Source organism: Cupressus sempervirens, chromosome 11 (genome assembly GCF_028749045.1).
Source record: "Cupressus sempervirens isolate cs-2001-9-10 chromosome 11, ASM2874904v1, whole genome shotgun sequence".
In the NCBI taxonomy this organism is placed as follows: domain Eukaryota; kingdom Viridiplantae; phylum Streptophyta; class Pinopsida; order Cupressales; family Cupressaceae; genus Cupressus; species Cupressus sempervirens.
Window position 1 is genome coordinate 506,589,254 of NC_143128.1, and position 72,089 is coordinate 506,661,342.

Here is a 72,089-nt window from a genome sequence, read left to right on the forward strand (position 1 = left end):
CTTCTTCTCCTCTTTCTTCTTCTTCTCCTTCTTCATCTTCACCTTTTCCCTCGGTGAGCATAAGAGAACTGGTAGAACTTTTCAATTTTTCAATTTTCCTCTTGCCCTTGCTTATGGCCTATGGTAGCTTGATTTCAAGCTCAATTTTGGCCTTAGCATCTTCATAGGTTCCAAAAATTGGTTTCCTTGGGTCTACTAGCTCATTTACCAGTGCCTCGATGATGTCTTTGGTTTCATCAATATTTACCTCATAAGGAAGAGGTTTTACCCATGCAACTCGAGGTCTGACTGCCTGAATGTATACCTTGTCACAGTCAACCATGAAGCACACATCATCTTTGTAGTCCTCAACAAGTTTAGGAGGGATTTTGAATTTGTTATTCATTCTTTCCTTGAAGTCTTCAAAATAATTATCCATTATACTATCAAAATTTTCACCGATCTCTGCTACAAACTCATTTATTTGATACAAAACTGGAATATCTTTCCTCCATGCAACTGTACCTTTTGAAGGGAAAAAATTTTGTACATAGAAAAATAAACAAACTAACAAAGAACCAAATTTACAAGAATTGGTTTTTGAGGTTCTTATACTATCCATATTTTTATTAAGTTGTTTTAGCAGCACATCTGCTAGGTCAAACTCCATGTTTTTCTTCACAACCTTATAGGCTAAATCTACAGCCTCACAGGGCACGTTGTTCAATTTTCTGGAACTATACATCTTATATGAAATTAAATAGAGTCTGAATCTTAACTCTGCATTAGATACATTGTTAAGTTTTAATCCTCTGCCATCCCATTCAGCTAAGGTTAACTTTTGAAGTTCATCCCAACTTAGGGTTTTGGTGGTTTTTGATTTGCTTAACATTGGCAAACCCGTGATCCTATGAATCATTTTCTTTGTTATCAAGATGGGTTGCTCTAACCATAACTAACCATTATGCGCTCAGCTTAAAATGTATCATATCCATTTCATTTGAAATTTCCTTGGCTGATGCAAGATATGGGTCAAACCTTTGGTTTCCAGATGTTTGAATTCGGGTTTGAGGGTTCCATCCACACACAACTCGGCTAGGGAATTATCCATATCTAGTGTCCCTATTTCTTGAACAGTGCATTTGAAATGAGTATGAATTTCATTTATAAGAAGTACCTTTGGTGGAATTTTTGATTGAGCTCCATGAGGGTCGAGTGATTCAGCTATGGCGGGAATGGGCTTGAAACTAGGTGCTTTCCATTCTACTCCTTTCACAAGTATTTCAGAGCCTCTTTTTGCCTTGCTGCTACTGGTGCTTGCAGATGCCATTACTACTTGGTAAGTGAATGATTTTGTTAAACAAATTCTTCACTGGAAAATCACTTCAAATCACTTGAACTCACTTTTGCACTCTTGGAAACTATTCGCTCTGTATATTCTGAATTCGTGGTGAAAAAATGAGATCAATTTTTGCCTTTTTGATGAAAATTTTGCCATTAATGCTCAGGTACAAAGGTAGCTAAGATGACCTAGGGTTTTTCAGAGAGTCACCAACTTACTTGGTAAACCTTCCAACTTGGTATACAGACAAAATATTTCATATTACCGACCTGGCTTGGTTAAGTCTAAAACCAGCCTTGCTCGGTAAAATGCATCACAGTAAATAATACTGATTTGTCATTTGCACTTCTACATTTTGGAACTTCTTAGGATATTGCTTGAAGATACAGTCCCTGGTCCTTCTTGATGAGTCTTAATTGGAGATGGTGGAGTCACCCACTTCTTGAGTGACATAGCCATTATTTGAATTTTCTGGCTCGATAGATTTTGGAATCCACTGTTGTCTCATCTGCTTTCGAATGTTGTCAGTTTTGGCTTTCTTTTCATCTTCAATTCTTCTTGTATTCATGCAATTCTTGGATATATGACCAAGTTCAATACATGTATAACATCGTATAGTAGTATCTTTCTTCCTTAGGTGATGCCTTACACAGTTTATTCCAATGTGTCCATATTCTCCACAATAGTGACATCTGCACCAAGTATTGTAGTCCCAACCAAATAATGCTTTGATAACCTGTTCTACTGGAATGAATGATTTTGATCTACATTCAGATGCCTTGTGACCTTGTTTCTTGCATTTGTGACAATTTCCCTCAAACTTTGGTTTTTCCTTGCATTCATTTGCTTTGTGACCATGTTGATTGCAATTGTAGCATTTACCATTGAATTTTCTTTTACCATTGTTCCAACATCTGTTAGATGTATGACCTAACTTTCCACAGTGATTGCAAGTAGATTTTTGATTCTTTTGGGTACCCTGTTTGGAAGATTCACCTTCTTCATTGTATCCAAGGCCTACTTTACCTTTTTGTCTATGAAGATTCTGCTCATTTTGCAAATTCAATTGATCCATATCTACTTGAGATTTTATCATCCTTTCATTGACTTGTTTTTCAACATTTAAGTCATTTATTAAACTTTCATTGTTTTGTCTTTCAGATCTCAGATCACTTTGCAAACTTACATTGATTTGTCTTTCAGTGATTAAATTATTTCTTAAACTTTCATTCTCAGATCTTAGAATCATAATTTCTTCATTTGCATTAGATAGTTGTCCTATAAGATCTTCATGCTGAAGGGATAGATTATTTCTTACTTATAAGTCTTCATTTGCCTTGTTTCTCTGTTCCAAAACTTCACATAACCTGATGGATTGGACTTCTTGTTCTCTTTTGAGCTTTCTTACTTCTTCCTGTAGAGAATCATTCTTTGCTAGGAGTTCCTTGATTGCTTCATTAGCTTCATTTGAACTGCATGATGGTAAAAGGTCTTCAATCCTTTCTTCAATATACTGATAATCATTCATTTGTCTTGCAAGTTCCTTCCTTCTTTTCAGGGATTGGGAAAGATGCTCCTTTGCTTCATTGAATTGAGTCATGGCCATTTCGAGATCTAGTTTTTCATTCTCAATAGATTTGTCAAGTCTGAATATCTCCATTGTCCTTGATCTTTGCTCAAGCTGTCAAACTTTTGTCCTGAGAACCACAAAGCTCTGATACCAATTGTTGGAAATAATCAAGACTAACAAGGTTACTGAGAGGGGAGGGGTGAATTAGTAACTCTAAAATTTTAACTCAATTCTGCATAATAATGTTTTTTACCATTTATCCATCTAAACTACTATATGCATGAAAAGATAAACATTTGTAACACATGAACACACAGATTTGGTGACCCAGAAACCTTCCAATTAGAAAGTAAAACTGGGGTGGGGATGATACCCACAAAACTTCAATACTGCAGTATAAAGTTGGCCAGTTAAGGCTTACAATGATCACTTCTGATGATCTACCCTATTAGGAGCAAGTAGGATTGCTAGATCCACCTTGTTAAAGGATTTACAAACATACAATGAAGTATGCACTCTATTAGGAGATTAACAAAAGACTGTTAAGTCTACCTTGTTAAAGGATTTAGAAAACTGATTCACCTGTTAGGATGAAGTAGTGGATCTGATTGCAACTGATTTGTGATAAGATCTTTATGCTTTGATCACCTAATGTGACAAATATATCCTTTCTGCATCAATGTTGACCTTGATGTATTCCTCTGTTCTGCTGGTGATTCACTTTCCTTCTTCTCAAATTATTGCTACACATCATAATCAACTTCTCTTAACATCTCATCATTTCACATGATATATACCAATCTAATATTTACACTGGCAAGGTCAGCCAAATACAAGTGAACAAGTATTACTGAGTCAGCCAGGGGGTAGAAAACTTGGGTTCCACAAACTGACTCAGTGACCTTCTGATACTCATCATCCAGTACAATACACTGCATCATCATGCACTCAATAAGAGTAGAGGCATGGTCCATACTAATCATTCTAAGTAGCTTGGAACTCGGTAACCATTGGTGACTCGGTGAATATTGTGTCACTCGGTAAAAATTGAATCCATTGATAACCTTCTTCACTTGGTAAATACGGATTCCTTCATTTACCTTAATTATTTGGTAGTCACTGATTCCTTCATTTACCTTGGTCACTCTATAAACACTAAGTTCTTTTGATGACTCGGTGAGCACTGTCTGCTTGGGGAACACTATTCTGCTCGGTAACCACTAACTGCTTGGAGAACATTGTTCTGCTCGATAACCACTGTGAACTTGGTAAATACTGTTGAACTGCCCATATGCTCGGTATCAACTATTTACCTATGGAGTTTATAAGGTAACCACTGAATTCTTGGTGTGAATTGTAGATTAGGTGATGAGCTCGATAAGCATTCAGAATCAAATAAGTGTTGTCACTGATGAAAAATATATCATAATTCTAAGACATTCCCCTATCTGAAGCTCACTAAATGTAGTTTAGTGATGCATCAACCAGAGCATGTTGAAGATCAATCAATTGATGTAGTAGTGACAAAGGCACATTTCAAATGAATTAGTACATAAGGTACATTGTGCTGGAAATAATAAAGACTAGCTAGGTTACTAAGAGTGGAGGGGTGAATTAGTAACCTCAAAAACTTTAAACTAATTCAGCACTTAATTAGCATAATCCATTCACCATTTAATTCATCTAATCTAATGCATGCATAAAAAACTAAAATATAAACATTCATGACACATGAACACAGAATTTGGTTACCCAAAAACCTTTCAAATAAAAAGTAAAACTGGGGTAGGGATGATACCCACAAAGTTGGCCTGTTAAGGCTTACATTGACCACTTCTAATGATCTGCCTTGTTAAGAGCAATTTGGACTACTAGATCCACCTTGTTAGAGGTTTTACAAACATACAATGAATTATGCACTCTATTAAGAGATTTGAAGAAAGATTGTTAAGTCTAACCTATTAAAGGATTTAGTAAATTGATTCACCTATTAGGATGAAATCGTAGATCTAACTTACAACTTGATTGTTGATTAGATCCTTGAAGTATAGATCACCTCTTGTGATAGCTATAACTTTACTACTCCTTGTAGACCTTGTTGAATACTCTACTCTATTGTTGATTCAAATTCACTCTTCTCAAAATATTACATCTTCATTCATCCATATATTGCAAATGATACAATACATTACATATATACCATTCCAATATTTACAATTACAAGGTTAGCTAAAACACAAACAAGCAAAATATTACTGAGTCGGCCAAATAGTAGAAACTCGAGTTTTGTAAGCTGACTTGGTGAACTTCTAATACTCGATGTCTACTGCATTACTTGACATTGTCATGCATTTAGTAGAAGTAGAAGCTCAATCCATACTAATCACACAACATAGCTTTGAACTTGGTAACCATTAGAGACTCGGTAGATATAGTGTCACTTAGTGGAAACCGATATCTATGTTTACTTTGTTGAACTCAGTAAACACTACTCATCCCATAACTTGGTAGACATTGGCTTCACATCATAGTGACTCATGATTCAATAGACACTATGAAGCTCAGTGACCACTATCTTCTCGGTGATAACTGCTGGACTACACACTGTTTGTTTTCACTTGGTAGCTTCTAGAATGCTCAATATGAATTGTGACCTACTGAACTTACTTGGCAACCATTGAATGCTCGATATGAACTATAGACTGAGTGATGAGCTCGATAACCATACAAAATTGAATAAGTGTTGTCACTAATGAGAAACATAACATAATGCCAACAATCTCCCCCTTTGGCATTAGAGACAAAAACACTTATAAGCCAAGACTTATGTACACTGACATATTGATTTTTTATTTTTCAAAATTTATCTTTGTAAAGATATTGTGTGTGTGTGTGTGTGTATATATATTTTGAAAAATAAAAAATCAATATGTCAGTGTACATATCTCCCCCATACATAAGACATAATATATACATAGTCTCTCTCCCTTTTACTCTATAGATATGTCAATCTATTCTTTCCACAAAATGTCCCCTACTCCCCCTTTTTCACAATAATGCCAAAGAATTATACAATATATTCATAAAGAGGCACTAAAATGTGACAGAAACTTGGAATGTACCTTGAGAATAAGAGCTAATGTCTTATCCCAGTTCTCTTGCAAAATTTTTCTAGTGCAGAGTGTATGTGTGAATATGTGGCCTCTGCTAACACACACACTTCAACATGGTCATTGTATGCGGATTCATCCCAGAATGAACATTGGATTGTTCATCCAAAAATCAGCCAGCAAAGCGACCTGTTGCCTTCTATCTAAAGGGAATTGCTTGTCAGATATCCTCAGATTCGAGGTGTTTAAGCAACCAGACCTTGTAAGAACGAAGGATTTGAATGCAATTTAAGCTATATGAATGTGCAAGTAATCTAGATGAAGTGCACGCAATTAATCTAAGAAATAAAAGACATTAAACTAAAAATGTATGCATTATTAAGCTAGATGTTTTTAAACTAAGAATGCAAGATGTATGTAAAAATATGAGCAAATGTGAGTATGAATTCCAGCAGCAATTCAATGCAAATTCTCCAAATTCATCCTCTCAAAATGAAGAGATGAGGGTCTCTTAAATAGACTTTCCTAGAATCCATCAATGGTTGAGATCGATTTCAATCAATGGTCAGGATTAAAGGTGAAGTTCAGTCATAAAGGGAGATTCCCAAATTAAAGGGAGTTAACATATTTAATTTGAGTAAAATAAGGAGTTAACTGATTCAATTTGAGTAGAAAAAGGAGTTAACTGATTTAACTCATTTTTTATCAATAGTGAATTGGAAATTTCCTTTTTTGAACTGAAGAGAGATTTTGGTGAAATATTTAATTTAATAAAATGAGATATGCTCTCATAATTACCTTTTCTATTTAATTAAATAATCTTTTAATTAATTTAGAGGCACTTTTCTTTTTTAATTAAATAACTTCATTTAATTAATTAGGAATGGCTTCCCATTTAATTAAATAATTTTGTTTAATTAATTAGAAGTAAGTTCTCCATTTAATTAAATAATTTTGTTTAATTAATTAGAAATGCCTTTCCCATTTAATTAAATAATTACATTTAATTAATCAAGATAGGCATATTTATTAAATTAAATAAATTTAATTCCATAGTACATTAGCCTTAGGAGATAATTTAATTTAATAAAGTATAAATACTTTAAATTAAATTATAATTAAATCAAGTAGGTTTAATGTGACTAATATGAGTACGTACTATAGGAATTAAATAATAAGCATGATGAATGCAGATTAGAGTTTTCTGCATCTGACAATTAAGTCAAGTAGCGAATAGCAGAATAAGAATTGCCTATTAGAATAGGACTTTAGGATTGATCAGAAATAGACCAGAATTGGTTGAGATGGCAATGAGCCAATTTTGGGGTATTACAAAGAGTGCCACTTGAACTTCTGTTGAAAGTTCAATCATATGGTCTACAATAAAAAAATTGTTATCCTAGACCAATGTCTTTGAATATACAATATGTTTCTACATTTTTTCCATGATTGGAAGGATCATGTTTTGGATATCTATCAATATGGACCTAATCCTTGCTTCTTCTCTTAGCAATTCTACCTACATATCTAACAAAAATCTCACCTTAATGTGATGTGTTGAGCTTGAGCTAGGGCCAAGTTGCAACCATTGAGCACTAGCCTTCATATCTACATCAATCTTATTCAATTTCTCTTTTATCTCCTTAGTGTATTTGGTAACATCACATAGTTTTCCAAAAAGAGATGTTACATTGGTAAAAGAATGTTCAAGATTACTCAAAATTGAGGATAGCTCTGCCTGGTTAATGGCAATGTGCTGAACAATATGCTCAAGCACCTTATTATCAAACTTTTTCTCTACCTTTTCAATTAATTTCTCTTGACCAAATTTGTCCTCATTAAACTTATTGACTACTTCCTCCAATTGTAGAAAAATGTGTTGAGATGAGTCTACATCAACACCTATAGCCTCTGTTAGTATATTCTATGCATTTTCAATTATTCGATATTCTCTGTCTCTTTCCTCTCTAAGTTGTTTTTCTTATGCCTTCTATTCCAAAAGCTAGCTAACCAATGTCATGTCCCCTTTTCAAATAATTAAAAAAATAATAAACTTTGCTAAGACGGGCAGGCTCCAAAAAGGTGAAGTTTCAGAAAAAGGGGCTAATCTTTGGAAACCAATGGACTAATAAATAAAAATTATTATTAAATTATATTTTATTAACCCCTCTTGGACGTGAGTTAGGGTTATTCCCTCTTTTAAAGGGGTTTGGAGGCATTTTGGGCTCATCCCAGAACTTGATTTTTGCTAATTTTCTTGTTGTTCTTCAGAGGCTGCCAAACCTGTGGAGAAGGAGACCCAAGAACGGGAGTTTTCAGGTTTCTAGGAAGGCTAAGGATGGGAGTTTGAAGCCATTCCATGTGCATGCTCATACAGAGTTTGCCTTTGTGCTGAATAGTGTCGATTTGTGGGTTTTCAGGGTTGTTTTTGGTTTGAGTTTGGTGTTTTCAGTTGAGTGTATCATATCAGTTTGGGTTGCTTCTCTATTTCAGAATTTAAGATATTAAAATAGAGCTGAATATATGTATTGGGTCGTGATTAAACTTCTAAGATAGTTTATGAGTGTTTTTGTGGTGTTTCCGGGCATTGTGTGTTAATTTCGGGAGCCCGATTGAGCATAGTTTTGTCATACATTTGTGAGCTGTTGTGTAAAGGCTATACAAATCTTGAAATGTCATTTTGTGGGCTGTTATGCTGCTGAAATTTGTGTAAAAATGTCCATTCTCAGATTTATTAATAATTTGTGAAGTTGTGAAGTTTTTTGGCACTAATTTGGACATACCCGATTTGGGTTTTATTGGGAAATTGGAAGATCTTTGTAATATTGGTTGTTTGATTTTAAAGATCAGATTTGAGGCTGGATATACCATACAAAATTAGTAAAGAAACATTTCAGTGGTATCAGAGCCATGATCTTGCCAACCTGAGGGTTTGTAGAAGTTGCATGTCAGTTTTAATAACTACCTAGATCTTGCATGTCAGTTTTGACAACTACCCAGATCTTGCATGTCATATTTTATGGTTGCATATTTCTTCTAATTAGTTGCATGTCAAAATTTATGATCGCATGCAACTAAGTGAAAGAGAAAAAAGATATTTGCAGCGAGAAAAGAATAAAGAAATTTTGATCAAACCCCCAGTTCAAAGCAAACGTACAAAATCCAAGGAAGAAAAAAGTATGGCTGATCCAGATGAGATGGCAAAGAAATTCTTCCAAGACATCCAAAATACTCAGAAGTAAACAGTGGATGGTTTGGCGGAAACTAGAGAGGCTTTGCGAATATTGACAGAAAAATTACAAGGAGTTGCATCTATTAATGAGAAAGGGAGCACTTCAGAGGAGCCAAGAAATGGGAGATCCACACCATCTAAATCAACCAAAACTATTTTCTTGCCTGCAGATGAGCCACCAGTACCAAATCCAACCATTAATCCAGTGGAAGAGGTTACAGGTAACTTGATTACATTAAGAGCTACTTACAATGGCTTAGATGATGACTTTCGTAGTTCAGTTCCTTTTAGAGAATATGTGGATATGATGAACACTTTGATGCCCAAGAAAGAGAATAGGAGGGAGCATGACACAAGTGGAAGAGAGCTCAAAAATAAAATAAGCAAGTTTATAGCACCTACTTTTGATGGAACAAATAAAATTTCAGCTAGAGCATGGCTACAAAAATTACAAACTTTCTTCACACTTAACTCCATGAAAGAGAGTGATGCTATTCAATTTGCAAGTCTACACTTGGAAGATGCAGCCTATGATTGGTGGTATCATGGAATGACTACTCAAGGTCATAATCAGGTAACTACATTTGAAGATTTCAGTCAAAGAGTGATAGATAGATTTGACCTCAAGGATGATGAAGAGTACTTTAAAGAATTGTCAAAGTTGAAGCAAACCAAATCAGTTAATGAGTATATAGAAGAATTTCAAAAAGTGGTTGTTATGGTACCTGATATGAGTGAAAAGAGGATTGTTTATCTTTTTCTTGATGGTTTAGAAGATTCTATTAAGGGTTTGGTTAAGGCTTTCTCACCCTCAACCTTACAGAAAGCTATCAAAAGAAGCTTGCAACTTGAAACTTGCGTGCCTATGAAATCAATCACTAATCAAAAACCCCCAAATCTTTGGCAACATAAGGGAAATTTTTAGAAAAAGAATTTCCCAACACTACCACCAAAAGATGTGAAAAATGTGGCAAAAAAGAAGGTAGATGAAGAGACTAGGAGTGAATTACAAAGGAAAAATCTTTGTTTTACATGTAGAGAACCAGGGGTTCCAGGACACAGATGTTTGGGGAAAGGTCAAGTACACTATATTGAAGTTGCTTCAGAATCTGATTCAGATGAGCATGAGGAATTTCATGATACTAAGGAGGAGGTAGAAGAAGAGAAAGTAAAAGAAATCAGCAAGGATGGCACTTTAGCAGCATTATCAGGAGTCCCAAGATACCATCCCTTCCGAATTTGAGGGGTACTAGTAGGGCAAAGGTTGACCATTCTTCTTGATAGTGGGGCAACTCACAATTTTATTGATGAGGGATTTGTCATGAAAAGAGGGCTTAAAGCAGAAGATTTTGAGGGATTCAATGTTACTATAGCTGATGGATTCACTATGCCTTGCACACGGGTGGTGAAACAACTCAAGATGACCTTAGGATATTATGAGTTATGTGATGACTTCTATGTGGTTGGTATTGGGGAGACAGATCTTGTATTGGGTGTTCAATGGTTGCACTCTATTGGAGGCTATTACATTAACCATCAAACTATGGAGTTTAAATTTCATTCCAATGGGAAAGAAGTCATATTGAGAGGGTTATCAAATGGATCACCTAAGGCAGTCTCTGCAAAGAGGATGGAGAGGGCTTTTCGAAGAGGACAAGTAACACGGGCAGCAGGAGTCATAATCCAACCAACAAGCTCTCCAAAGAATCAAGGTAATTTCCATTTTGAAATTCAAAATATTCTTGATAAGCATAGTATAGTTTTCAATGATTTGCCTCCAGGATTACCACCAGATAGAGGTTTTGAGCATGTTATAGAGTTAGAACAGGGTGCCAAACCAGTTATAACAACCCCATACCGCCATCCAAGAGGTTATAAGGAAGAAATTGAAAAAATTATTAAAGAACTCCTGGACATGGGATTCATAAGGCCTAGCTCTAGTCCATTTGCATCATCTATGGTACTTGTCAAGAAAAAGGATGGTACAATGAGAATGTGTATAGACTACAGGGCTCTAAACAAGAAGACCATAAAAAATAGGTATCCCATACCACGCATAGATGAACTCATTGATGAGTTATATGGTGTTGTATACTTCTCAAAAATTGACTTAAGATCAAGCTACCATCAAATCCGAATGAGGAGTGAAGATGTGGAAAAGACTACTTTCAGATGTCACTATGGGCACTTTGAATTTCTTGTTATGCCATTCGGACTCACTAATGCACCTGCAACATTCCAATCTTGTATGAATAAGGTATTCAGTCAGCATCTTAGAAAATTTGTTTTGGTATTTTTCAATGATATCTTGACATACAGTAAAATATGGGAAGAGCATCTAAAGCACATAGACACTGTTTTGGGAATCTTGGAGCAGAAATCCTTCTATGCTAAGCTATCTAAAGTGAGTTTGGTTTGATAGAGATCCTGTATTTGGGACATATTATAAGTTCTAAAGGAGTACAGGTTGATCAACAAAAAATCCAGGCAATTTTGGATTGGCCTCCACCCACTAATCTTACACAGTTGAGAGGTTTCTTCGGGTTGTGTAGCTACTATAGGAGATTTTCCAAGGGATTTTCTTAGCTTGCTTCCCCCTTGACTGATTTGACAAAGAAAGGAGCTTTTTTTTGGATAGAAGAGGTACAAAAAACATTTGATAAGCTTAAGGAGGTAATGAGTTCATGCCCTGTGCTTGCAATTCCAGATTTCTCTTTACCTTTTTTTGTTGAATGTGATGCTTCTGGAGAAGGTATAGGGGCTGTCCTAACTCAAAGGGGACATCCAATAGCATTTGAGAGTAGAAAATTAAATCAATCAGAGAAAGGTTACTCCATCTATGATAAGGAAATGTTGGCAATCATGCATGCACTTCATAAGTTTAGACAATATTTGGTATGTGGGAGATTCATTGTAAAGACAGACCATAATAGCCTCAGGTTCTTCTTGAACCAAAGGGATTTGAATGATTGTCAACAAAAATGGGTAAGCAAATTGCAAGCTTATGATTTTGATATTGAATACATGAAAGGAAAGAATAATGTGGTTGTTGATGCTCTCTCAAGAAAGCCCACTTTGTGTTCCTTATCATCTATCTCTACTGATTGGAAAGTCTCCATAATTTTAGAGTATGCTAAAGATTCATTTGCCACCAATATTTTGGATAAGTTAGTGGATGATAACAGGTACAAGGTTGTTGATGAATTGATTTATTACAAGAACAGGCTCTTCTTAGTGCCAAGGTCAAAAACTAAGGAGAGGATATTGAGGGCCTTTCATGACACACCTTTGGCTGGTCATCAGGGATACTTCAAGACATACAAGAAAATTCAAGAGTGGTTTTCATGGAAGGGTATGAAGGAGGATGTCCTTAAACACATTAAGGAATGTATGGTATGCCAACAAAGCAAGAGTGAGCAAAATTTTCCTGCAGGGTTGTTGCAGCCACTTCCTATTCCCGAACAAAAATGGGAAAGTATTTCCATGGATTTCATCACTGGGTTGGCCAAGGTTCAAGGTAAGGATTGCATATATGTGGTGGTAGATAGACTAACTAAGATGCACATTTCTTTCCTATCACATTTGATTTCAAGGCATCACAAGTGGCCGAATTGTTCTTCAAGGAAATTTTTAGATTACATGGTTTGCCTAGAAACATTGTTAGTGACCAGGACAATAGATTCCTCAACTCTTTTTGGAAGGAGCTCTTTCATTTGGCAGGAACTGAACTCACTCCCAGTACTAGCTATCACCCTCAAACAGATGGACAAACAGAGATAGTTAATAAATGGATAGAGGGATATTTGAGGAACTATGTTTCAAATCAACAACATGCTTGGGTGAAATGGTTACACCTAGGGGAGTATTGTTACAATACATCTCATCACATGTCTATTGGTATGCCTCCTTTTCGTGCTCTTTATGGTTATGATGCCCTTTCCTTTGTTGATCTAATACTTTCCGATAGCAGAGTACCCGCAACAAGTGATTTCATCAAGCAAAGCCAAGACATAATAAGGTCCCTCAAGGATAATCTACAACATGCACAGAACCAACAAAAGATATATGCTGACAGGAAAAGGATTGAAAGATCTTTTGAGGTGGGAGATTTGGTATTTGTTAGGTTGCAGCCATATAAGCAAAGCACCTTGAAGAGGAGTGGGGCAGAGAAACTCAAGCCAAGGTTCTATGGGCCTTATAAAATCATCAAGAAGGTAGGAGAGGTAGCTTATGAATTGGAGCTCCCACCAAACAGCAAAATACATAATATTTTTCATGTATCTTGCTTAAAGAAGGTTCTAGGCCAGAAAACCATAGTATCTATAGAATTACCACCTCTTGATGATGAAGGGAAATTAGTTTTGATACCCGAAGAGATTTTGGATACAAGAGAGAAAAGGTTGAGAAATAGGAGCGTCATAGAGCATTTGGTCAAATGGAAAGGATTACCACTAGAGGATGCAACTTGGAAAGGAGCACATATTCTTGAGAATTCCAACCTTCATTGTTTGAGGACAAGCAATATTTGGGAGGGGAGGACTTGTCATGTCCCCTTTTCAAATAATTAAAAAAATAATAAACTTTACTAAGGCAGGCAGGCTCCAAAAAGGTGAAGTTTCGGAAAAAGGGGCTAATATTTGGAAACCAATGGAATAATAAATAAAAATTATTATTAAATTATATTTTATTAACCCCTCTTGGACGTGAGTTAGGGTTATGCCCTCTTTTAAAGGGGTTTGGAGGCATTTTGGGCTCATCCCAGAACTTGATTTTTGCTAATTTTCTTGTTGTTCTTCAGAGGCTGCCAAACCTATGGAGAATGAGACCCAATAACAGGAAGATGTAGGTTTCTAGGAAGGCTAGGGATGGGAGTTTGAAGCCATTCCATGTACATGCTCATACAGAGTTTGCCTTTGTGCTGAATAGTGTCGATTTGTGGGTTTTCGGGGTTGTTTTTGGTTTGAGTTTGGTGTTTTCAGTTGAGTGTTTCATATCAGTTTGGGTTGCTGCTGTATTTCAGAATTTAATATGTTAAAATAGAGCTGAATATATGTATTGGGTCATGATTAAACTTCTGAAATATTTTATGAGTGTTTTTGTGGTGTTTCCGGGCATTGTGTGTTAATTTCGGGAGCCCGATTGAGCATAGTTTTGTCCTACATTTGTGAGCTGTTGTGTAAAGGCTATAAAAATTTGGAAATTTTATTTTGTGGTATTTTATGCTGCTGAAATTTTTGTAAAAATTTCCATTCTCAGATTTATTAATAATTTGTGAAGTTGTGAAATTTTTTGGCACTAATTTGGACATACCCGATTTGGGTTTTATTGGGAAATTGGCAGATCTTTGTAATATTGGTTGTTTGATTTTAAAGATCAGATTTGAGGCTGAAAATACCATACAAAATCAGTAAAGGAACATTTCAACCAATCTCATTTCATCAACTATTTCAATATCTAGATCTAACTTAGGAATTACAATTTCTTTTTCTAGATCTATGCCTTCATCAATTTCCTTCCCCATAAGTAGAAGTTTTATGGGTGTCCTTGGTTCTACTTATGACGTTACTACCTTGGACTTAGAAATAGAAACAATTGTAGAGATAGTTGGACTAGCTGAAAAATCTTAAATATGTAGGGAAACTTAGGTGTGGAAACAACTTCCTACACTAATCTCTTAAGAGAAGTATGGTGCAAATCCTATTAAAATCTTTTACACTTACAGATTCAATATCATGTAAACAACAATATTTCAATCAACCAAGCATAAATAAAATAGATAGAGAAAGAAACACATAAACAAAAATTTTCCAATGGGGAAAAACCTTTCAATAAAACAACCCCACCCCTCCAAAACCTGCACAATGTATTATCTTCAACACAAGGTTACAATACACTTGCAATGCAAGTTCAACAGCGACAACAGAAGACTCCAGTAGCAACTCATAGTACCAAAAATACACTTTCTCACATCCCACCTCTTTGAAACTCTAAAAACACTTATAACATGTTCTTCACTTTAGGGCCACTCCCAAAGGTAATCGTATTAGGGTTTTACCATTCTCTGAAAAAATAGGAACCCCAAAAAAAAATTTAGAGTGATGCCCCGAACCCCACTATTGGGGTAGAGTGTATAGTAGTCAAATTTATCAGTTGCCACATGTCTTCACCTATCATTGAATCTTCCTAACATAGCTCTTATGTGTTATAGGAATCTGTTATAATCATTTTAGCGATGATCTCCTTATACACAATTCAAGATGCTGACACATCAACATTATTTGCAAGAAATATATTTTACAAATCAAATAATAAGAATAAGAATTATCCAAGGTTGAGACACCATATTCCTAACAAAATAGAACCAACTGAAGGAAAACTAAGAGGAGTGCTAACTGAATCCAAAAATTTTGTCCTATTCAAAATTGAAGTGATAACAAGTGGAACACTGACTGGAGCACATACAATAGGAGCACTAGTAGAAATATTTACAACTAATGTAGTTACAGGCACATGCAAAATTGAAGTTGACAAAATTGTAGAACTAGATGCTATTGATGTTGACTCAAGAGCTGATGAAGAGGAGGGTTGTAGCTCAGTAGATGAAGTGGTAGACACTTCCATTATTGATACCTAGAGCTGAGACGAAGCATATAGTGACTAAACAAATTATGTGTCTGTTTTAGTTGTGGTCACATTTGCTGAAATTGTCTCCAACCCAAATGATGTAGCATTCTTTGGTGGAGAATGAGGAAGGGAGGCTATGACTTATGTAGCTATTCTCATTGGGTCATTCTCTTCATCTCCTCCTTCCTTATCTTCCTCATCAGCTTCTTCCTCTTTCTCTTCTTCATCATCCTTCATCAACTCTTGACATTCCTTAGCATCAATGATGACACATTATGTGTTATCTTCTTCATCATTGTCACTATCATCATCATCATCCTTGATCTCCACTAGATCTTCACTTGGTTTTCGCAAATGATAATTTTTTTCCACATGTTTGTAGCATCCCTAACTACATTCTCAATATCTTTGATCAAAATCAAACATGTATGAAATTTGATCATCATTTTACCTTCCTTTTATTTCATTGCTACTTTAACTTCTGCATTTGTAAGATTAGGAAGTAACTTTTTCAACGATTTCTCATATATATCTTTTTTTATCTGTATAGTTGATTCCCACCTTGGCTTCAATCTTGCCAATAATTCATTTGAAATATGAGGGGTAATTTGATCAGGGGAATATTTCCATTTTCCCATCTTTGATAGCACTAGCTCCTCAATCTGCATTTTCTCAACATCTGTCCTAGTTTCAAACTTCAATTCCTTGAAGTTTTTGATGCTTCCACCTTCTTCGATTTATTTTAATATTTCTTGGAAGGTGAGTGGGGGCTTATTCAATATAACTTCATTACCACCTTTCTTCTTGGATCTTCTTGTGAATACAGATATGGAGGCTTTGGGTGGCTTGGTAATAATTACCCTGCCCTTCTTTTTCATAGGCTCTGCCTCCTTTTTAGATTCCTGCTCTTCTTCTTATGATTCTTCAATGTCTTCTCCTTTACCCTTGGTAAGAATAAGAGGAGCACTTGCAGTTTTCAACTCAGCTACCTTCCTCTTAACTTTTTTTATCATATGTTCCAAAGATAGGTAGCTTTAGATCTACTGGCTCATTGACTAGGGCTTCAATAATGTCTTCTGTTTCATCAATGCTAACCTCATATGGAAGAGGTTTCACCCATGCAACTCTAGGCCTGACTGCTTGGCTATAAACTTTATCACAATCAACCATAAAGCATACATCATTTTTATAATCTTCAACTAGTTTGGGTGGAATCTGGAACCTATTGTTCATCTTCTCCTTGAAAGCTTCAAAATAATTGTCCATAATAATTTCAAAATTTTCACCCATTTCTACAATGAATTCATTAATCTAATACAAAATGGCAGTATCTTTCCTCCATACAACTAAACCTTTTGATGGAAAAAACTTTTGAACATAAAAGAAAAGGCAAGTTAGCAAAGAACCAAATTTACAGGGGTTGTTCTTTGATGTCTTGATGTTGTCCATGTTTTTGTTTAGTTGTTTCAACAATAAATCTGACAGATCAAATTCCAGATTCTTTTTCACAACCTTGTATGCTAAATCAATGGCCTCACACGACACACTATTGAATTGACTAGAGCTATATATCTTGTGTGTAATGATGGGAATACCAAACCTTAGTTCCACGTCTGATACATTTCTAATCTTTAGACCTCTATGGTACCACTCAGCTAGGGTTTCCTTCTAAAATTTATTCCAACCTAGGGTTTTGGTAGTTTTGGCCTTGTTCAACATAGGGAGACCTGTGATCTTATGAATCATTTTCTTCATGATCAGCATAGGCTTCTCTAACCATAACTAACAATTATACATATAGCTCAGAATATACCTAATCCACTTAATTTGGAAATTCCTTGGCATATGCGGGAAATGGGTTAATCCTTTAACCTCTAAATTCTTAGTCTCAGGTTTAAATGATCCATCAACACACATTTCTCCTAGGGCATTTTCCATCTCTAGGGTTCCAATTTCTTGAATAGAACACTTAAAATTAGTGCAAATATCATTAATGAGGAGTACCTTTGGAGGAATTGGTGATTAAGCTCCATTCGGGTTGAGTGACTTCGCAACTATTGGTACCAACTTGAAATTTGGTGCATTCCACTCCACGCCTTTTACCAACATCTTAGAACCTCTTTTTCCTTTCTACTACTGCTACTTTTGGATTCCATGGTTGCTCAATAAATGAGAAAAAAAAATTGAAAAAATCTTTGCTACAAATTCGCTCAAGATTGCTTGGATGCACTAGAAATCACTCTACTCTAGGTATACTGAAGTTGCAGTGCAAAATGAAGTCAAATTCTACCATTTTTTATGAAAATTTTCCATTAATGCTTGGTTCCATAATGACATAGTGCATGATAGATTGTCATCCACTGACTATGCTCATAGGATCTTGTGACTTGTCAATTGAACAGAGCTTTATTACTCTCGACCTAGCTTGGTAGAGTCTATGACCAAACTTGCTTGGTGCAACCTAATTTCTTGTGATCCCTCTATATCTAAAATACTAATTTGGATCTTCTACTTTCTTTCATTGGAACTACTTGAGATATGACTTAAAGATACAGTTTCAGTTCTTCCATTAAGAATCTAACTGGAAATGGTGGAGTCACCCACTTCTTGAGTGACATGACCATCATTTGAACTATCTTGCTCGATAGATTTGGGAATCCACTGATGTCTCATATGTTTTTTGATATTATCATCTTTAGCTTTCTTTTCATCTTCAACCTTTCCTATATTCATGCAATTCTTAGCTATATGACCAAGTTTAGTTAATGTATAACATCTTATTGTTGTATCCTTCTTTCTTAGGTGATGCCTTGCACAATTTATGCCAATGTGTCCATATTCTCCACAATAATGACATCTACACCAAGTATTGTAGTCCCAACCAAACATTTCCTTTACAAGTTGTTTAGATGGATTAAATGGTTTAGGTCTGCATTCAGATGCCTTGTGACCTTGTTTCTTGCATTTGTGACATTTACCTTCAAACTTTGATTTTTCCTTGCATTCATTGACTTTATAAAATGCTAACTGCAATTGTAACATTTTCCATTGAATTGTTCCTTTCCATTGCTCTAACATTTGTTTGATGTATGACCTAACTTACCATGGTGATTGCAAGTAGGTCTTTGATTCCTTTGAGCACCTTCTTTGGAAGATTCACCTTCTTCTTTGTATCGAAGTCCTGCTTTACCTTTTTGTCCATACAGATTTTGCTCACTTTGCTGATTCAATTGATCCATGTTTGCTTGGGATTTCATTATTCCTTCATTGAGTTTCTTTTCAGATTTCAAATCAGCCTTCAATCTTTCATTGATTTTTCTTTTAGTGATTAAATCATTCCTTAAACTTTCATTTTTAGATCTCAGACTCATGATTTCCTAATTTTCATTGGAGAGCTGATTGATAAGACTTTCTTGCTAAAGGGATTGATTTTGATTTGCATTGGTCCTCGCCTCCAAGTCTTCACTTGCCTTATTGCTTTCTTCCAAGATTTCACACATTCTTATTGACTAAATTTCTTGTTCTCTTTTCAATTTTCTTACCTCTTCTTGCAGAGAGCCATTCTTTTCTAGGAGCTCTTTGATTGCCTCATTTTCTTCATCTCAACTGCTTGAAGGGAAGAAGTTTTCAATCTTTTCTTCAACATACTAGTTGTCATTCATCTATTTTAAAAGTTCCTTCCTTCTTTTTAGGGATTTGGAAATATGCACTTTTGCTTCTTTGAGTTAAGCTATGGCCATCTCTAGATCTAGCTTCTCATTGTCAATAACTTTGTCAAGTTTGAATATCTCCATTGTCCTTGATCTTTGCTCAAGTTGGCAAGCTTTTATTCTAAGAACCACAATTCTTTAATACCAATTTTTGGAAATAATCAAGACTAGCTAGGTTACTGAGAGGGGAGGAGTGAATCAGTAACCTCAAAAACTTTAAACTAATATAGTTCTTAATCAGCATAATCCATTCACCATTTAATTCATCTAATTAACTACATGCATGAAAAATTGAAAGATAAACATTCATGACACATGAACACAGAATTTGGTGACCCAGATACCTTCCAAATAGAAATTAAAACTAGGGTGGGGATGATACACACAAAACTTCATTACTACAGTATAAAGTTGGCCTATTAAGGCTTACATGACCACTCCTGATGATCTACCCTGTCAAGAGAAATTTGGACTACTAGATCCACCTTGTTAGAGGTTTTACAAACATACAATGAAGTATGCACTTTGTTAAGAGATTTGAAGAAAGACTATTAAGTCTACCCTATTAAAGGATTTAGAAAATTGATTCACCTATTAGGATGAAACAATAGATCTAACTTACAACTTGATTTCTAATTAGATCCTTGAAGTATAGATTACCTCTTGTGATAGATATAACTTTACTACTCCTTGTAGACCTTGTTGTATACTCTACTCTTCAACTGATTTGCATTTACTCTTCTCAAAACATTACATCTCCATACATCCATATATTGAAAATGATACAATAAATTACATATATACCATTCCAATATTTACAATTACAAGGTCAACTAAAATACAAGCAAACAAAATATTACTAAGTTAGCAAAATAGTAGAAACTTAGGTTTTGTAAGCTAACTTGGTGAACTTATGATACTCGACATCTACTGCATTACTCAACATTGTCATGCATTTGGTAGAAGTAGAAACTCGATCCATACTAATCACAAAACATAGCTTTGAACTTGATAACCATTGGAGACTCGGTAGATATAGTGTCACTCGGTGGAAATTGATTTCTATGTTTACCTTTATGAACTCAATAAACACTGCTCATCCCATCACTCAGTAGACATTGGCTTCACATCACAGTAACTAATGACTTGGTAGAAACTATGAAGCTTGGTGACCACTATCTACTTGGCGATAACTATTGGACTACACGTTGTCTATTTTAACTCGGTAGCTTCTAGAATGCTCGGTATGAACTGTGAACTATTGAACTTACTTGGCAACCGCTGAATGCTTGGTATGAACTATAGACTAAGTGATGAGCTTGATAACCATACAAAATTGAATAATTTTTTTCATTAATGACAAACATAACATAATGCCAACACATTGATATTCACTAAATATTGTCTTTGGCATGAGATGTCAAAGAGGGAGAATTTTTCTATCATATCTCACAAAAAAATTATCACTTCAAGAGTTGACAAAAAGGGAGATGTCAAAGAAGAAGAACTTGCTCTAATATCAAAGGAGGAAAGTTTTCTATTAGAAGAAGATGTTGAAGATAGAGTTTAGCTAATAGAGGGAGAAACTAAAGGTAGAGGTAGTTCACACTGATAGAGGGAGTTATCAAGGATAAGGAATAGAATGAAACTTAGGATATGTTCCTTATTTTATTCTTGCTCTAAAATTTCATTTTATTATGACAAGTTGTGTTACCATCAATGCCAAAGAGGGAGATTGTTGAAAATAATGGATTAAAAGTATATTGTCTTTGATGTTACACAAAATGTCATATCATTGCTAGTTAGTGTATGTCAAGCTCACTTAGGTGATGAAGATAGTTTCTTGTGTCTACCAAGAATTCTAGAGTTTTTCAACTTCAGAATACTATGTCTATTGAGTTCATTTAGTTGTCAAAGCAGTTGAGCGTTAACCAATCTCACTTAGTTAATGAAGGTAATGTTGGATGGAACCAGTGTTAACTGAGCTCACTTGGTTACCAAAGGAACTTTGTGAATATGTTTTGTTAACCAAGTTCACCTAGTTAAGATAGGAAAATCATTTCTAAGTTAGTACCTACTCACTAGGTTTAGCTAATGAAGGATTTTCTTGTTTTGGCATATTGAGTTCAATATTTTTGTTTGTTGGTTGTAGCCAATTGAGGAGATGAATATTAATTATTCTAAGTTGTATTCAAGTTGACTTGATAATGTGAAAGATATAAATATAAGGACAAGTTAAGGATTGAATGTGTAGAACATAATAGAAGATTTAATGATGCTTAGAGGAAGAAAATTGGAAGGATAAGAAAAATATCCTTGTTGAGCTACAAAGATACATTTTATCAGGAAGGATTAAGTATACAAGCCAAAATTGATATTTGTAATCAGCAATTCAGTTGCATTAGAAATCAAGTCATCTCATTGTTACTTTCCAACCATTGTAGCAGTGATCTAAAACTCTTAACTAAGATGGCTTAAAATTTATTTGTAAATCCTCTAACAAGGTGGCTTTTCTATTTAAAGTTTCTCAAGACCTCTAACAAGGCCACTCCTAATAGGGTGATTAAATCCTCTAATAGGGTCACACCTAATAGTGTGTCTTGTAACCTTTAACAAGGTTGGCTCCTAACAAGGCTCACTTTAGAAGAGTTAAAATCAATAACTAATTACAATTGGTGATTTTTCCTAAATTGGATTTTCACGTTAAATCTTGGTGTCAATTTTGTTCATGCTATTTCATTTATGTGAATGCAACTAAGTTTTTTATAAGAAAAATATATTTTACAAGGATCCTGAAACTCGAGAGTTAAAACATATAATAAGGTTGATAATAAGTAGTTAAAGCTTAGGAAAAAGCCTACAACGCAATAACTTGTGAGCCTCTCATGTGGGAGGTCTTGGGTTCAAATATACCTTTGCCTAACATATAATAATAATTAATTCCAAAAAATAATAATAATTAATCTAGGCTTTAGCTGTTTATCGATAATAAAAAAAAAGTTAAAGCTCAACCAGAAAAAGAAAGCCAACCAAAGGGCCAGTTCAATAGACAGACAAAAATCCAAAGGCTGATAATAAGTAGTTAAAGCCTAGCCAAAAAATAAAGGCCAACCAAAAGGCCAATACAATAAACTGATAAACCAACTAGCCAAAAGTATATAGCAATCTAACAATCCAAAAGACAGGAAAAGAAAAACCAAAGTTATTCCTTTGTCTTTCTCTCAAGCTCTTGCATCACTTTTGTTGCTTCATAGGCTTTGTCAATCTTAGCCATCTATTCCTACTTCTTCTAACCATCCCACTCCAAGCTAGTGAAGGTAATGTTAGCTGTCACATCCTCTTCCATTTTGGCTCTTTCTCTGTCCTTTTCCTCATTTTCATCCAGAAAACCTCTGGCTTTTAGCATTCCTGTAAGGGATGAGATATTATCATTGATAGAAGTTAGACTGGATATCATCTAATTTGCTAGATTATGATTGTATTTTTCCAAATTCTAGATTCTCTTCTCAGCCAAACTAAGTTGATTCCCCTGTTTGTTCAAATTACCATAGTTTGGCATCTTCCTTTTGATTTCCAACTGGCCTATTTTTCTCTGAACTACCCCAACACATGGTAAAGCCATTTGATTGACATGGAATTACCAATCATGCTATTTCTAGCATTATTAAGCAAATTCATGCTAGTATCCCTTGAATTATCTATTATGGCCACCATTGTTGAATCAATGAGATCCTCCAACTAGAGCTGACCCTATTTTTCTTCTAAAATTTGTGGGTTCATAGCCTCTCTTACTATACCACTATTGGAAGTTCTAACATTAAAGTTTCACTAATACATGCTCCTATCCTTAAATACCACCTCTTCTCCCTCACCATCTTTCTTCTCCTTTTCCTATGAATGCAACTAAGTTAAGTAAAATTAATCATAAATAATATATCAAAGATTTTCATATTAAGTACTTACTGAGTTATTTTAGTATTTACCAAGTTACAACGTTTGCTAATGTAAGTCGAGTGCATGTGTGTTTGTTGAGTTCCAATAGAATATAGTTTAATTAGAGTTTTGATTTGTATTAAAATCTAAGGGATCTGATATTTATTTTAGTGGTAATTGATTCACCCCTCCTCTCTCAATTACTCCTCTTATATTTCCAACATTAATCACCCTATTAGGAGAGGCCTTGTTATAGGTCTTTAGACACTTAATCTAGAAATGCCATCTTGTTAGAGAATTTGGAAAATAGTTTTTAAGCCAACTGAATTAAGAGATTTGATACACTACTACAATAGTTAGAGAGTAACAATGATATGAATTGATTGTTAATGTAACTATATTATTGATTTTAGATCTCATTTTTCGGTTGAATACTTGATCCTTCTTAATCAAATTAATCTTTGCCACCCAACAAGGATATTATGTTTATCCTTCCAATTTGCTTCCTTTAAGCATCTTCTTCTCTTCCAAACTTTCTTTCTCACACATTCAATCCTCAAGTTGACCTTATACTTGTATCATTAACATTGTCAAGTTCGCTTGAATACAACTTAGAATAATTAATATTCATCTCCTCGGTCATCTAGAACCAAAAAACAAATCTATTAAACTCAATATGCCAAAACAAGAAAATCCTTTGTTAATTGACCCTACTTGATAGACACTAACACTAAAATGTTTTCCCTATGTTAACCAAGTGAACATGGTTAACACTTCATTTTCAAAAACTTCCTTTTGTAACCGAGTGATCTCGGTTAACACTGGTTCCATCCAACTTTTCTTTGTTACCCAAGTGAGATCGATTAACACTCAACTTCTATGAACTTGTCTTTGGTGCCCGAGTGAACTTGGTAGACACTATTTTCTAAACTTAGAAAATACTGGAATGTTCAGCAGACACATGAAACTATCTTCATTGCCCAAGTGAGCTTAGCATACAATGACTGGTGAAGATATGACATTTTGTGTAACATCAAAGATAATATACAATTTATAAATTATTTTCAACAATATCCCTCTTTGGCATTGATGGTAACACAACATGTCATAATACAATGAAATTTTAGAGAAAAATAAATTAAGGAAACTATCCTTAGTTTTTTTCTAATTCTCAACAATGAGAACTCCCTCTATCAGTGTAAACCACCTCTAACTTTAGTTTCTCCCTCTGATAGTAAACTTTGTCTTCAACATCTTATTATGATAGAAAACTCTCCCTCTTTGATATTAAACCAAGTTCTTCATCTTTGACATCTTCAAAAAAAAAAATTGTGATATGACTATGACAGTAAACTCTCCCTCTTTGATATCTTTCTTCCCTTTCATTATTGTATCAAATTGGTTGAGATTCAACATGCTCTGGTTGATGCATTACTAAAATTCATTTAGTGATTTTCAAATAGAGGAATAACCCCTAACTTATCTCTTAGAGACAAAAATGTATCCTTAGGTAATGGCTTTGTCAATATGTCTGCAACTTGTTCTTTTGTATTCACATATTTCAATTTTAACTCTTTGTCTTGTACCAGTTCTCTCAAAAAATAATATTTTATTGCAATGTGCTTGGTCTTGGTATGCATCATAGGATTATTTGATATATTAATTACACTTTTGTTATCATAGAAGATAACCATTGGATCCTTAATTTATACCTTTGTACCTATCAATAGTTGCTTGAACCAAGAAACATTGGAATAATTAATTGCTACCGCAACATATTATTCCTCCACTATAGACTGAGAAATGCAATTTTTGTTCTTACTTGTCCAAAACACTAGTCTCTTACAAAGAAAGAATGCTCCACCATTGGTGCTCTTCCTGTCATCAATAATTCCTACCCAATCTACATTAGTGATGGCTTTCAAATCCAAAATGTCTCTTTTCTTATACCATAATCCATAGTATTCAGTACCCTTTAGATACCTCATGATTCTCTTTATTTCCATCATATTCTTTTTAGGATTAGCTAAAAATATTTCCACCATACCAACTACAAGAGCAATGTCAGGCCTAGTATGTACAATAGATTGAAGTTTTTCAATCATTAATTTGTATGTGGTCTGATCTGCCTCCTTGGAATCATCATTTTGGAGAGCTTATGTCCAATAGAAATAGGTGTTCCAACTAACTTCAATCCTCCATTCCAAACTTCTTTAGTATCTCCTTGATATACTTAGATTGAGTAATGTAGATACCATCTTTCTTTGATTGAATCTACAAGCCAAGAGAGAATTTGATTTCTCCAAACATTGACATCTCAAATTCCTTGGTCATTTTCTCTAAAAAATATTTGTATAAATCATCATTTCCAGTAAACAATGTGTCATCAACAAAGATTTCTGCCAACACAATCTTTTTGTTTGGTCTTTCTTTGATGTATAGGTTATTGCTATCATTTTTTCTTTGAAAACCAATCTCCATCAAATAATTATGAAGTCTTTCATACCAAGATCTAGGAGATTGCTTGAGACCATATAATCCTTTGTTTATTTTACAAAGCATATCCTTTTTGCTAGGATCTACAAAACCTTAAGGTTGTTCTATGTAAGCATCTTCTTCTAGAATTCCATTCAAGAATGCAAATTTCAAATCCATCTGATACACTTTAAATCCTTTATGTGTAGCATAAGAAAGTAAGGTCATAACACAGTCTAATATTTCAATTGAAGAAAAAGTTTTACTATAGTCAATACCTTCTTTTTGAGAGTAACCTTTGCATACTAGCCTTGCTTTGCTTCTTGAAACTTCTCCATCTTCATTTGGCTTATTTCTAAAAACCCATTTTGTGCCAATTACATTCATATCCTTGGGTCTAGGAACAAGAGTCTAGGTTTTTTCCTTTCTATCTATTCTATCTCTTAATTCATTGCTTCAATCCAAATTTAATTATCCAAAGCACCTTTAACTGTTCTAGGTTCATATTCAATAAGAAAACATGTACCGTTCAATTTGTTCCTTGTCATTGTACCATCTCACTTGTCTCCAATGATATATTCAAGTGCATGGTTCCTTTTGAAATATCTTTCTAATTTAGGTACTTTGAATTTAGAACTTGTTCCACTTTCCTCAACATGATCATCTACATCATGCTCAAGTCCCATTATCTATGACTTAAATTTAGACTCAGGTTGTATTGGTTGCAACTCAGTTGCCACTAACTATGACTCAGGTCCTTCAGATCTGTTAGTACCAATATGGACCCAATATTTAAAATTTTAAATCTAACATCTTGAGCCTTTTTGAACCAAGGTTCAAAGTAGTTTGAAGTGGTTCAACATGCTGATTCAAAAAGATTCAAAATCCTATTTCAGTTCATAATCTAAGTTCAATGTTGTCAGTTCAGCAGTTTCAAGGGTTCTTTCTGCATTTTAGGTAAAACTAATGGTTCTATATAACACCATAGATGTGTCTAGAAGATGATGCATAGAGTGTGCAAGATTTTTGTGGGAACCTCTAGTTCAGTGATTCATACTTTGGTCCTAAGACTTCCTTGCTCCAAGTTTGAATCCCCAATGCATAGTTTTCAATTTCAAGCCTATGACATGTCACAAAATTATGAGCTAGAATTGAATGAGGAAGATAAAAATAGTGATTATGTTGAATCTTGAAGATGGACCAAGGCACATCTTTAAATATGGACTCAAGGATGTGTAAAATTTATTTACATCTGTCATTGTAAAAGGATGATGCTAGCCTAGTTCAAGACATTTTGTCGAACCCAATACATCATGGAGCATGCAAAAATTGTCAATATGATAGATTGAGAAACTTATTGGTGACTATTTGTACCTTTGATATGCATATATCTCACAACAGAGTTGAACTCATTAGGAAAAATGTGTATATGTTCCAATACATATGTGATATGCACTAGTTGGATGAATATGAGTTTAACTTTCATAATTTTGGGAAAGCATTAGGATGACTATGTGTTTCAAATATTTCTTCCTTAACTCAAGAATATTTGATAGGGAGATTTTGTGATAAAAGAAGGAGGTCGAGCACTTGCCTTTTCACAAAAATGAGGGCTTGCAGTGGGTAAAATGTGAATAAAAGGTTCCATAGGAAGCCGCAAGTTTATTGTTGTGATTCCATGCATAAGAAACTTTGAAAAAGGATATATTCTACATGAGACACCTGTCTAAATTAACTTATACTAAAGGGAAGAATAATGGTGGCAAGATCATCAACCTAAAAGTATAAATTGTAAGAACATGAAAAATATATCCCCGATGCCAAACATGTGTTTTAGATTTCATAGTGTCATAAGATCTAATGCATACATTTTGATGCACAAAGAATTGGCATTGGAAATTACCATTACAATACCAAAGAGCCTAAACCTGAAGCAATTGGGGTTGGTATCAAGTTTAGTATGGCAATGCTAGGTTATTTGAAGTCATGACAACCCACACAATTTCTTGATAAAATGTATATGATGCTATAGAAAAGAAAATTGTTCATTGTAAAGAACATCATGTGGAACTCCAATGTGAAGATTGATAATTCTACACATGTGTAGATTTAAAAGAGAAGCTAACAAGAGGATGAAAGGAACTAGATTAATATTGGAGCCATGCATGAACCATTTGACAAAATGCCACCGATCAAAGGGAAGGCCACTTTTGTTAGCCATGAAGATTATCAGGTTTGGTTGAAAAATCTAATCATTCCTCACATCATCCAGATTTTGTGACATGGAGTTGAAGCTCAAACATGAAAATTAACAGATTATGGATATGAACATATGTTGAATACAAAGGAAGCTCTCCATCAATATGTGAAAGTCGGCGGGTATGGTGTAAAAGAACAACCCTTAAGCTTGAAATTTCAAGTGTATAAGCTCGACTATCTTGGGAGAAATAGAATGCTCGTGGGTTTGTCTAAAGCCACATAGTAAATAGTTTTAATGAAATTAATGATTCATCTCAGGAAAGGAGGACAACTTGTTGCTAGAATTCCAACCTTTCACCAAATGATGATAGTAATCCTTCTTTGGAGCATCTTTGTGAACTTTCCACTTATGTGAAAAATGAAGATGATTCCTTATTTTTGAAAGTCTATAATCAGCCCATGGAAAGATCTAATTGTTTTGAGGATAAAATATGTAATTATGACAAGGTGAAAGTTCGTGTAGAAAAGTTTTCTTCTCATGTTGGAAATCAGATTGAAGAAAGATATGCTAAAGTTATCTCTCAGCCTGTAGATAACCCAGCTAAAGAATGGAGAAGCACATTCCTTGATCAAGAGGAAGAAATCATTGATGAATTATTGTTATCTCTTTGGCTAGAAGACCTCTCTCAAGTCATCCCATTTGATGATGATCCAATTCTTCATAAAGATGAGGTAAGAATTCCTTTGGATGAAACTCCTTGTGTTGATTTTCTTCTTGAAGAAAAGAGGTATAAAGTTAGCTTTCAACCTAGTGACGTTTCAGTTGGTATATTGAGAGACACTCTTCTTAATGAGGAAGAAGAAATCATAGACACATTCCTATCATCACTCAAGCTAGATCATTCCTTTCATGATGAATTAGGTATTCATTCAAATCAGATTGAGAATGAAGCATTCATTAATAATTTTTCTTTTCATTTATCTATACATTATTTTGCTTATTTGAATCATGGAAGTAATTTTGAAACATGTGATAGAATTTTGAAAAGAGAAAAAGATGGAATGTGTGACATGTTTGATGACATTTTGGTTCTTGAAAGAGATGAAGAAAACACATTATTAAAAGTTGATCCCATGTTGGATGAGGCATCTCTATGGATTCAAATTGACCATGACATCAAATACCATGTACAAGAATTGAATCTTGATGATAACATTTTTGAGTATGGTACATCATCTTTTGGTGAGGTGTCTACATTGTGTTTTTTTCAGCTTGAATGAAATCTAACCCTATGGATGTAAAAGATTAGCTCTCGAGTAAAGAAGAGTGCTATGACAAGTTATGGTTGTTCAAAAAGGAGTGTTGGACCAGCATATGCATGTGAACTTTAAATTTGAAGACTAACAATTAAAGAGTCATCATTAAGAAATGGTATGGAGCTACTTTATTAAGACATGGTTTTCTGTTAAGGAAAGGCTCCTACTTCTCCCAGTCGATAAATGGTTTCACGTAATTCTTTTCTCTCTCTAGCTTTATGGTAGGTTCTCTTCCTACCTTTGTAAATGTTGTAAATATGTTTTTGGGTGTGCATAGTGGTAATTTGAATAATGTGCAAGCTTCTACTTGCTGGTAGTTTAGTTGTTTGGTTAGTTGGCTTTTCCCTACTCCCCTTTGCCCTCTCTGCAAGTAGCTCTTAGTTTTCTCTTCTTGGTAACTCTATTTTCCCAATGTATAAGGCACTTGTCTTTTGCCAGAGATTGTTAGAGTTCTCTACTTTTCCATCAAAATCAATCCCACAGTTAGAGCCCCTATTAGTACCAATATGGACCCAGTATTTAAAATTTAAAATCTAAGATCTTGAACCTCTTTGAACCAAGGTTCAAAGTAGTTCAAAGTGGTTTGACATGCTGATTCGGAAAGGTTTAGAATCCTATCTCAGTTCATAATCTAAGTTCAATGCTATCAGTTCAGTAGTTTCAAGGGTTCTTTCTACATTTCAAGTAAAATCAATGGTTCTATATAACAACACAGATGTGTCTAGAAGATGATGCACAAAATGTGCAAGATTATTGTGGGAACCTCAGGTTTAGTAATTCATACTTTGGTCTTGAGACTTCCTTGCTCTATATTTGAATCCCCAATGGATAGTTTTCAAATACAAGCCTATGGCATGTCACAAAGTTATGAGACAGAATTGAATGAGGAAGAGAAACATAGTGATTATGCTAAATCTTGAAGATGGACCAAAGCACATCTTTAAATATTGACTCAAGGATGTCTAAAAATTATTTACATTTTTCATTATAAAAGGATGATGCTAGCCTAGTTCAAGACATTTTGTTGAACCCAATACATCATGGAGCATGTAGAAGCCATCAATCTGACAGATTGAGAAACTTATTGGTGACTATTTGTACATTTTATATGCATATATCTCATAGCATAGCTGAACTCATTAAGGAAAATGTGTATATGTTCCAATACATATGTGATCTACACTAGTTGGATGAATATGAGTTTAATTTTTATAGTTCGGGGTAAGCATTGGTATGAGCCCGATGACTATGTGTTTCAAATATTCTTCCTCAACTCAAGAAAATTTGATAGGGAGATTTTGTGATAAAAGAAGGAGGTTAAGCAGTTTCCTTTTCATAGAAATGAGGGCTTGCAGTGGATAAAATGTGAATAGAAGGTTCCATAGGAAGCTGCAAGTTTATTGTTGTGATTCCATGCATAAGAAACTTCAAAGAAGAATATATTCTACATGAGACACCTACCTAAATTAACTTATACTAAAGGGAAGATTAATGGCAGCAAGATCATAAACACGCAAGTATAAATTGCAAGAACATGAAAAGTATAACCCCAATGCCAAACACGTGTTGCAAATTTCATAGTGTCATAAGATCTAATACATACATTTTGATGCACAAAGACTTGGCATTAACAATTACCATTACAATACTAAAGAGCTTGCATTTGATGCAATTGGGGTTGGTATCGAGCTTAGTATGGAAATGCTCAGTTATTTGAAGTTGTGGCAGCCCATGCAATTGCATGATAAAACGTATATGCCACTGCAAAAAAGAAAATTATTCATTGTAAAGAACATCATGTGGAACTTCGACGTGAACATTGAGAATTCTACACATTTGTAGATTTAAAAGAGAAGATGACAAAAGGATGAGAGGAACTAGATTACTATTGGAGCCATGCATGAACCATTTGACAAAATGTTGCCAATCAAAGAGAAGGCCACTTTTGTTGGCCATGAAGATTATTGAGTTTGGTTGAAAAATTTGATCATTCCTCACATCATCCACATTTTGTGACATGGAGTTGAAGCTCAAACATGCAAATTAAAAAATAATGGATATAAACACAGATTGAATACAAAGGAAGCTCTCCGTCAATATGTGAAAGCTATTGGGTATGGTGTAAAAGAACAAGTGTTCATTTTCCTTTTTTTGAACTACATGTTAGAAATAGGAGAATTTTGATTTGTTTATGTATTACAGAGAAGGAGTTATATCTTTCTTTAATGGTTACTTTAATTGCAAATGTGTAATAAGGTCTTTGTATCTTTTATGATTTAGGGAAGGGAGACTTGGAAGTTGACTGTATATCAAAATCTGGAGTTTGAGCAGTCCTCTTTCCACTGATCGTGATTTTCGCATCACTTTTAGTTTTCTCTAAAATGTGCTTTAATGTCACTTTTTCTTATATATATTTAATTGCAAGATATATTTGAAGTTTCATTTGTTCACTTTCTCAAGAGAATATTTTCCTTATTTTCGTCTGCTTTGTAATGTAGCAATTTGGCAAATGAACTTTGTATCATCTGTTGTTCTTTGTTGTTCTTTTCTTTTCAATTTCTTAGTTTCCACATCTACTTTGTGTATACGGGTAGATGTTTGTAATCTTTTCATTCTTACTAGTTAAAAGAATCCATATTCAAATTCATTGCAAATCATACATGAGGAGCTGTTCCCAGATAAATTCAAAGGGCACTTACACTCTTCAATAGTGAAGTGATCCAATTGTTATTGCTGATTAGTCTTCCTACTTGGGCATTTAGAGTTAATTTGCATGTATTTTCTTGGAGGAAAATCTTTTCACTAACAAGACTATGACTTGTGTTGCATTGGTTGCAACTTGGATGCTTCTAGAGATTTTGGGGACTCGAGAGGTGAAGTCTACTAACTTCCAATTAGATTAGGCAATGTATCAAGTTCAAAGTAAATAAACTTTCTATAATCTTCAAGTTCTTTGTTGCTCTCTACTTCACTCTTTATGAAAACTCATCAATCTTCACATGTGCACTTTCTATGATCTTATGAGAAGTTAGATTCAAATATTTTTATGTTTTACTTCTACTAGAGTATCCTAGGAATATGCCTTAATCACTTTTGACATCAAATGTACCTTTCCTAGTCTCCTTCAAAATATAACTTTTGCTACCAAATACATTCAAGTAACTTACATTAGGTTTGTAGCCATACCATTTTTCATCAGGAGTTTTGTTTGAGTCTTTCTTCAACTGTACTTTTTTCAAGGTATGAACTGGTGTACTAATTGCTTCCTTCTAGTATTTGATTACAACATTATTTTCTATCATCAAGGTTCTTGCACAATCCATGATTGATCTATTCCTTCTTTCTACTATACCATTCTGTTGAGGTGTACCAAGGGTCTATACTTGCCTTTTGATTCCTCTTTCAATGCAAAATTCATTAAATTCATTAGAAATTAATTCACCTCCTCTATCTAATCTCAAATGTTTCAGCTTCTTTCTCGTTTCCTTCTCTACTCTTGTCAGATACCACTTGAACTTTTGAAATGATTTAGATTTATCTTTTAGATACATTATTGTCATCATTCTAGAGTAATCATAAAAAAAAAAGATAAATTACTTATATCCACTATAGCTCTCAATGCCAATAGGTCCACAAAGGTTTGTATCAACAAGCTCCAAGACTTCTTCAGAATGATACTTCTTGCTCTTGAAACTTGTCTTTCCCATTTTACCAATTTGACAATTCTTGCATAGGCCCATATTAGGTTTTCATAGACTAGGAATATCTCTTACTTTTTTGTTTTTTCTTATCTTGATCAAGTTATCAAATTTCACATGACATAACCTTTTATGCCATAACTATCTTTCTTCTACTTCAGCAATGAAACATGAACTTTTACTAAGATCTAGGTAGAATAAGTTACCTTTTGTTTGGTTACTAGACCCAACTAGATTTCCTTTTCCATCTAGCAGCTTGGCCTTCCCATTCATAATTCTACCTTGAATCCATTGTTATTCAATTGTTCCATACTCAGTAGATTATGTTTCAATCCTTCAACCCAATAAGCATTCTCACATCTGAGTTCATTGGTTAGAGAAATACAACCTTTTCTTTTTATGAAACATGGTCCATTGTTTCCACATCTTATACTTCCACCATTATAGTGTTCCATATGGTCAAATTGTGTCTTATCACCAGTCATATGATGAGAACAACCACTATCAATAATTCATGTATTATTTTTGCTAACATGAAAGATGAGTTTCATTTTATCTTCTTCATTATCAAATTCATCTTTTACAGTAATATAGACCATTTCATCATCATCACTACTATCTAAATCTTTAGCCATGAAACAAGACTTATTACATTTGTCCTTGTAGTATTTGTAGCTTATAAAGTCCTTCTTGCCTTTATACTTGGTGTTCTTCTTTTCATCTTTTTCTTCTTTATTTGGACACCTTGTAGCGATGTGACCAACTTCTTCACAAGAAAAATAGATTAGAGAAATTTTACCTTTGTACTTTCCTTTGTTTTTGGGATACCTCCTTGCAAGCAGTGCTTCAAAGGCTTCAAGATCACTATCATAAATTTCTTCCTCTTTGATTTTAGATTTTTTACCTTTAGACTTTACAGCTTTCTTCTTAAGTGACAACTTGACTTCAAATGCAAACTCAAAATTATTAGAACAAGGAAATTATCATAGTTATCTAGCTCAAATGTTGTCAATCTTCCCACTAGAGCATCCAAGTTTATCTTATTACTTGGATCACATCTCATCTCTTGAATATTCGACACTCTAATTGCATAAATAGGAAGAAGGGTTCTTAGTACCTTGCTTACCACTATCACATGATCAATTTTCCCTCCAGAGGCTTTGATTCCACTGACACTAGCTTTTATTCTCTCAACATTTTTTGCAATTTTTTAATCCTTTCTCATCTTCATCTGATAAAAATGACCTGTAAATATTTCTTCCTTGTCTCTTCTCACATTATCATCACCTCCATAGATATCCTTTATCTTTATCCACATCTCATGAGCAGTAGCACACCCTTTGACCTCATCAAATTCAGCACAGTTAAGGGTTGATGCAATGTCAATCATCATGATTTTATGATTCTTCTTTTTAGAAATATCATCCATAGTCATTGTTCTAGTAGGATCCTTATACTGAGCATTCAAGTTTTTTAGAGTTGATTCACTAATGTTTGCTAGATGTAGCTTCATTTGTTCCTTCCATGCCTCAAAGTTATCTTTTTTCAACTTGGGAATCTCTCTCCTGTAAGGCATCCTGATCTTTATCTTAGGTCCTTGAATCTTTCTCTACAAGCACCAAAATCTCTAATACCAATTATTGGAAATATAATAGGAGTAACTAAGAGGGGAGGGGTGAATCATTTATCAAAAAATTAAATCTGAGATCCCTTAGATGTCAATACAAAACATAAACTCTGTTGAAACTATTGTTACTCAGTTAACACATAGGCACTCGATTAACACTAATAATATGTTGTAACTAGGCAAGCACTATAATATAAACTCTTACTCAAAAAATATTGAACATGCAGATCTTAAGATATTAACTATGATTAACCTTAATTAACTTAGTTACATACACATAAAATAAATAGCATGAACACAAGTGACACTAAGATTTAACATGGAAACCCAATTTGAGAAAAACTACCAATTGCAACTATATTAGTTTTCACTCTTTTGAAGTGAGACCTATTAGGAGCCAACCATATTTAAGGTTACAAAATAAACTATTATGTGTGACCTTGTTAAAGGATTTAATCACCCTGTTAGGAGGGGCCTTGTTAGAGGTATTTAGACACTTCAATCTAGAAAATATCAACTTGTTAGAGGATTTGGAAAATAGTCATTAAGCCAACTCAATTAAGAGATTTGATACACTACTATAATGGTTAGAGAATAACAATGATATGACCTCATTGTTGATGCAACTATATTTCTGATTTTAGATCTCAATTCTGGCTCGAATACTTGATCCTTTATGATCAGATTAATCTCTTGCACCCAAAAAGGATATTTTTTTTATCCTTCCAATTCACTTCCTCTAAGAATCTTCTTCTCTTCTACACTTTCTCACACATTCAATCCTCAACTTGACCTTATACTTATATCATTAACATTTTCAAGTTGGATTGAATACAAATTAGAATAATTAATATTCATCTCCTCAATCTTCTAGAACCAAAAACAAATCCATTAAACTCAATATGCCAAAACAAGAATATCCTTTTCTAGTCAACCCTTCTTAGTAGACATTAACACTAGAATTATTTTCACATGTTAACCAAGTGAACTTGGTTAACACTATGTCTTTGCAAAATTCCTTTGGTAACTGACTAATCTCAGTTAAAATTGGTTCCATTCAACTTTCCTTTGTTACCTGAGTGAGCTCAGTTAACACTCAACTTTTGTGAACTTCTCTTCAACACCTGAGTGAACTCAGTAGACACTATCTTCTAAACTTATCAAACACTTGATTTCTCAATAGACACAAGAAACTATCTTCGTCACCCAAGTGAGCTCGACATACACTAATTAGTAAAGATATGACATTTTGTGTAACATCAAAGAAAATATACAATTGATCAATTATTTTCAATAGGTTCCTCATATTGGATTCCTTTCCTTGATCCAAATTTATTATTAACATCCCTTTAGCTTTTGGGCCTTGCTAATCTAATTTGGATTCAAAGAGGAATCATATTTGGGGATCATCTCTTTTCCTACACATATATCTTTAAATGTTTTGGTTCTCAAAAGTAGAGGCCTACATCCTATTAAAGCACTTCCATTTTTCCACAGAATAGGGAAAAATGAAAAGATAAGATATCTTGGAGAATACAAAAATCCAAGGAGAAAGATAAAAGAAAAAAGATTAAAGGAGAAGATGAAAGGCTCAAAGATGACTAGGAGAAGACAAAATGCCAAAGAGATATGAAAGCTAAGGAGTCATGATCTAAGTGGAAGTAGATGAGTGATCTCAAATATTTGGAGTTAAGAAGTATTTTTTATTGTGATCGATGCCAAATGAGGATATTTTTGGTATTAAGAAATTGAGGAAATTTTTGAGACTATTGGAAGCAATATGACTTTGAAATGGTTGTCATTGATAAAAATCATAGTATACCTTTGATCAGTGAGAACTATGTGTACAATAGGTTAGCAAACCTCATGCAAACTCTTATCATAAATAATGGCTATTGGAAATATAAGAGGAGTAACTAAGAGGGGAAGGGTGAATCAGTTACCACAAAAAATAAATCTCAAATCCCTTAGATGTCAGTACAAAATAAACTCTAAAAATTGAGTACTACTGATGCTTGACAAACACACATAAAATGTTGTAACTCGATAAATACTAAATATGCTCAGTAAGCACTTAACATGAAAATCTTTAGATGTTATCTTTAATTACCATTACTTTAACTTAGTTGCAAACACATAAAAGAAAAATAGCAAGAACACATTTGACACTAGGATTTAATGTGGAAACCCAATTTGGAAAAAACCACCAATTGCAACTAGTTATTGTTTTCACTCTTCTGAGTGAGCCATGTTAGTAGCCAACCCTATTAAAGGTTACAAAACACATTGTTAGGTATGACCCTATTAGAGGATTTAATCACCCTATTAGGAGTGGCCTTGCTAGAGGTCTTTAAACAACTCAATAGAACAACCACCTTATTAGAGGATTTACAAATAACTGTTAAGACAACTCTATTAAGAGATTTAGATCACTACTACAATGGTTAGAGAGTAAAAATGAGATGACTTGATTTCTGATGCAACTAAATTTCTAATTACAGATCTTTTTTCTAGCTTGTATACTTGAAACTTTCTAATTGAATATATCTTTTTATCTCCACAAGGATATTCTACTTATCCTTTTAATTTTCTTCCTCTTTCCATCATTAAATCTTCAATACATTCACTAGTACTTCACACATTTTAACCCACAACTTGACCTTATGCTTATATCTTTCATATTGTTAAGTATGCTAAAATACAACTTAGAATAACTAATATTCATTATCTTAGTTGGATAGAACCAATAGATAAATCAATTAAACTTAATATACCAAAAAAAGAAAATCCTTTGTTAGCTGACCTTACTCAGTAGATACTAACTTAGAAACAATTTTCCTATGTTAACCAAGTGAACTCGGTTAATAGTGCATATATGCAGAGTTCCTTTCATAATTGAGTGAGCTTGGTTAACACTAGTTCCATCCAACATTTCCTTTATTAACCGAGTGAGCTTGGTTAACACTCATCTACTAAAAACTTTCCCTTGGCACTCAAGTGAACTCAGTAGATACTACCTTCTAAATAGGAACATTTGGTAGACATAGAAAACTATCTTCACTACCTAAGTGAGCTTAGCATACATTGATTGATAATGATATGACATTTTTGTAACATCAAAGACAATACACAATTAATCAATTGTATCCAACAATCTCCTTCTTTGGCATTGATGGCAACACAACATGTCATAACACAATGATTTTTTATTTTTTTGGAACAAGAATAAAGGAACATATCGTTAGTTTCATTCTAATTCACATCCATGAGAACTTCTCTATCAGCATGAACTATTTCTGCCTTCAATTTCTCCCTCTCTTCTAAAACTTTTGTCTATAACAACTTCTTCTAATAGAAAACTTCTCCCTCTTACAAAAAACTTCCCCTTCATTATAATTCAAATTTCTATGAGGTATGACAGTAAACTTCTCCCTCTTTGATAACATATGCCAAAGACAACAACTCTTTTAATATCAATGTACCTTAAGTATTGATTCATTTGCAATATGCCCTTGTCAATTCCTCACCAATTGATTGATCTTCAACATGCTCTGGTTGATGTATCACTAAACTTCATTTAGTGAGATTTGGATAGGGGAATGACCCCTAGCTTTCCTCTTAGATACAAAAATACATCCTTAGGTAATGGATTAATGAATATGTCTACAATATGTTCTTTTGTGTTCACATATTCCAATCTAACTTCTTTATCTTGCACCAATTCTCTTAAGAAGTGATATTTTATAGAAATATGCTTTGTTTTGGTATGCATCAATGGATTCTTTGATTTATTGATTGCACTAGTTTTATCGCAATATATGACTATTGGATCCTTGATCTGTATCTTCATTCCTTCCAACTATTGTTTAAACCAAACAATATTAGAACAATTAACTATTGTTGCCACATATTCTACCTTTGTTGTGGATTGAGAGATATAATTTTGTTTAGATTGCTTGTCCAAGACACTAGTCTTTTACCAAGAAAGAATACTTCACCACTGGTGCTTTTTCTATAATCTAGACTTCTTGCCCAATCAGCATCAGTGAATCCCTTTAAGTTCAAATTGCCTCCATGTTTGTACCATAAGCCATAGTCTTCAGTACCTTTTAGATATCTCATGATTTTCTTGATTGCCATCATATGATTTTCTCTAGGGTTTGTTGGGAATCTTGCCACCATACCAACTACTAGTGCAATATTAGGCCCTATATGCACCACATACTACAATTTTCCAATCATTAATCTATATGCGGTCTAATCTAGCTCTTTTGAATCATCATTTTTGGAAAGCTTATGTCTAGTAGACATAGGGGTTCCAATTGGTCTTGAATCTTCCATTCCAAATTTCTTTAGTATTTCCTTGATGTACTTAGATTTAGTAATGTATATACCACTTTTTTTCTACTGAATCTATAATCCAACAAGGAATCTTATCTCACCAAAAATAGACATCTCAAATTCTTTACTCAATTCTTCTAAAAATGCTTTGCACAAGTTATCATTTCCTATGAATAAGGTGTCATCAACAAATATTTATGCTAACACAATTTTCTTGTCTAGTTCTTCTTTGATATGCAGGCTACTATTATCATTTGTTCTTTGAAAACAAATATATATCAAGTAATTATGAAATCTTTCATACCAAGATCTAGGAGCTTGCTAGAGACCATATAATGCCTTGTGTAATTTGAAAACCATGTCTCTTTTGCTAGGATCTACAAAACCTTCTGGTTGTTCAATGTAGACTTCCTCATCAAAAATTCTATTCAAGAATACAGATTTAACATCCATTTGATACACTTTAAATCCTCTATATGTTGCATATGCTAGTAGAGTTCTAACACCTTCTAATCTTACAATAGGAGCAAAAGTTTCACCCTAATCAATACCTTCTTCTTAAGAATATCCTTAACATACCAAACTTACTTTGTTTCTAAAAACTTTTTGATCTTCATTCAGCTTATTTCTAAACACCCACTTTGTGCCATTTACATTCTTATTCTTGGGTCTAGGAACAAGAGTCTAGGTTTTGTTCTTCTCTATTTCTTCATTCATTGTTTCAACCCAACTTTCATTATCCAATTCAAATTTAATATTTATTGGTTCAAATTGAGCAAGTAAACATGTACCTTTCAATTTGTTTCATGTCTTTGTTCCATCAGATTTGTCTCTAATGATCTGATCAGGTGCATGATGACTTCTGACATATCTTGCTAACATAGGTTCTTTGGATTTAGAATGAGTTTCACTAATTTCATCATGAACTTTAGTATCAAGCTTGGTTCCCACTACCTATGACTCAAGTCCTTTAGACTTGGTTTGCACTGTTTACAACTCAGTACTATTAGATATCTTGGGGGCTCAAGAGGTGAAGCCTCCTTTCTTCTAGATAGAATTGGAAGGGTATCAGGTTCATAATAAAAAAATCTTCTGTAATCTTTTTGCTCTTTCTTTCTTTCTTCTTCACTCTTTTCTACAAACTCATCAATTCTCACATGTGCACTTTCTATGATTTTATGAGTAGACAATTTCAAATATTTGTATGCTTTACTTCTACATGAGTATCCTAGAAATATGCCTTCATCACCTTTGACATCAAATTTTCCTTCTCTAGATTCTTTTAAGATATAAATTTTCTACTAGATACTTTCAAATACGTATATTAGGTTTGTATCCATACCATAGTTGATAAGGAATTTGATTTGAATCTTTCTTTAGTTGTACTCTATTCAAGGTGTGAACTACATTGCTAATTGCTTCCTTCCAGTATTTGATTGCAACATTCTTTTCTATCATCAATTTTCTTGCACAATCCATGATGGATCTATTCATTCTTTCAGCTATACCATTGTGCCAAGGTGTACCACTAGTTGATACTTGTCTCTTAATTCCTCTTTCAATGTAGAAATCATTGAATTCATTAGAAATGAATTCACCACCTCTATCTGATCTCAAACATTTCAATCTCTTTCTAGTTTCTTTTTCTACTCTTCCCAAGTACCACTTGAATTTTTTAAAAGCTTTTGATTTTTCTTTTAGATACATTAAAGTCATCATTCTAGAATAATTCAAAAAGAATGAAAAAAAATTCTCCACTATAACTCTCTATTCCAATAGGTCCACATAAGTACGTATGCACAAGTTCTAACACTTCTTCTAACTGACAGTTCTTGCTTTTGAAATTAGTCTTTCCCATCTTACCAATTTGGCAATTTTTTCATAGACTCGTATCAAGTTTCTTCAAACTAGGAATACCTCTTACTCTTCTATGTTTTCTTATCTTAACCAAATTGTCAAAGTTTACATGATATATTCTTTTGTGCCATAACCAGCTTTCTTCTACTTGATAAATAAAACATAAACTTTCACTAAGATTAAGATAAAATAGATTACCTTTTGTTTGTTTGCCAGATCCAACCAGATTTCCTTTTCCATCTAGTAGTTTGGCCTTTCCATCCATGAATTCTACCTTGGATCCAATGTTATTCAATTTTGCCACACTTAGTAGAATATGCTTTAATCCTTCAACCCAATAAGCATTGTCACATATAAGTTCTTTAGTCAAAGAAATACATCCTTTTTCTTTTATGTTACAAGGTTCATTGTTTCCAAATCTCACATTACCACCACCATAATATTCCATGTGCTCAAATTTTGTTTTATCTCCAATAATATGATGTGAACAACCACTATCAATAATCCATTTATCATTTTTTCTAACATGAGATATAGTGTCATTTTATTTCCTTCATCGTCAGATTCATCTTTTACAGCAATATATACCATTTCATCTTCACTATTATCAGAACCTTTAGCCATAAAAAAAGATTTCTTATCTTTTTCCTTGTAGTTCTTGAAATCCTTCTTTCCTTTGTGCTTATTGCCTTTATTTTCATCTTTTTTTTCTTTGTTTGGACACCTTGCAGCAATGTGACCAACTTCTTCACAAGAAAAACATATCAAAGGAACTTTACCTTTGTACTTTCCTCTGCCTTTGGAATACTTTCTTTCAAGTAGGGCTTTGACAACTTCAAGATCACTATCTAAGCTCTCTTATATTTATTCTTCTTCACTTCCTAATTGATTTTTCTTTGATTTCTTGCTATTTTTCTTAAGTGAGAGTTTAGCTTCAAATGCATACTCAATACTTTTTGAACTAGGAACATAGTTATCCAACTCAAAAGCTATCAATCTTCCAACTAGAGCATCCAAAGATATTTTATTATTTGGCTCACATCTCATCTCTTAAATATTAGAAACTCTAATTACATAAATAGGGAGAGTTCTAAGTACCTTTCTTACAATTGTTTTGTCATCAATGTCTCCTCCAAATGCTTTGATTGTGCTCAAACTTGCTTTGATTCTTTCTACATATTTTGTAATGTTTTCATCTTCTCTCATTTTCATCTGATCAAAATGACCTATAAGACTTTCATCCTTATTTCTTCTTACATTTTCATCTCCTCCATAAATGTCTTTCAGTTTGGTCCACATTTCATGAGCTATTTTTTAGCCTTTTGCTTCACCAAATTCGGCATAACTAAGAGTAGATGCAATATCAATCATCATGATGTTATGATTCTTCTTTTCAACAATGTCTTCAACTAATAATGTTCCAGTGGGAGTCTTGTATTTTTCATCAAGATTCTTATGACTTGAGTAACTAATGGTTGCTAGATGCAACCTCATAAGTCCTTGCTATGTTACAAAATTGTCTCTATTCAACTTGTGAATCTCTCTTCTATAAGATATCCTGATCTTTAGCTTAGGACATTGAAACCTTCTTTGCAAAAACCAAAAGCTCTGATACTAATTTTTGAAAATATAAGAGGATTAACTGAGAGGGGAGGGGTGAATCACAAAAATATATCCTTGATCCCTTAGATGTTAGTAAAAAATAAACTCATAAAACTGAGTACTACTAATGCTCGACAAACACACATAAAATGTTGTAACTCAATAAGTACTAAATATGCTTGGTAAGCACTTAGCATGAAAATATTTAGATGTTATCTATAATTACCATTACTTTCACTTAGTTGAAAACACATAAAAGAAAAATAGCATGAAGACATTTGACACCAGGACTTAATGTGGAAACCCAATTTAAAAACCACCAATTGCAACTAGTTAATATTTTCACTCTTTTAAAGTGAGCCCTATTAGGAGCCAACCATATTAAAGGTTACCAAACACAATGTTAGGTGTGACCCTGTTAGAGGATTTAATCACCCTATTAGGAGTGGCCTTGTTAGAGGTCTTTAGACAATTCAATAGAACTACCACCTTGTTAGAGGATTTACAAATAGTTGTTAAGCCAACTTTGTTAAGAGATTTATATCACTGCTACAATGATTAGAGAGTAACAATGAGATGACCTAATTTTTGATGCAAATGTCTCTTTTGGTTTGTATACTTGATCCTTTCTAATTGAATATATCTTTTTAGCTCCACAAGAATATTCTACTGATCCATTTAATTTTCTTGCTCTTTCCATCATTAAATCTTGAATACATTCACTACAACTTCACACATTTTAACCCATGGCTTGACCTTATACTTATATCTTTCATATTGTCAAGTCGGCTAAAATACAACTTAGAATAACTAATATTCATCACCTCACTTGGCTAGAACCAATGGATAAATCAAAACTTAATATGCCAAAACAAGAAAATCCTTTGTTAGTCGATCCTTCTTGGTAGATACTAACTTAGAAACAATCTTCCTATGTTAACCAAGTGAACTTGGTTAACACTGCATATTTGTAGAGTTCCTTTGGTAACCAAGTGAGCTCGGTTAACACTAGTTCGATCCAACATTTCCTTTATTAACCAAGTGAGCTTAGTTAACACTCATCTTCTACAAACTTTCCTTTAGCATTTGATTGAACTTGGTGGATACTACCTTCTAAACAAGAATGCTCGGTAGACATAGAAAACTGTCTTCACTGCCAGAGTGAGCTTGACATACACTAACTAATAATTATATGACATTTGTGTAACATCAAAGACAATACAAAATTAATCAATTGTATCCAATAGTGGCATTAATGATCTATAATTAATAAGTGGTAATTGCATGGTAAAATGTGGTTAGCAAGTGAAGAGGTCAAGGAATAAATTCATTGGATCATGTGAAACCAATAATGGAGATTAAGAAAAGAAATGTGTATTACCTTGGGATATGTAGAAAGGTTGGCATGTCTATTTAATACATTTGGATGCCACATGTAATAAATTTTGACTAGTCTAAGTTGTGGATGCATAAACAAGAAAGAAAGTCAAGACATTTGAATCTAATAATTGAGATTTGTAAAATATTTAAGAAAACAAAGAGGGAAAAAAAATTTAATGAAGGTTTAGGATTACTTGAGGAAAAATAATCATAGGAAAACATAAAGGATCTAGAACATATACATTGAAAAATGAGAGAAATGTAAGTTGAGAAGACAAATAGAAACTCACAAGGGAAGATAATCAATATTATGAAATAAGAAGAGATCTAGCTATTGTTATTAAGATGCGAAAGAGAGAAGTGAAAAGTGCAATAGAAAGAGATCAAAGAGCATAAGGAATTTAATAGGAAAACAATTTCATTTATAGATCATGTTAGAGATGTAATGACAAGTAGGTAACTAAGAGGGGAGGTGAATCAAGAACCAATTAAACTTAATCACTCGGATTACTTCTGCCTTACTTCTTTGAATTATGTAAACTACTTCTATTCATGAACACAAAGAAATAAAGAAATCAATACCATAACACTTTGACATGAGATATGGTAACCTAGAAATCCTCCAAACAGAAGCTAAAACTAGGGTGGGGATGATGTGGTGCCTCTCCCATTTGACTTATGTAAGTCATCCTAATGGATGCAAATGTGTTGATCTTTCGTCATGAAGAGATTGTGATTGGGACCATGAGTGGTCTACAACCTTGAGGTGATTGGATTTATGTTACTGTATCAATTTCTTTGATTATGCTTATGGCTAATTTATGAGATTATGATTGTCATGTCCCCTTTCCAAATAATTAAAAAATAATAATCTTTGCTAAGGCAGGCAGGCCCAAGAAAGTGAAGTTTTGGAAAAAGGGGGTTAATCTTTGGAAACCGTTGGACTAATAAATGAAAATTATTATTAAAATATGTTTCATTAACCTCTCTTGGATGTTAGTTACAGTTATTCCCTATTTTAAGGGGTTTGGAGGCATTTTGGGCAGATTCGAGAACTTGATTTTTGCTCATTCTTTGTTATTCTTCAGAGGCTGCCAAACCTGTTGAGAAGGAGACCCAAGAACGGGAGTTTATAGGTTTCTAGGGAGACCCAAGAACAGGATTTTGTAGGTTTCCAAGAAGGCTAAGGATGGGAGTTTGAATCCATTCTATGTGCATGCTCATACAGAGTTTGCCTTTGTGCTGAACAGTGCAGATTTGTGAGTTTTCGGGTGTGTTTTTTGTATGAGTTTGGTGTTTTTAGTGAGTATTTCATATCAGTTTGGGTTGCTGCTGTATTTTAGAATTTAAGGTTTTAAAATAGAGCTTAATATATGTATTGGGATGTGATTAAACTTCTGAGATAGATTATTAGTGTTTTTGTGGTGTTTCCGGGCATTTTTGTGTTAATTTCAGGAGCCCGATGAGCATAGTTTTTGTCCTACATTTGAGAACTGTTGTGTAAAGGCTATATGGATATAGAAATGTCATTTTTTAGGCTGTTATGCTGCTGAAATTTCTGTAAAAATTTCTACTTCCAAATTTATTAATAATAGGTGAAGCTGTGAAGCTTTTGGCACAATTTTTGGCATACCCGATTTGGGGTTTCTTGAGAAATTTGGTGGATCTTTGTGATATTATTTGTTTGATCCTAAAAATCTGATTAGAGGTTGGAAATATCATAAAAAAATCAGAAAAGGGACATTTCAGTGGTATCAGAGCCATGATCTTGCCAGCCTGAGGGTTTGTTGAAGTTGCATATCAGTTTTGACAACTACCCAGATCTTGCATTTCAGTTTTTAGAACTACCCAAATCTTGCATGTCATAATTTATGGTTGCATGTTGCTTCTAATCAGCTGCATGTCAAAATTTTGGTTGCATGCTACTTCTAATCATTTTCATGTTAGTTCTTGGTGAATTTGGTGGTTGTAGAAGTTTGCATGTCAGTTTTGACAACTACCCAGATCTTGCATGTCAGTTTTGACAACTACCTAGATCTTGCATTTTTGACAACTACCGAAATCTTGCATGTCATAATTGATGATTGCATGTTGCTTCTAATCAGATGCATGAAAAAATTTATGATTGCATGCTACTTCTAATCATTTGCATGTTAGTTCTTGGTGAATTTGGTGGTTGCATGTTGCTTCTAATCAGTTACATGTCAAAATCTATGGTTGCATGCTACTTCTAATCATTTGCATGTTATTTCTTGGTGTTTGAAGAAGTTATATCCTATTGGGGTTACACTCTACTTTATCCAGAATGGATAGGTATAGTACAGAGTCTCAGAGGACACGATCTTGGACAATTGATATCCAGAGTCAAAACAATAGAAAGGATGGTTATTTAGACATTTGAGATAAACTTATGAAAATAAGCCATGACATGTCTGAACAGTTGATTGAGCACCACCATATAATGAATGACATGTTGTCCGACCCAGCTAAGGTGGATAAGTTGATTGGATTTCTATTTGGCAGATTTTCTCATAGGGTAGATGACACAATTACCAAGAATTTGCATGAAGAGTTTGAGAAACTAGCTAATAGCCAGGTAGAGGTCTCAGATTCTACTCTGCCACAAGAGGTGGTGGTAAAGGATATTACACAGCTTGATAGTAATGGTCAACTTGATACTCAAATTGAGACAATTGTTTACAGGTCATCAAAGGGTGATGCCACAGGTATTCAGGATGGTATAGTTACAACAGGCAGTGACTACAGTGTAGTGGGTTCAGATGATGATTATGAGGATGTTGTTGTGCAGGATGGTGAGATACCTAGTAGAGATGAGCAGACATTGAGCATTCATGATTTTGCTGAGAAAGAGTACCAGGCACAGTTAGATGCTTCACCACATGAGGTTGAGGCTGGTAGTACTTCACATGATTTGTCCAGCCAGCTGAAGGTGAACAAAGATAGTATTGTGACTTCATTATCTCATCATGATAGGTATGTGGAGTTAGTTGGTATTGGTCATATTACTCAGGTGAGGAGTTTTCTTGAGTTACCAGTTGATTCTAGTTTACGGATGTGGACTCGAGATTATTATATTGGCATTTGGGATTCAGTTGACTGGAGATCTTTAACACTTTTTGGTAGCAGTGTTTGTTTGGGTGCTATCATGGATTTGATTAGCAGATTACATGGTGTTGTCTTTTCTTGTGCCAGTATCTTGTCTGATGTTGATATTAGTTTTTATACACCGATGTTGGGCTTTGTTCATATATCCAGTCGACCATACTTGCTGGAATGTGTTGATGATCTTTCATATTTGGCAGTGTGTACAGATGAGTCCCAGGATCATATTGGCATTGATGACATCCAAGAGGATGTAGTGGGCAGTTTCAAAAACTTAGTTTCCTTGGGTACAGAGGAGTTTGACAGTAGTGCTAATGTTTTTGATACTCCGTATGTTGATATGAGCTTTAGATTTGATTCACAGGATATGGATTGTAATACTCTAGAGACTAGTGACTTTGATTATACTCCTTTAGACAATGCATTAGAGGAGGTTTGTAGGAGACAATCAAGCCAGTGCCATCATGTGTCTAATCAGTTGAGAGTTAGTGACCAAGACATTGCTATCACTTGCCAACATTTTGATGTTGCTCGTCAGTTGTTAGCAGTTTATGGATGGGGTTCTCCTACTAGTGATGAGCAGGAAGGAAGTTATCTTTCCTTGACAGAGATCCACTCTTTATGGGAGGCTATTCAGATTTTGAGATAGAATTATATGCAGTTATGGCCGACAGAGATTATCTTATGGAGTGGGGCAGTATAGCATATGATGCATTGTTGGCCAAGGAAGATGAGGTGAGTGAGCTTACTGAGCAGCTTGAGGTGACTTTTGAGATTCTTGAGAGTACACAGTTGGCTTTCAAGGAGTCACAGTTTCATTTGGCTAAGGTGACCATGGAGTTAGAGTGACTATAGTCTTTACCTAATTCTATACAGTCACAAGCTATGGTATTTGGTGATCCGAGGATGTCCATGGCCGAGATTGTCAGAGACAGTGGAGATGGGGATGCATCCATCCTTGATACTAACATTGGCATATCAGGTTCATTCCCACTAGAGTCAGGTTTAGTTGAGTTGGGTGTTGTAGCAGATTGTTGTATGCCTAATAGGGTGGTGGCCTCTAGTACTGAAGGCACAGAGACTAGAGATGTATCAAAGATCATGTGTGATGTTGGTGAGTCGGTAGTTGGCATGGTTCCTGCTAGTAATACTACTCCCTTGGTGATATCTTCAGAGGTAGTAGTTAGTTCCAACATGGTTAATGATCAATTGCAGTTAGTTTCATCTAGATTACAGTCTGAGCCACTGACTGAGATTGGCGCATTCTATCGGCATTACACTATGAGGTACACTCATCAATTTACCTTTGATGACCATGTTGATGAGATGATGATACAAAGATGTACTTTGGTTCCTAGTGCTTATCATCAATTATGGGATAGTTTGACACCTCAGGATGAGGGTTGTGATGGGCATAACATGGTGATAGGTTCTACAGTTGACAGCTTGATAATACATGACTTAGAGCAGGAGTTTCAGAGTGATGCTTCAGCGGGTGTTGTTATTGATTCTACTCCTTTGGCTATGACATCTCCTAACTTAGCTGGTGATCAGTCACAGTGGGTTGTATCACTTGTTCATGGTGAGTTGTTGACTAAGGTTGGTTTTTTTTATCAACATTATATTGCAAGGTATGTACATCAGTTAGCATTTGATCCTTGTGTTGAGGAGTTGATGGCAGGAAAATTTGGTTTGGGTTCCAATTCTTGCTATTTATCTTGTGATGGCTTTTCACCATCAGGGGTGCATGGTATTTATGGTTATGAGATAGTGGTCGGTGATCTACAGAGTTGTGTTGACTGTAGGCATTGTATAGTGTGTGGATTCTCCATACTTTGTACAGTTTCATTTGGGAGCATTCACCATTGTTGCATAATTGGATTGTACATTCCGTATAGGCCAGTGGAATGCATTGATGGTATTTACTGTGTTGGTAGTCCACTTTACTTGGGTTTTGATGTTCTAAGAGTTTGTGTCTAATGGGTTTTTGACTATGGAAGTTGTGATTTTGGAGTTTGGTTGAGCTATAATTCTCAGTTTGATTATGGATTCCTCTTGGTCATATTGTAGAGGATATTGCAGGAGCTGTGTTAATTGGTAGTAGTATAGTTCATGACTACATTTGGGATCCAGGTGGATTGATTGGTTTATTGTTCAGCCATTGCTTGAGGACAAGCAATTTTTGGGAGGGGAGGACTTGTCATGTCCCCTTTCCAAATAATTAAAAAATAATAATCTTTGCTAAGGCAGGCAGGCCCAAGAAAGTGAAGTTTCGAAAAAAGGGGGTTAATCTTTGGAAACCGTTGGACTAATAAATGAAAATTATTATTAAAATATGTTTCATTAACCTCTCTTGGACGTGAGTTACAGTTATGCCCTATTTTAAGGGGTTTGGAGGCATTTTGGGCAGATTCGAGAAGTTGATTTTTGCCCATTCTTTGTTATTCTTCAGAGGCTGCCAAACCTGTGGAGAAGGAGACCCAAGAATGGGAGTTTGCAAGTTTCTAGGGAGACCCAAGAATAGGATTTTTTAGGTTTCCAAGAAGGCTAAGGATGGGAGTTTGAAGCCATTCCATGTGCATGCTCATACAGAGTTTGCCTTTGTGCTGAACAGTGCAAATTTGTGGGTTTTCGGGTGTGTTTTTTGTATGAGTTTGGTGTTTTCAGTGAGTATTTCATATCAGTTTGGGTTGCTGTTGTATTTCAGAATTTAAGGTTTTAAAATAGATCTGAATATATGTATTGGGACGTGATTGAACTTCTGAGATAGATTATTAGTGTTTTTGTGGTGTTTTCGAGCATTTTTGTGTTAATTTCGGGAGCCCGATGAGCATAGTTTTTGTCCTACATTTGAGAACTATTGTGTAAAGGCTATACGGATCTGGAAATTTCATTTTGTAGGATATTATGTTGCTGAAATTTTTGTAAAAAGTCCACTTCCAGATTTATTAATAATAGGTGAAGCTCTGAAGCTTTTGGCACAATTTTTGGCATACCCGATTTGGGGTTTCTTGAGAAATTTGGTGGATCTTTGTGATATTAGTTGTTTGATCTTGAAAATCTGATTAGAGGTTGGAAATATCATACAAAAATCAAAAAAGGGACATTTCAATGATGTGCTATATGGTTCATTGAGGTTTGTGCTAGTGGTTACCAAGATCGATGTGGTATTATGTGTTGTTCCATGATTACCCAGAAATGTGTGCATAGAGTGCACAATGTACTATTATCTTGCTACACTAGACTAGATTCCTATAGTAGTGGTTAGTCATGTATTGACTATGTTCACTTATGTGTTTTAAAGTTCCTTTTCTTGTTATTTAAACAAGCATTATTAAATTCTTAAATAATTAGAAATGTATTGTCCATGTTGGATTCATTAGTTGTGTGTTGTGGATATTTACCCTATTACATTTTAATTTTAGTATCATAGATGCTATACTAATATGTTGTGTAGTTGATCATATTTTCATGTTGATTCCATTTTGAGATGATAGTATATTTTATGATGACATCTAGTTATCTGGTATTTGGTCATATCTTTGATTATGTTATGTGATGGATTTAATGTTATGGTTATTTACTTCATTCTTTCTTCATTATGTTATATACAAGCATGAGTGATGTAAATAGATTATTTTAGTATAACTAAATATATGGTTGAAATAGGTGACTTAATGCATTTATTGCTTTTCCTAAGTTATTATATACAATTGCACTTGATCTTGTATTTTAGTGTGCAGGATTTATATACTTGGCAGTGGCATGGAGTTAGTGATTCATTTGTTTATATTTACTAATGCCATCCCTATATGGTCAATGTATCTTATTTAAATGTTTAAATTAAACCTTTCGATGGTTTGACTGAATCGAAATGCATTTTCATTATGTGACTAGACCTATGAATGTGTCTGTGCATTTAGATTTTCACATTGTCACAAAAGTTGTTAAGGAAATTTCTATGATTTTGGGTTTTTGGGCTTTAAATTTTATTGAATTTAATTTCTAGTAGCTTTTCCATAGATGAATTCCTATTACTAGGAATACCCTATTTTCATTTGGGTCGATTTTTGATTTAACTTGGTTGGTTGGTTATTTTCCCTAATTGATTATTCACTTGCAAAGTGGAGTATTGAAAGAGGAGTTTAATTCCTCACTTCTCATTTTTGAATTAGAAATTTTGAGAGAAAAACCCAAAATCCTCTTCATGAGGATTTATTGCTTTGTTCATTGTGGGAGCTATGGTCATGGGATCATTGAGAGATCAATCTCATTGGATCCAGCTTGAGGAGACTTTGGATTGCTATGAGTTTTGGCTACTTTTGCAAGATTTTTGTTTTATGGTTCGGATTCCTTTTTTGCCCTTTTGGTTGTGAGGTAGGGCTCTGTCATTTTAATGTTTTGGCTCCATTTCTACTTCTATTTTTTGTTATCATTTGTTAAGAGGTTGAGAACTAGTGTTTCCCTCCATTTTTGTATGCTAGCTCTGCCCAGTTGGACAGGTATGATCATTTTCCTATTTTCCAAGATGAGGATTTGGGGTTTTGCACCATTATGCTGGCCATTTTTTTCAAGAAAACTCTAAACCCAAATTTTATTGGATTTTTGTGGCTTTTTTTCCCTAAGACCAAATGGGTTTTATTTTAAAAAAATTTGAGTTTTGGGGTTTTTTCCTCATTTTGTGTCCCACCCTATTTTCTTGAGTTTTTTTGGCATGATGTTGGTCATAGACCTAGATCATCCATTGGGATGCTAGTTAGATTAGTATTTCACCTTTTTTCATTGGGATGCATACCACATCCATGCTTCACACTTTTTGTTTGGTTGAGTGATTTTATACTTGGTGTTATTATTTCTTTTGGACCCTTGCTGTTATTTCATGGACACTAAGAGTTGTTTATAATCCATACTCCTAGATTGAGGTTGGTTGAGAGAGTTCATCATTTTTGGTCTTGTTGCATCACAAGGATTCATGTAGAATCCATCCTAATGGATTGAGGCTGGCTGAGTGAGTTCATGATGTATAGTTTTATTGTTCTTTGGGATTCATATAGAACCCGTCCTACGAATTTTATTTTCAATTGAGTGATATTTTTCTTGTGTTCTTATCCAGTCCTTGTATTATGATCTTTTTGATGGTGGTGTTATTGGAAGATTGGGAAGAGTGTTGGAAGATTGGTTGGAAACATGAATGTTGATGATATTCCTATGGGGGAGTACTACTATGATGATATGTTACATTCATGATTGAGTTTTTCATTGATGTCAACATAGCATGTTTAATGTCAACATAGAAAGTTTTATGTGGTATCTAGTAGAAGAATAGCAAAAACATCAAGTTGGAATGGACGGCTAGTTGAGCATTATAACCACTTGAGGTTATGGGAGATACTTCTAAGAATGTGGTATATTTAGTTAACATTGAAAGTAGAAAGGACAAGCCTAGAAGAAGTTATGTAAGTTTTAGTGATGTCTATTCTGATATAGAGTTTATAGAGCCATGTTTTGGTAAACTTTTTATATCTCTTCACAGAGTTGATATCTTGAGGATTGAGGCTAAGGAAATGAAGAAGACATGATGAGGATGATGTGGCTAAGCTTTCTCATCATAATATTGCGTGTACAGAAAGTTATTCAAGTTGCAAGGAGGAAGATTAATGTTATCACTAAGTGTAACATGTTTGTAATGTGGTCCTATAATAATTAATTAAGAAGGACTAACAACTAACTTAGGGAATTTTTTTATGGACTCGATATAAAGGAAGGACATTTCCTTTATCATGGTATTGAATGAATGTAATGTGAATTCATGATAAATAGCAGAGAGTGTGGAAGTGAAGGAAATTTTGTTGATGAGGTTTTACTAAGTGATCCAAGGTTTGGTATTTGGATCCAAGGTTCATGACCTAGTCTAAAGGTCTAATAGTGATTGGTCTAGTTGATAGGATAGAGGAAAGGACAAAGGAAAGAAGAAGATAATAGTAAATTACTTGTTTGAATAGTGAGCTCTTCTTGTAGTTGAAATTGCATGTTTGGGTAGTGGGCTCTTCTTGCATACAATATACCACAACTCCTAACAAGTTTGGAATCTTCTAATAGGGATTCAAAGTCTCCTAACAATGACTTATTGTACTAAATGTTGTAATAGACTCCTAACAGGGTCTATCCTCTAACAAGGAATATTTATATTAGTACATCATCTTGTGGGCATCATTCCCACTGAGGTTTTCCCTCTAATCAAGGGTTTCCCTAGTCAACATATCTAGTGTAATTGTCTACATGCATCTTATTATGGTTTTTGTTTACTTTGGTTGAATGGTTAAGTTTATTTAATGAAGATAAATGTTTTAATTTTTGGAAAACTGATTCACCCTCCCTCTTAGTTATCTTGGTTGACTATTGTTTCTAACAATTGGTATCAAAGCATTAGGTCCTTAAAGGAAGAGTTTAACAACTTTGGGAGTGTTGGGACTAAAAATTGCATGGTCAATTTTGAGAACCATTAAAAAAATCAAGCCCTTAAATGCTTTTAAAATGCATATGTGCCTGGTTGTACCCAACTGTCCATTTGAGACCCCTAAGGTGTTTAATGCTTCTAGCACCTTTCATTCAGCATGCCTAAGCATTTTGTGAAGTTAAATTGAGTTTCTAAGTCATTTGATGAAGTCTTGTTTCAAGCATTTGTCAAGTTTGCAATTCTGCCCTAGTGTCAAATAGCGACAGGAGACTGTGTTTTCCATTGAATATATCGCACCTAGAAATGTGTCATGACTTGCCACTTTGAGATTATCTAGTGTCCATACCCAAGAACCTATGTTTCAAATTTTGAGTCATTTCAAGTTCGTCTGACTAGGTTTTGAATCCCTCGAAGTTGGTCAGTTACTGTTTTCATGTTTTTGCACTTTGCACCTAATTCTGGGATGCCCTGTTTGACGTGCTATAACTTTGACCCAATTGACCAAAATCTTGATTTTATTTTTGCATTGAATTGTATATGTCAGAGACTTGTTATGTGTTAGGTTTCATCTTTTGACAAATCTGTTTGATATGTTTTCAAACATGATTCCAAACGAGTTTTCTAAAGTTTTATTGGTGTCAGCATTTGCAGATTTATCAGGACCCCTGTTCGAGATGTAATAACTTGAGATCCATGATTGGTGAGATCAAACGGATCATACCCCTATATTGTCCTCTAAAAATACTCCAAGTGTGTCAGTTCTCAAATCTTGACGAATCCATTTGCACACTTTTCCAGAGTCATTCCATTTGTAAAAATTGTTATGTTGTCATTGTTTCCTGTCTTGCAAATCCAAGTAGCCAACTTCAGACACTTGTAAAAATTTTCCCATGATTCTTCATGAGCCCAAATCGCAGATTCATATCATCCTCATGACAAAGAATCAATGCCCCATTTTTCGTCTTCCCAAGTGTTCATTTGTCTAGTTTTTTGAGCCGAATCCAAACCCAGTTTATTGCTTTCTGAGGTGTTTGCTTGTAGATAAATCTGAGAAAGCAACTTTGATGGTCAATATCTTTTGACCAGGAATTCATCATGAGATGAGATTCAGTAGGTTGAAAATATGTGGAATACAGAATCAGTGTACCTATTTTTAGAGCCCGACCAGAGGTTTGGATTTATTAAACACTATCTTGGATGTGAGTAAAATTGAGGCCAAGAAATTGCAACTTGGTGAGACAGATTTCAATATAGTTCAAGTCCTTGAAGAAGTTGTAGATATGTTCTCTGTTGTGGCATTAGATAAAGGTGTAGAAGTTGTATTGGATTTGTGTGATGAGTCTGTAGAGAAAGTATCTTGGGTCGAAGGTGATGCAAGTCGACTGAAGAAGATACTATGTAATTTACTAAGCAACAGTGTAAAGTTTACATCTAAAGGCCATGTGATATTCTATGCTTGGGTTAAGAAAGGTACCCATAGGAATCCCTCAGTTAATGGGGACCATAGTGCTGAACATTGCAAGGCATGTTGGAGTTGCGTGCCCAAATGGGTCATTCAGGCCAGTAATGCTTACAAACAATTGCATGCCTCTTCTGAGGTTCAAACTGACTCAAATTATATGGAGTTTGAGTTTGAGGTAGAGGATACAGGAAAGGGTATTACAAAGGACAAACACAAGTCTATTTTTGAGAACTTTGTCCAAATTGATGGATTAACTTATGCAAATCATGGTTGTGTTGGTCTAGGTCTTGGTATTGTTCAATCTTTGGTGCATCTAATGGGTGGAAATATCAAGATTGTTGACAAAGGTGAACTTGGGGAAAAAGGAACTTGCTTTAGGTTTAATCTCTTTTTCAAAAATGCCAAGGTTACTATAGATCAAAGTAAGAATGGAGCAAATCGGTCATCAGGTACACATGTTCTTGGTGGAGTTTCTTTGTGTGCTAGAAGTGATTTAAGTGAAAAACCTGAAATTCAAGATTGGCAACTAGGATGGAAATCTCCAATGAGTGATAGCACTTCTGATGTCCATTTGCAAAGGCTTGCTCTCAAAGAAACTGTCTATGCAGTTCTTGCATTGAATGGAGAGGCAAGCAAATTGATTATAAAGAATTGGCTAGAGCACAGATGTGTACAAGTTTTGATGGTAAATGAATGGTGGGATTTTATCCCAACACTTGAAAACCTCAAACAAGAGGTTCTTGTCTAGAGTTTGAGGGCTTCTGATACTTCTAACTTCATTTTTCCAAAGAGCCTATTGAGTGATCCTTGAATGGATGATACCGACTTAGGAGGACATCAAGGTGACACATTACTTGATTATGGTGTAAAGCAACTCTCTCTAGATCATTATGGTCCAGATACTGAGGAATCTAAAAAAACAAAATGCCTATCTATAAGGTTGTATGGCTAGCCAATGCAAACACTCCCAGTGTAGAATTGGAGTACTTGAAGAGAGGATTGGTTCCTTGTGACTTGATTTTACATAACCCCATTCATGGCTCTCATTTGCATGCAATTTGGGACCTTGTGCAGGATCTTACTGGAAAAGGAACACAACGAGCAAAAATTGAGAGCATTGCATACAATAAAAAAAAGGCACTCAAAAAATGAAGGAGCTCACATTAATAGCAGCAGCTCACGCTAAGAATAGAGTGAGACTACTAGTTTTTACAAAAGTCAAAGATCTACGCAAGGAAAAATACAAGACAGAGGCAAAGTTAAAATGAAAGCCTGTGTCCAAAGCATCAGGGGAGACGCCATCATTAAAAGGAGATCCAACGCCATCCAAAGAAAATGTAGCCACTACACGCTAACAAGGAAGGGAGGCATTTCAAAGAGAATCACATTGGAGACTAAACCACTGTCAAAGTATAAAAACTACAGAACATAAAATGAGCTCCAGCAGCAGTCAACGCCCAATCACGCAGTCAAGAAAAAAGCTCACGTTAAAAGAGCTTATGACTCCCACACTTTCAGAGTAGAAACTCATGCCAAGTAGTAGGGAGCATGCCAAGCAGAAGGCAGAGGTCAAACAAAATGCCTTTCAAGCAAAAACAAGAAGCGCAGCAAGCAGGGAGAGTCAGCATGATAACGAGAAGAATCTATGAATTAGAAAATCAAACTAAAAATGTAAGAGAAGGCGGTGAGCAGACAGGAGTCCCACGCAAACAAATATTCCCACATCAGATTGAAGCAATCGTAGTAATGGTGAAAACCGTTCACATGGCATAAAGAAAGGAGAAAACGTGAATCATTTTATCCCACATTGAGTGGGTATTGAAATAATAAGCACTTTAAATACTTCTACCCACTAGTTGTTAGTTGTCTTTAAGACAGTGCTCTTTGGAAGGGCAGTGCTCATGTGCATTGGCCCGTGCGTTAGTGGATGCCACTTGGAGGTGTGATGTCAGCGGGGTTGCATAACACACAATTTTGAACCAGATTATACATGTGCTGATGTGGCGAGAAAGTGTGAGATCATGACACATGGACATTCTGACGATCATCACTATGTCGCCATGGAGAAGATGCAAGGAGGTTACCATGGCGAGATAGCGATGCTAACACAGCGGGCTCGACTGGAAATGATGTGGTGATAGTGAAGGAGATTGCGACACGTGTCGCGATCCTGCGACCATCGCTACCTCGCCAAGAGAAGATGCTTACGGGATAACCATAGCAAGGTAGTGATGCTAAGGTGGCAATGACACATGGAGCTGGGTGGCACTTAGGTGGCAGGACCAGTGAGCGATGATGTGGTGCCCAGTTGTACAAGCCCGAGCCAATCAAGGAGTGACATGTGTCCCCTGATCAACAAAGGTTGACCACGGATTAAAAGGATCAGGGAAATATTGAAGAGTTAAAAATAATAATATATTATTATTATTTTTGTTGAAAATGCCCACATCAAGTTTTAAAATCAAATAGGATTTTTTCTAAAGTTTTACTTTAGAATATTTAAAATTTTTCAATAAATTTAAAAAATCAAATGTTAAGACCATGGTTTTCTAGCAGAGGAGTCGTTTTCAAAATGACTTTCAATGGGTTTCTGAGATGTAAGATAGGCGATGTTATATATTGCCAAAATTGGAAGAAGATGAAATTTTTGATTCTAGAGTCAATTTTTGCACAGGTATCAGTCAGTTAAGCTACACAAGGTTTTCTATCAGGTACCTTAATTGCAACCATATTCAGACCAGCAAGTTCAGTTTTGATTTTTTGTTAAGATAATGACCTGAATGTCAGTAGAAGGCAATGGAAATGCAGTTAGGGTCAAATTTGTTCAAATTTACTCAGTAAAAAACTCATTTTCACTGGCTTTTTCATGGGGCAATCAGAGATTTTGGTGATTCAAAAAGCTTTCATCATTTGAACAGAGACATTTTCTAATCAATTGCAGATAATGATGAAACAAAATCAGATCAGATGGGATGAAAGAAGAAAGAGATTACTCAATTGCACAGGATTGAATTTCAAGTGGACACTTGTCATCTTTAGAATAAATTTGAGAATTCATCTCCTTGCTATATCTTTCTTTCTTTCTGTCATTTGAGAGGTTCCAGTTTTTGCACTGAGAAACCATTCTTCAACATTTCTTCTTGTATTGAACAACATTTTGAGTTTTATGCAAATAGTTCATGTCTGTTAGGTGATTTATGAATTATTTTGTACATCTTTCATGTATTTGGTTTCAAGGAAAGCAAATAAAGAGCAGCAATGGTTTCAAATTCAGTCTGAATCTTGTCTCCTGTTTGTGGATCTGTAATCTTTTCTAGTTTATGATCAAAGACCATAGATTAGGTTGCATCTCATTTAGTGATGTATGTGATTGAAATACCTTGCTTATGGAATAGAGAGCCATGTAACCGCTTGGTGTTTATCACAGGGTTTATTGATTTCATGATGGGATATTCTGAGTATAAGATTCATTTTGATGTAGATATCTATTCACAAGGTGAAATATAGATCAAAGATCTGGACGTAGTAATATGTCTGATATTTCCAAGAGATGTATGGTTATAATTCATTTAATTGCCCAATAGATAAGGCACTAATCACAGATAGGATCATTAGATTTTGTTGCTCATACCTGGGTCTTGCTATCATCAATCTATTAAATCATTTTCATTTTATGTTGAAAGGTATTCAAAGTATAACCCGCACTTAGCTTTCCAGTTTCATGAGTGATGTCCTTAGCTATTTCATGCTTGTGATCTCCTGGTTAAGCATAGAAGAATTAGGGGTTTCATCTGCTTTTATAGATCCTCAATATGGTTATTGTACTAGTCACATAGTTATATCTAAAGAGGTTCACCTGCCTAGGTTTTGCAGAGCCTAAAGTGCAGAAGGAGTACAACCTTATTGTTGGCCCAAGTTCTTGGTGAAGTGTGTCCGTTATTGGAGATAGCTACCCATAGATGCAATCTTACCCTGTATACTTGGTTATAAAAACACTGTTAAATCAGGAGCCAACAGGGAGATCCATGGTGAGCATATTCAGAGAAGATAGTCCTACATCTGACAGAAGAAATTTTGACACCCAGGTAATGGATATTCTTGGTGAGTTATTAGATTATTGTAAAGAGTAGAGTATTGAATTTATAGATCCAAAAACTTTATGTTGTATATAAGGGAATAGTAGCACAAGTGAAGATAGATCTAGATCAATAGAAGATATAAAGATAAAGAAAGGCAGTGATCTACTTGCAAAGAGAGAACCAGAAGGTATGAAATTTTTTTTTGTTGGACATGTAAAGAATATGGTCATTATGCATCTAACTGTCCTAAAAGGGAGAAAACATATTAGGGAAATCATAAGCCTAGAAAAGATAGAGAATTTTTTTATGCAAATGAAGATAATGATTCTAATAAACAAGCATTAAGTGCTAGTGATGATGAAATTGGGTTTATGGAAATTAAAGGAGAAAGTCCAAAGAAAGTAGATTTGGTATCACAAGTTGAGAAGAAATCAAATTAGACAATTGATAATGGTTGTTCACATCATATGACTATTGATATGAACAAGTTTTTTGACTTCAAAAGTCAAGATGGAGGAACTGTCAAAGTTAGAAAGAATGCACCATGCCATGTAAAAGGTATTGGATCTATAACTCTTGATGGTAAAACTAACATTGAGGATGTATACTTTGTTGATGGTTTAAAGCATACTCTTTTGAGTTTTGGACAATTAGTAGAAATAGGTTATCAGTTTTAGTTCACAAAAAATACATGCATGATCAAAGATAGGGATGGAAAGGTAATTGGAACAGGAACTAGATCTAGAGGTAATGTAGTTTAGTTTAATCCTACTAAAATGACATGTTTGGTTGCAAAGGTAGATGATAGTTGGTTATGGCATAAGAGATTCTATCATATAAACTTTGATAGTAATGTGGGCACTAGTAGAATGTTTATAGTTAGAGATTTTTCAAAGATTGTAAAGCCTACTAACAAAATTTGCAAGAAATGTATTTTGCCAAAGCATAATAGAACTTCTTTTCCTAGCAAGAAGTTTATCACTATAGAAAAGTTGGAGATTGTACACACAAATCTTAGCGGTCCTACAAAGACTAAAGGATTCTATTGTGAAAGGTATTTTACGATTATAGTTGACGAGTTTTCTAGAATGATATGGGTTGCATTTCTTAAAGAGAAATTTGAGGCATTTGACATGTTCAAGATATTCAAGAATAGAGTTGAGAATGAATTTGGTGTAAAGATTAAATGTTTAATATCAGATGGAGGAGGATAATTTAGTTTGAATGAGTTTAACATGTTTTGTGAAGAAAATGGAATTAAAAGATAGCTATCAACTCTGAGAACGCCTAAACAAAATGGTGTTGTAGAGATAAGGAACAAGTCAGTTGCAAAAGATACAAGAGTTATGTTAGCAGAAAATGAAGTATCCAACACATTTTGGAGAGAAGCTATGAATATAATAGTCCACACTATGAATAGAGTACAAGTCAGGAAGGACACAAACAAGACACCCTATGAATTTTGGTTTGGTCACTCACCTACAATTAAGTATTTCAGAATATTTGGAAGTAACTATTACATAATTAGAGATGATGACATTGGTAAGTTTGATGCTAGAATTGATGAAGGTGTGGTTCTTGGTTATTCATTGAAAAGAAAGGCTTATATATGTTATAATCTGAGAACTAAGGCTATTATGGAATGCATAAATGTGAGAATTGATGAGAAATTTAGAATACAAGAGAGAATAGTTGATTATAATTTAGATGATGATGTTGTTACTAAGCCAAGGATTTCTTGAGACTAACAATGATTTGTAGAATGAAGGAGAGCCAAGGTAGGAACAAATATTGAAACCTTTAGTAGAGCCAAGAGTTGAGATAGCAACTCCTACTTCAGAAAAGAACATGATAAATAATCACCCATCCAAACAGATCATCGGAAGTAAAGACAAAGGTGTGATGACAAGAAGCAAAATAAATGAATAACTATGCTTGATATCTCAAGTTGAGCCTAAGAATGAAAATGGAGCATGTAAATATGACTATTGGAAGCAAGCTATCAAAGAGGAATTGGATTAGATAGAGAAGAATGAGACATGAGAATTGGTCCCTAGACCAGCAAACAAGAATGTGATAGGAATTAAATGGGTATTCAGGAACAAGATGAATGTGCAAGGATAAGTTGTAAGAAAAAAAGCAAGATTGGTATGTAAAGGTTACTCATAGCAAGAAGGAATAGATTATGAGGAGACTTATGCTCCAATGGATAAAATAGAAGCAATAAAATTATTCATAGCCTATGTAGCACAAAAGAAATTCAAAGTATATCAAATAGATGTCAAGTCAGCATTTTTGAATGGATAACTTGAAGAAGAGGTATACATTGAACAACTTGAAGGATGTCCTTTGACAGATGACAAGAACATAGTATGTAGACTAAGGAAAGCATTGGATGGATTAAAGCAAACACCCAAAACCTAGTATGTAATGTTGGACAAGCATTTGACAAAGCTTGGATATAGCAAAGGTATGGCAGATAGTAATCTATAGTGGAAAGAAACTAATGATGGTTTGATGATTTTGGTAATATTTGTTGATGACATTATATTTGAAGGAAATGATGAAGAAATTAAGAAGTTTTCTGAAGAAATGAAGAAAGAATTTGAAATGAGTTTTGATAGGAGAGATGAAATATTTCCTAGGATTGCAAATTGTATAGAACAAAGAAGGAATCTTTATTTCTCAGACTAAGTACTTGAAGGATTTACTGAAAAGGTTTGGTTTGAAAACATGTAAAATTATTGGAACACCTATGGTGAATCTTTATTTCTCAGACTAAGCACTTGGAGGATTTACTGAAAAGGTTTGGTTTTGAAACATGTAAACTTATTGGAACACCTATGGTAACTGGACACAAGTTATCTGCAAAGGATGAGACACCTATTGTTGAGTAGAAAAAGTATAGATCTATGATTGGAGGATTGCAATATCTGAATCACACAAGGTCAGATACAGAAAATGTAGTTGGAACTGTTGCAAGATTCCAGGCTAATCCCAAAGAAGAACATTATGTAGTAGTGAAAAGAATATTTAGATACCTAAAGGGAACATCTTAGTTTGGACTATGGTATGACATATCTAATGATTTTACTCTAAGTGCTTAAATTGGTGTAGATTGGGTAAGCAGTATGGATGATAGAAAGAGCACCAGTGGATGAGCTTTCTTTCTTGGAGGAAAATTGGTTTCTTAGTTAAGTAAGAAGTAGGATAGTATAGCTCAAAGTATAGCAAAAGAAAAGTATGTTGTAGCAGCAAATAATTACAATCAAGTCATTTGGATGAACCAAATGTTGAAGTCCATATAAGGATAGAAATTAGTGAACCTATTGTTATAAATTGTGACAACACAAGCATAGTAAATATGTCTAAGAATTTAGTATCACATTTGAAGACTAAGCACATTTATATTAAGTATCATATGTTGAGAGAAAAATTTGTGGAAAAGAAAATTAGATTGGAGCATGTGATCACTAAAAAGAAGATTGCAGATATATTTGTAGGATTTGAGAAAAAGCACACAACAAATCCATGAATCCCAAGAAAACCTGCATGCAGAAAACCTATCGCGGAGAAGAAAAAGACAAGAAGAGGCAAGGGTTTGATATAAAAACTCAGACGAAGAAAATATTATTCAATGGATCTTCATAATTAAAAATACAAAGAGATCAATCCTTCTAAAAGGAGATCAAAACCCGAAAAGGGTAACCTAAAGCCTAAAAAAGCTAGGTTGCACAATATAATTAATAAAATATTAATCATATGCACCTACAAGATAGCTTAAGCAAACTAGAGTAATAGGCAACTTACTTAATTAAATCAAAGTGATTTAATTAATAAGTGTGAAAAAATAATTACTCTAACAACCCCCCTTAAGCGAAGCTTAGGAGGTAAGCTAACCTAGCACAGCTATGAAAGCATAAAATTATGTCCCGACAACAAGGCCTGATTAGGTACCCAATCACAACAAAATCTCTATAAAGAGGAGAAATAGAGAAAACCACATGGGAAAAACCCTACTCCAAAAAGAGATAGAAAAGAATGTTCCAGAAGAAGGAACAAAGAAAGATCATGAAGAGAACCACTGAAGCATGAAAAGCTGCAAAACTCTATCAAAAATGCTGATCTGTACAAACTCCATGGAAATAGAAGGCATGAACCAAGTGTGTCTATATGGTAGATGATCCATCTCACCAAAATGCATAGGTAGCCAGCCACTACAATCGCCTAGTATGTAGGATCAAGTACTAAATACATAGCTCACACCAACAAACCATCAACCAAAGAAGCATAGAACAACAATATAACCTCCCCTTAATGCAGGTGAGGTGACAAGCAACTGAAAAGGTGGGTCAAAGAATCTCCTACAACACAAGAACCAGACACATCGAGAGTGAGGTACAAACACCAATAAAGGCACATATCATTGACATTGCATGAGGCAAAAAAGAAAGAGGGCCTATAAGCGAAAAACAACTATCCCCCCCATGGCACTTTATAAAATAGTGCGAGTACAATGAATCACAATGATGAAAAAGATCCCAAAATGCAAGAGTGGCACTTTATCTTAGTGCATTTCATATCGATTCTTACAATGAATATAAAAAATGATCAAAAAAACATAAGGCTGAAACAATAGAAGGTAGAGCCCAAAACAAAGCATCTGAAGCAACAAAATCGATCCCTAGACCTGAAACAATCAGGATATCCACCAAAATGCTAAAATGTAAAAGACTAAATAGGATGTGTCTGGAATAGAATCTAGAAAAACAACCAACATCACTAAGAAGAGCATAGAAAGATCTTTCAAGCGATATAAAGAAGTCCAAAAATGGAGATTAGATACTCAAGATATGCCTCTCGAAGTGAAAAATAGAACATCTAGCTTTGACTGCCAAAACAAGCAACCAAACTACATCAAAACTCAAAAAAGCCTACACAAATATCTTTTTCTTGGAACTAGCTTTCTACTGCATTTTTTGGATCAAAAAAATATGTCTGTATGCTCAAGTTACGGAGAAAAAACCACCAGGCCCTCTGAAATGCAAGAAAATTTATTTATTTTTAATAAAAAAATAATTTTTAAAAAAAAAGACACCACCCTTGCACCACCAGTAGAGCAGCGGCCGGGGTGGTGGGAGGGTGGAGGGCCACCATAGAATAGAGCTGCTATGAGGCTAAGGCGGGAGCCACCGACGGAGCCACTGCGGGCCGGTGACTGCAGCAGTTAACTGCTAGCAGTTCCGTTGTAGCTAACTAACTGTCGCAGCTAAAAACTATACAAAAATCTCTTTTTTTATGACATTTTTTGAAATTTCTACCTTGATCTATGTGCCAAGGACTATACGGCCCTGTCGAGCAAAAAAATTTTGCCTCCCAAATCAACATTGTCCAAATCGGACAAATTTTATATCAAAACAGGGGTTTTGACACCTTTTGAATTGATTCGTGAGGTCTGTTTGGCCTCAAACTGCTTCGAAAGTCAATGACCCCCCTATTTTCTTAGAAAAAGCTCAAAAAAATACCAAATATAATCTGCCAAACCCTTGTTCTCCCTTTTTCTTGAAACACCGAACAAGCTACAGCAGATCTGGCTCTAATACCATGTAGGATTTGAGCAAAAGTGCACAACAAATCCACGAAGCCCAAGAAAACCTACATGCAAAAAACCTATCATGGAGAAGAAAAAGATAAGAGGCAAGGGTTTGATCTGGAAAACTTAGACAAAGAAAATATTATTCAACGAATCTTCATAATTAAAAATACAAAGAGATCAATCCTTATAAAAGGAGATCGAAACCTGAAAAAGGTAACCTAAAGCCTAAAAAAGCTAGGTTGCATAATATAATTAGTAAAATATAAATCATATGCACCTCCAAGATAGCTTAAGCAAATTAGAGTAATAGGAAACTTATTTAATTAAATCAAAGTGATTTAATTAATAAGTGCGAACAAATAATTACTCTAACAATATTCACTAAGCCTCTTCCCAAAGAGACTTTTGAGTATTTCTAAGGTATGCTTGGGGTTATGCCCCTTCGTACATTAGAGTAGAAGATGCAAGAGTGTATCAGTCCAATGTAACATAGCACCATTATTTGTCTAGATTGAATGTTGATGCTTCCTATATGGGGGAGTATCTGTGATCGATAGAGTCATCTAGGACTATTGTTGATGTTGTTTTAAATAGTGTCTTTTGACACTCAAGCTAGTAAGTTGTTGTTAAGTTTTATGTAGAGATGTTGGTTGCAGAAGCTTTTGACATTGATGTCAATGGGGGAGAAGTTTTGCATGAAAAAAATTATGCTAAAGGGGAGAAGTTTGGCATAAGCATAGTATGCAGAATAATAGCTTGATACAAAGCACATTGAGGTATATCAATGGGGGATTATGATTGATGAAGAGAATCTAAAGACTGATAGTCTTTTGTTGGTATTCTTGGAACTAGATGTTTTTCATCTATGTTGCCATCACTGCCAAAGGGGGAGATTGTTGGAAGATTGGGAATATTGTTGGAAGATTTTTTAGAACCATGAATGTTGATGATATTCCTATGGGGGAGTACTACTATGATGATATGTTACATCATGACTAAGTTTTTCATTGATGTCAACATAGCATATTTGATGTCAACATTGCAAGTTTTTTGTTGTATCTGACAGAAGAACAACAGAAAGATCAAGTTGGTATGGATGGCTAGTTGAGCATTATAACCACCTGAGGTTATAATAGATACTTCTAAGTATCAAGTATATGCAATTAACATTAGAAGTAAAAAGGAAAATCCTAGAGAAAGTTATGTAAGCTTTGGTGATGTCTATTCTAAGATAGATTTTACAGAGGCATGTTATGGTAAACTTTTTATATCTCTTAGCAGAGTTGATATCTTGAAGATTGAGGTTGAGGACATGATGAAGACATGTTGAGGATGACATGGCTAAGCTCCCTTGTCATAATATTGCATGTATGGAAAGTTATTCAAGTTGTAAGGTGAAAGATAGAGGTTATCGCTAAGTGTAACATGTTCATAATGTGGTCCTATAATAATTAATTGAGAAGGACTAATAGCTGACTCAGGGAATTATTTTATGAACTCAATATAAAGGAAGGACATTTTCCTTTATCATGGTATCAAATGAATGTAATGTGAATTAATGACAAGTAGCAAAGAGTGTGGCATGTGAAGTCAAGTAGAGCAGTGCAGAAGTGAAGGAAACTTCATTGATGAGGTTTTGCTGAGTGATCCAAGGTATGGTATTTGGATTAGAGGTTTGTGACCTAGTCTTCAAGGTCTGACAATGATTGGTCTAGTTGAGAGTATAGAGGATATAAAAAAGGAAAGAAGAAGATAAAAGTAAATTACATGTTTGAGCAATGAGCTCTTCTTGTAGTTAAAATTTCATGTTTGGGCAGTGGGCTCTTCTTGCATACACTATACCACAACTCCTAATAGGGTTGGTACAACTCCTAACAGGGTTCAAATCTCCTAATAGGGATTCAAAGTTTGCTAAAAAGGACTCATTTTACTAAATGTTGTAACACACTCCTAATAGGGTCCATCCTCTAAAAGGAATATTTATATTAGTACATCATCTTGTGGGCATCATTCCCACCAAGGTTTTCCCTTTGATCAAGGGTTTCCCTAGTCAACATATCTGGTGTAATTGTCTATGTGCATCTTATTATGGTTTTTTTTCACTTTGGTTGAATGGTTAAGGTTATTTAATGAAGATAAATGTTTTAATTGTTGGATAAGTGATTCAAGCCCCCCCTCCCCCCCAAGTTATCTTGGTGGACTATTGTTTTTAATAGGTGCATCACACACAAGAACGTGCACATGTATTTGTCAAGTGACTTGCAAGGAATGATCTCCTATTTTTATTCTAGTGGAGCTATGATCATTTGGGGTTGGGTTGGGAATATGCATGCCTACGGACACTCATCATTGGATGAGTATGGGTAGGGTATGGTAGCACATGGAGGGGCTTCTATCTCACAAACTAATTACTATTTCCCACTGGTTGGTAGAGGAAGTTTAATACAATTGATAACTAAATAAAAATGTGTGAAAGGTAATAAAATTTAAGATAATTAAAAGGTTGGGATTGTGTGCCTTCCATTGGGAAGAACTGCCACCCAGAGTTTGTGTTTCCCATTGGGGAGTTCAATTGCCAATACTGGCTTGGGCTTTTGGATGTCAAGTGACTCTCCATGATATCAACCCCTACATACTAGACCATTAAGTGTCTGACTAGAACCTATAGTACTTGCATTGTCTCATGATCTTGGTTTCAATCATCCTTACTATCTAGTGTGAGTGATAGCCATGGACATTTTCTTTATGTGTTTTGCGGTTGGATCATTATCTCCATCAACATGGTGGGAGTGGACCTATGGGTTTCATATGGTTGGGAGGTGTAGCTACCTTCACCACTACTAGGGACCAGTGTACATGGATGGTCCATTATTCTAGTGTGACCATTGTTGGATGTTTTCACCTGATACTTCAAGTTTCAAAGTATGCTTTCTTGTAATTTATTCTTTCATTGGAATGCTTGGATATCATGTTTAGATGATGTTAGTTATTTGATGCATTTCTATATTATGATTTTTAGCGTATGATTACATGATGTGATTGGATTTGTTAGAATATCTAGTGCTTTACTTGTTAACATGTTAGATTTCCTAGTCATATGATGTTAAGCATATGATTAGATGATGTTAATTTCTTAGTTGGATTATCTATTGCTTATTGGATTAGCATGATAGTTTCCTTGTTCTTATGATTTTATTATGTTTTAGTAGTGGTGTCCTCATAAGATAGTTTTGACTATCCAGTTAGTAGTTTGGGATGTTATGCACAGGAGATGACTAGGACCTTCAAGGTCTCACGATGCTATTATGGTTGGGAGGAACTGTGCACTTAGTTTTATATTTTAGTACATTGTGATGTTGCTTTTAGTCATTTCCCTTCACTAGTATGTTAGATGGTTAGATGCAATTTCTATCTTTCAATTATTTTGTTCGAGTGTCTTCACCTCAATTGTGGATCTGGTACTCCCCAGTGTGGAGGAAATTTATTTACTAGCTTTTCATCTTTATGTTTTATAGCTTGCTATTTTGTATCCTCTCATGAAATGGAACTTTCTTGCACAAGAATGCAAAAGCTCATGTAGTGTGTTGGATTTCCTTGTACTGCTTATAGTGCATCCTGATGTGAAACCCAACACTAGTTTGGGGTATTTTGGTTGTTGGGCCAAGTAAGTCCTCGCACAATTGGGCAGATCTTTGTGTGGCTTGTTGTACATCCTCATGTGTAAATCTATCAGTTGTGTTTCCTCAGACAAAAAATAAGGGGCATCTCAACTAGTTCTCAAGGAATGCAATTTCGTGTTTTGGGTACCCTTTGGGTTTGCTTAATTTTCCTTGCTTTGACAAATCTTAGATTCTTTGTTTAGTTGTCATCTTTGGTTTTGTTTCTCTATTTGAGTGTGTCATTTTGGTAGTGGTGTTTGGAGATTTGTTGGTTGTCGAGATTATTGGTGAAGTCTTTCGTTGTGATCCTTGTGATCCCTATATGATTTTGTCATGTCCATTCATACTTGTTATGAAAAAAATATCTTGGCTTGTATTAATGAATCCTTATTCCAAGTATCTTCGAGCAGGGCATTATAGATGACACCCACAATGCTTCACAACTGTAGTAATAAAGTTGGCTCATTAGGGCTTACAATCGATCACTTATGGTGATCTACTCTGTTAGGAGCATGAAGGACTATTAGGTCCACATTGTAAAATGATTTTACAATATAATGAAGTATCTACTCTATTAAGAGATTTAGGAAAGGACTATTAGGCCCACCTGGTTAGAGGATTTAACTAATGCACCTATTAGGATGAATTAGCTAGTTGATCTCAGCTTTGCAACTCTATATGTTGATTTAAATCCTTTGAATAAATGATCACCTGACTATGATGGATGAGTCTATGTTATGCCCTTTATACTTCCTTGTAGCCTAATTACTTAAATTTCTTCATATTTTCTTCTTCTCTTCAAACTAATAATGTATTATCCATTCTATATATTAGACAAATGAATTTACCTTCCTTATATACACTTCAAACAATAAATTCAAATCAAGTTAGCTCCTACAATAGATATCTTCAAAATAATCAATTTATACCTTTGAGTTGGCATAAGTACTTATCCTCAAGCAATACTATACACTTGATCTTCTATTGATGCTCGAGCAATACAATGAGCTCAGGTGACACTATTTCTTGGTTAACACTGTGAAACTCATGTGAAATAGGAGCTTGGTTCACATAGTGGACTTGTTTAACATTATGGAATCAGTTCACACATGAAATTTATTTTCCACTAATGATACATAATAACTTGGCTTATACTGTGAACTTGATTAACATGGTATTAACTAACCTTCATCTTCTCGAGCTACACTAAAATCTCTTACGAACTGAAAGCTTGGTTGTAGTATTAACTGACCTTCCCAGATAACTTAAGTGGTTTGTCACTAATTGACAATATGTCTTTCCATAGGGTCAACAATCTCCCACCTTGGAATTAGTGACAAAAACACTTATCTTGAGTAGTTCTGTTAGTAATCAAAAATCTCTTAATCAATTTTTTTTGTCAAACTCACCCTATGCATGTGCTTGCCAATTTTGAAACTTGGTTTGAACTGAAAACTATAGCTCAGTTACAACTTATCTGAACTTGGATTTTTTAAAATTGTTTTTGTTTGACTAGTCATCATATACATATTCCTCTATATATTTCTCATATGCATATTTCCTCTATACATTTCCCATATGCATATTTCCTCCTTAATTACATACATACTATTTTTCCCCCCTTGTTTTTGTTACAAATGCCAAAACATATACTTACAAGGTAATACCAAAATGTGTGAGGAAATCATTATGCATTTTCAAAATTAAAGACATATTTTTATCCCAATTTTCCTAAAGTTCCTTCAAGATGTGTATTTCAATCTACATTTCAACTAATAGCTCCATCATGAGATCTATAATTGAGAAGTTGGTGTCATGTACTAATATCTTAGCATGTGCCAAATGTTTGTGCATCACATCCATGTGAGGAAGTATCATACTCTAGATTTTTCATATGGTTTCCCTTATTTTGGCTTCCTCCCTCAAAAATTCTACCCACAAATCTATCAAAAATATGAAATTCACAAAATTATTTGAGTTGTAACTTGAGTCAAGTGCTGACTAACTAGCACTGATCTTCAAATCCTCATCAATCTTGGCCAATTTGTCTTTTACTTCCTTGGTGAAAATTGAAGTATTACACAAGTTTTTGAACAAGGAAAAAACATTATTTATAACTCCATCAATATTTCCAATAAGAATGGACAATTCCACTTGATCAATAGCAATCTTCTTTGCTACATTCTCCATAACTTTTTTCAATTTTTTTCCTTCCCTTTGCTGAAATTTTTCTTGCCCATCTGTGTCCTTATTGAATTTATGTATAATATCAACTAATTGATCAATAATGGGGATTTATTATTTACCTCTATTTGCATAACATCCAAAAATATGTCATTGATGTCTTCAAGAACTTTTCCTCTATCTCTTTCTTCTTTTAACTTTCTCTGTTGTGCTATTTTTTTCCATAGATCACTAAGGATCTCCATTTTCTCAATAGTGAGATTGGATTGATCCCAATTTAGAATTAAAATCTCAATATCAAGGTCAATCTCATCAGATATATTTTCCTTTTGCTTTCATTTTGTACTAGGAGAGACAATGATTGGTTTATCTTTTTCCTTATCATTCTTCTCCTCTCCACTCGGTTTACTCTTAGTTTCTTCTTTTCCTTCTTTGTCAACCTTGTCTTCATCCTTTGGTTTCTGCTCAGTTTAAGTTGTGCCAAAAGTAGATTGAGTCTACAACTTGGTTCCTACTTGAGTAGATGGAAAACTTTATTCCTTCTTCTCTAATTTCTCTAGATTGGATGTAGCAATGGCTTGGCTTAGAGTGGAGGCTAGAGATGCAATCACTAAAGCTACCATTATTTCTATACCAAAATCTTCTATAGTCTATACCTCTTTATCTTTATCCTTCATCATTTTACCTCCTTCTTCAAGAATGGTTTTCCAAAACTTTTTTGTGGACTATACAACATGTTCAATATTATTGTCAAAATTTGAAATGCCTGGAATCTAGGAGTCTATCTATTCTCATGATTTTTCATGGCCTCCTTTATTTCTTCATTTTTCAAGTTAGGAATAATTCTCTTCAATTTTTTCTCTTTAATATCCCTCTCTTCTTTCATAGCATTTTTCCATCTCTATGTAATTTCCTTTAATTGGACATCAGGGACTTGTCCTTTTAACTCATTTAGTCCTATTTCCATTTGGCCATTTTCTATAAGAGCATCCTCTATCTGTTGTTTCTCTTCTTTGCCTCTAGATTCATATTTGATGTATTTAAAACCTTTCATGTCACTTACTTCTCTTAATATCTTCACTTGTTTCTCAAAGGATAGTAGGGGCTTCTTTAGCTAGATAATAGGAGTGTTTTCCTCTTCTTCTTCATCATCCTAAATTTTCAGCTTCCTTTTGGATTTTCTAGCAGTTGTGAACAAAAGGGTAGCTTCCTTATGATCACTTTTCCTTCTTCCTTATTCTTCTTCTTCTTCCTCTTCTTCTTCTTCTTCTTCTTCTTCCTCCTCCTCCTCCTCCTCCTCCTCTTCTTCTTCTTCCTCTTCCTCTTCCTCTTCCTCTTCCTCTTCCTCTTCTTCCTCTTCCTCTTCCTCTTCTTCCTCTTCTTCCTCTTCCTCTTCTTCCTCTTTCTCTTCCTCTTCCTCTTCATCTTCTTATTCTTCCTCTTCTTCTTCCTCTTCCTCTTCCTCTTCCTCTTCCTCTTCCTCTTCTTCTTCTTCTTCTTCCTCTTCTTCTTCTTCTTCATCTTCTTCACCTT

General features: G+C 34.5%; 1 pseudogene; it reads left to right on the forward strand.

The window, feature by feature from the left end:
- Positions 1–28,633: 28,633 nt before the first annotated feature.
- LOC149530589 (putative histidine kinase 2) lies at positions 28,634–56,190 on the forward strand (annotated as a pseudogene).
- Positions 56,191–72,089: the final 15,899 nt, after the last annotated feature.